At 44.3% G+C, this 71008-nt stretch overlaps 3 protein-coding genes across 11 annotated transcripts; 1 reads left to right on the top strand and 2 right to left on the bottom strand.

Moving 5' to 3' along the window:
* The first annotated feature begins 20610 nt into the window (after nucleotides 1–20610).
* LOC117649890 lies at nucleotides 20611–33668 on the top strand. The gene is made up of 7 exons (XM_034393074.1): nucleotides 20611–20650; nucleotides 20769–20907; nucleotides 22391–22540; nucleotides 23570–23830; nucleotides 31090–31400; nucleotides 31484–33582; nucleotides 33663–33668. Exons 1-7 carry the CDS (start codon nucleotides 20611–20613, stop codon nucleotides 33666–33668), a joined length of 3006 nt encoding a protein of 1001 aa, XP_034248965.1.
* Nucleotides 33669–37451: 3783 nt separating this feature from the next.
* Nucleotides 37452–38535, bottom strand: LOC117649889 (lysine-specific demethylase 4D-like). Its single transcript, XM_034393073.1, has 4 exons — nucleotides 38446–38535; nucleotides 37934–38118; nucleotides 37732–37840; nucleotides 37452–37637 (listed from the first exon to the last, which is right to left on the bottom strand). The coding sequence occupies exons 1-4, from the start codon at nucleotides 38533–38535 to the stop codon at nucleotides 37452–37454; spliced, it is 570 nt and encodes a 189-aa protein (XP_034248964.1).
* A 17406-nt stretch (nucleotides 38536–55941) lies between these two features.
* On the bottom strand, nucleotides 55942–70279 carry LOC117649261. Of its 9 annotated transcripts, none has more exons than XM_034391860.1 (7): nucleotides 66010–66110; nucleotides 64866–65133; nucleotides 63645–63741; nucleotides 59483–59827; nucleotides 58622–58873; nucleotides 57875–58089; nucleotides 55942–56248 (listed from the first exon to the last, which is right to left on the bottom strand). In XM_034391860.1, exons 3-7 carry the CDS (start codon nucleotides 63702–63704, stop codon nucleotides 56149–56151), a joined length of 972 nt encoding a protein of 323 aa, XP_034247751.1. In that variant the 5' UTR covers nucleotides 63705–63741; nucleotides 64866–65133; nucleotides 66010–66110; the 3' UTR covers nucleotides 55942–56148. The 9 variants fall into 9 exon arrangements, with proteins under 9 accessions (XP_034247751.1, XP_034247743.1, XP_034247752.1 ...); XM_034391852.1 differs by having other exon boundaries at nucleotides 63639–63741; nucleotides 66010–66108; XM_034391861.1 differs by lacking the exons at nucleotides 64866–65133; nucleotides 66010–66110 and adding an exon at nucleotides 70235–70279.
* Nucleotides 70280–71008: the final 729 nt, after the last annotated feature.

Raw genomic sequence — 71008 nt, 5'->3', positions numbered from 1 at the left:
TACAGTATATACCAACAGGCAAAACAGCTGATTTAGGCCGATTTTGGGCATTTGTTTTCTCCGCCTCCCCTCCCTCCCTCCTCCCCCTCCCTACACAGCCCCGGTCCGGGGGCTGCCTTGCGTTTGTGTACCCCTACACTGTTTTATACAACCTGTGGTCATGGTATAGACCGACTGGGTCGGTACAATCCTCGATAAAAGCTGAAAAAAGAGAAAAAAAATGAAAAATTGTAGTAAAAAAAGTGTGAAAATTGAGGTTTGGGACACACACGTGAGGTGTCCGGTGGTCCTGCCAAGCTGCAAAACTTGTATTTAGTGTAGGCGGTGGCCATCCGACCGTGCAACAGCCGCCCCGACAGTTTGGGATGAAATCCGGAACCAAAAAACAAGAAAAAATACAAAAACTCCGCTTTTTAAAATAAAACGCCCGGTAGGGTCATGAAGGCTTTGTCCTATCGCAAAACCGCGGTCATTTATGGAATCAGCACAAAAAAACGAAACTTTTGAGTGCTACCCAAAAGCTGCATCTGAAAAGTCGTGCATATCGACGCACCCTAATTCACAGTGGTGTGGCATCAGGGAATTGGTGATGACAGAGGGTGCTTCATGAAGACAGTGTGGGAATGTACAGAAATTGAGTGTAGATAGTTGTTTGTAGATTTCAGTGTATTAGTCACAAAAGTTACATTTATTTCAATGCCAAACCTACACTTTCACCTAGAGCTACGCAATTTGGTGCGAAACTTTCTAATTTGAGAGTCATGCGTTTCCCTGCAGTTTTCAGTGCGCTGACTTCAATATTGACTTCTAAATAGTCCCCAGACCCAAAATTTAACCGATTTTGGGTCAAATTTTTAAAATCGAATTGTACATTGATTCTTGCAGTTTTTTGAGTGCTGATAGCAAAAATCACTTCCATTTTGACATCAGACTTGTATTTTCATCCGAAACGAGGTCATTTTGGACCAAAATTTTCAAGTCGAGTCTTGTATTGTTTCCTGCAGTTTTTGGTGTGCTGAACTCAAAAATGACTTCCAAAATTTTCCCAGACTCACACTTACCCGAATTTTGACCAATTTTGGACCAAAATTTTTAAATCGAGTTTAGCATTGATCCCAGCAGTTTTTGGTGTGCTGATAACGAAAATCACTCTCATTTCGACTCCACACTTATATTTTCATCCCAAATTAGGTCATTTTGGTCCAAAATTTTCAAGTCGAGTTTTATATTGTTTCCTGCAGTTTTTGGTGTGCTGAACTCAAAAATGACCTTCAGACTTTTCCCAGACTCACATTTAACCGAATTTTAACCAATTTTGGACCAAAATTTTTAAATCGAGTTTGGCATTGATCCCAGCAGTTTTTGGTGTTCTGATAACGAAAATCACTTCCATTTGTACCCCTGGTCTAAAGTTCACTCAATATGAGTCCTTAAGATGCACATTTCGTCTTCTCAAGCAAAGTCCAAAGTGCACAAACCATGTCAATTCGCATCGCTCAGCCACACTACGCGCCCAGACTAAACGGCGCGTACCCCTAGTAGTGGTGCGTCACCATCACGCTATCATACCGACCGAGTGGAGGTCGGAGAAACAAGGTTTCCACCAAATACTTGGTCAGGGTAAGGCGCATCAATATCAAACAGCCCATGAATACTACGAGGAACGAGATGTGCCAACGGACGATTTTTATCTGGCCAATAGCTATGAGGATTACAAAGAGATGGAGGAAGGAATTCAGGCGGCTAGAGGCAATTGCGTTCGTCATAGTGCAGTAAAATTTATAGTCTGATGCCATGCCGGGACTGTCAAGAGCCAATGATTGTTAAATGCTTTGTGAGTGGTTGTCAAATGTCATAAGTGATGTTTCTGTACCGCACCATGCTTGACTTGATGTACCTGACAACGACCTCAGAACATAAATTATTCAAATCTGTCGGTGATACGATTTTGTATCCATGAAGTGATACATATCCAATGAAATCAATTCCAATAGGCATCACGCTGCAGCGTACCCCTTTCTCAACGCCTGAGGACAACGTGTAGAAGGCGTGAAAGGGGATTATTAAAATCACAATAAATCTGAACTGCAGAACATTTTTATTTTGTGCACACAAGCTTTATTTCCTTCACCACTGCATCGGGTGTCTTGATGCCGCTTCTAGCCGGCGTGCTGCACGAGCACCTGGCGCCAGCGATCCAGCTCCTCCAGCTGCTCCACCCTGTTGTTGTAGCAGCCTGGGCAACAACAAACAAAGTGCGTCACCGCGCTGTCAAACCAAGTCGAGGGGTCCTATTCAAAAGATCCTATCTGGGCGTTCCCCTCAAGACAATCTTATCTTAAACGCAGTTGAATTTCACTTAGTTTGATCATTTGGTACAGCTACATATCAAAATTTGCGAGTTTGTTCTAGTAAATCTAAAGATGGAAGATCAAAGAAACCAAAAGTGCATGTAGAAATGATCCAGGAAGCGGAAGAAGGGGTTAAGTCGAGTTGATTCAGTGACCTCTTATCAGTCTATCAAGTAAACATGAGCGAAAATTTGGTCCAAAAATAAGTGTGGTGAGACAAGTCCCATCCTCTTGCATCTATTTATAGATGACATTCCCCACCTGTTCTCTCACCTGCAAAGCTCAGGCCTTGCAAAAGTGCACGAATTCAACTCGACTTATACCCCTCTTCCGCTTCCTGGATCAAATATGTTTCGCTTACCGTCGTATTTGTTCTGATTGATCAAAATGAGTGAAATTTGCCGGCGTTCAAGATTGTCCTGGGGGGAACGCCCAGAGAAGATCCTTTGAATAGGACCCCTCGAAGTGTGGACAAATCGAGAGGGAAACGACTTCCGTTATCCAGCGTACAGCAACTTGGTAATCCGTAATCTGGATAACCAGAAATTTGGAAGTAATCCGGGGAAGTCCTCAGGCACCGTAAAACGGGGTAACTTGAGACAGCAAGGGTAACTTGAGACACTTCTCCTTTTCCACCTTTTTGGAGCTGCCACCTGGCTCGGCACATTCGGAGGTCAAAACTGCCCTAGCACTTTTTTTCATACTTGTTTGGAAAGACGATTAAGCGTAGGCGGGTTAGGACCAAGCTGGTCAGATCTATAACGATTTTTCAATTTTAGTAAATTTAACAATTTTGGAGAAGTGTTACAAGTCTCCCTTGGTACTCGAAACACGTCTTGCTGAGACCCAAATGACTGTAATACCTTTCAACCCTATTATTTCAACATTCTAAATGCAGCATTGGTTTTGAGAGAAACCCATCATTCATCGAGTAATACTGACTTTTATAGAAAATGGTAACTGTGCGGGGTAACTTGAGACACCAAATTTCATTGAATTTGACGGAAGTTAGGTAGCGTAACTTGCCTCTGGCACCGCCTTGTACTACAGGGTGGTTTAAAGTAATGGACCTCTCCGTTCTAAGATCAAAACTAAGCCGCATTTGATCGAGAATCACTTTTTAGACAGTGTAGAGGGTCCCAAGTGGATATGCAGCTTAAAGTTGGAGTGTTTTCTTAACTACACACGGACCAGATGAGATATAATAAATCTTGAAGTCTCAAAAGATGGGGAATTTAATTACCTTTCCAACGAGCTAAATGTCATTGAAATCGGACAACTTATAGCCCATGAACCGTCGAAGAAAAACAACTTGTTGAAGAAAAACAACTGTAAAAATAGTTAAAGGATTTTGAGTGAATTTTAAAAATGGACTAAGACTATATACCTTTGCAGGAACGGACTTGTGTACGTAGAAATAAAGAAAAATGTCTTAACAGTTGTCAGGGTTGGATGTGAAATGAGAGAATCGCTGTACTTAGTTGACAGAGTTGGATGTGAAATGGGAGAATCGTTGCGCTTCTGAAGTGCCGTTATCCCTCAAATTACCAAAGGTAACCTTGATGAAAAAATCTTAATATAAGGATCAAAAATCTTCTAATATATTTTACAAGTAGTACTTTTCATTGAAAATGAGTTAAGTGTCTCAGAAAATCAGTATGGACTGGCAAAAACCCCACTTCCGTGAAAAAGCAAAGTAAAAACTAGGTGTGTCCGAGGGGCAAACAACTTGAATTTAGGTGTACATTTTCCGTGAAATAACGGTGAAATAACGGTGAAATAACGTTGAAATAACGCCAAAATAAGCGTGAAATAACGGTGAAATAGCGCGAAATAACGTGAAATAACACGAAATAACGCGAAATAACGTGAAATAACACGAAATAACGCGAAATAACGTTGAAATACCCTTGAAATAACGTTGGAATAACAATGAAATAACGTGAATTTGAAATAACGGTGTACAAATTTTGACGAAGTTGTTTGCCCCTCGGGTGTGTCTCAAGTTACCCCAAATGACGGGGTAACTTGAGACAACTTTAGAGGCCCATTACTCTCATTTTAGAAGACCCCCAAAAAACTCGTGGGGTCCAAAACGAATGTAATCATGTGAAATAAAACATAGTTGGGATTCGGGTTGGTGAGAGAAGTTTTGTGGACACACGGTCCAAAAAACGTGAAATATTGTTGCAAGTCACCCCGGTTTACGGTAGTCCGGGGTAATCCGGCGTAATCTAATGGTAATCCTGGGTATTTTTCGATGTAATCCGGAGGTAATCCGCGGGTTATCCAGGGTAATCCCTATCAGAAGTGCACAAAATTTCTCAGTCGTTTCCCCCACGGGAGAAATCAACTCTCCCTGGTGCGGAGCATTTCTCCACAACAAATCCTATGGTCAGACTTCTCGCAACTCGAGAGGCGAGACAAATAAAAAATAATGTCAAGTTTTGTACAGACCCGATAATCTCGCCATTATTTGACCAGACAAACATGTCTCGCTACAATAATTGCAAGACTTTCTTATCCGACGCCAATACAGGCAGACTTTTGAAATAGGTCATAACGGTTCATGAGGCCGACCGTGGTCAGACAAGAAATTCTCGCCATTTTGTGGCAGGACTTTTTTTCTGAGCGAATTTTGATGCGATTTTCAGGTCTGACCGTAACTTGCACTCGTGTAAATTTTGTCAGAATGTCAGAAACAGGGCATACAGGACATGAGCCCCGTCCCGTTTGAGCCCCGACCTGAGTCCCAACTTGAGCCCCAGTTGAGCCCCGACCTGAGTGCCAACTTGAGCCGCATTTGAGCCCCGACTTGAGCCCCGACCGAAGCCCCAATATCCAGAGCCCTGATTGAGCCCCGACCTAAGCCCCGTTCGAGCCCCATTTGAGCCCTACTTGAATCCCACTTGAGCCCCATGGCAATAAATCATGCAAAAATGCGCGATTTCAGGCCGCGGGGCTCAAATGGGGCTCAAACGGGGATCAGGTCGGGGCTCATCCGGGCTCTGGATATTGGGGCTTGCACTGAGAAAAATGATTGACTCATGGGATGAAAACTTTGACTCCCAGGCTTGAATACTTCAATGAAAATAGGACTGGTCAAACCTTTGATGGAGATACTCAAAGCAGTTTGATCAGCGTGTTTGGTTCCAGCCCTCAAACTACTTTCAACACTATAATTCATTCGATGCACGACGACCCTAAATCAAGTTCAATGTGTATCAAAGAATTGATCCATTACTGTGCTCAAACGTTCAATGGGTTCCCAATTTTGTAAAAATTTCACAGAGCGATCCCTTTCCCGCGGTATTCGATACCCGCAGTCCATTCCCTTGCTAGTAATAAGCTGTAAACAGTTTCCGATGAACTGTGCAAGGGAAAACTGGTTACGCACCGACCGGGAATCGAACCCCGGACGATCTCGGTTTACCATCCAGCCTCCAGGCACGGATCCAACTGAGCTACCGTGACAACTGGGGGGAGGCGAGAAAAACCAGTGTGTGTTGAGACGGCATGTGACGTCATTCCCGCAAGTGTCTTTGACTGCAAATATCGGCAGTGGAACCTGTTTGGTCACAGAGATGAATCGGAAATCAATTACGGAAACCGATCTTGTTTAGGCGTGTGCATTAAACACGATTGATTATGGCACCATGAGCGTTTAAGGCCTGCAGTAAAAAACTTTGACCATCGAGATCGAAGAATTTGATTCCCACCAAAAAGTGGACTGGTTAATCGACATTTAATGCTGGGAACCGAAGGTTTCATGCCACCATTCAATCATTTTTCTCAGTGTGGGTCGGGGCTCAAGTCGGGGATCCATCCGGGCTCAGGTCTGGGCTCAGACCAACGGGGCTCAAACGGGACGGGGCTCATGTCCTGTATGCCAGAAACATGTCTGAAATCCTGATCAAAAATCACGCACCTCTTAAAGTTGAAATTCCGAAAACTTACTCTGATATTGATGGTTTGAGTTATACGGAATGTCAGGAGATGTTTTAAGCTTTTAGAGATGCGTAAATTTTGATCAGGTTTTCAGACAGAATTCAGACAGAATTCTGACATTCTGACAAGTTTTACAGGAGCGCATGGCGAGGCTTCATGTCTCGCGATATTTTGGCGCACTGTCCTGCCGTTTTGGAGTTTGCAGTCCACCCAGGGAACGATTTACTTGCATCGATGCTCGATTTTGTCTCACCTGACTTTTGATGATATTTGATTCGAATCAAACATTTTATTCTCAAATTGAGCATTTTTCTCACGCCTTTTGTCTCATGGATGAGACAAATGTTTGCTCAGGTTTCGAGAGAACTGACACAAAACGCTTGCATGTGGCAAGGTTCGAACTCGGAACCTCTGACGTGGGGTGCAGTAGCCTTGCCCACTTCGCCACGAAGGTGGAACGACGAAGGAAAGTGACTGGGCGCGCGGCTTTCTTAGTTTCGCGATGTAGGCGCTTCCCGCCACTCAACTCCACAGAACTGCCGCCTTTGCGTGCCAAGCTGTCAACCCGTTCCATAGAGCAATGGATACGGTGCCCGCGTTTGACTCCGAAGGATCCGGGTTCGGCTCTCAGCTGGAGGGTTCATTTTTTTAATGGTGTCGAGCCTCCAAATCGATACCACTGTGTCCGAGATGCTCAGGCGGCGTTCCACGGCAAGCCTCGAGCCGCGGACCAGCTTCGAGTCCCGGCACCGCGGTAATTTTTTTCCCGTGTTTTGAGCGGCGATGGTGACTACATTAATCGTGTACCTCAATGCAACACGCGCCCGCCTCGTCGACAGCCATTCACGCCGGGAATAAGTTGCCTCTGCTAGGATTCGAAGCAAGTGCTTGTGTTATGTGCAGTGCGTGAGGCAACACGTTTCGGCAGGTCCGGCAGTCTTGGGGGTTAAGGCCTACGTCGGAAAGTCAAAGGTCCCGGGTTCGGTTCCGCCAGTCTTATCTTTTGCCAGTGCCCCTTCTACCCCACCAAAAATGCTCGAAAAAACTACTCCCCCTCCTTTTCGGAAATCTTGACACTCGGGTAGTTCTTTCTCAAATCGCACGACCCCCGAAATCGATGTCTCGGATTCGGACCAAACTTGGTGGACTCATTGCTTGGGTCACCAAAACCAAGTTTCTGACCCCGAAAAATTTTTTTTTGCTCTAAAAATATTTTTTCCCCTAAAAGTGTTAGAAAACGGACCAAAAATCGAATTTTCGTCCAATTGACCCTACATTGTGCAAAGTTGTTTTTTCAACGTCTTTTGATCTTATTTTATCCTATTTTGTCCTATCCCACTCAGAAATGATTTTTGGCACCACTAAAAACCATGAAAAACGACAAAATTTTAACGTTTTCTTGAATACCCAAAAAATGCATCCGAATTTTTTCATGAAAATTTGTTTTTAAATTCATCTTTTGGTCCTCTAACATGTGTCAAAAAATTGGGAGATTTAAATTTGAATTGCCTTTAAAATAATTTTTTTCCACTTTTTTTCAGTGAAAATTTTCACTGAAATGACTCAATTTATCAAGTTTTCAGCAAGACTATTCAAGTCTCATGGCTCCTGGGTCCTCCTGGATGGGCAGCCCCAGATAAAATTTCTCCAGGCAACTTTGAGCAAAGGTGAGCAGGGGTCGAGCACAGCCCGAGCCCTGCCCGGCACCCGGTGGGCAACTACCGGGCAACACCCGGGCAACACCCGGGCAACACCCGGGCAACTCTGGGCAACATCCGGGCAACATCCGGGCAACACCCGGGCAACTCTGAGCAACTATCGGGCAACAAGAATTTTGGTCCAAATTTGGTCAAAATTTGGTAAAGCGTGAGTCTGGGAAAAATTTGGAAGTTATTTTTGAGTTCACCTCATCAAACACTGCAGGAAAAAATATAATACTCGACCTGAAAATTTTGGTCCGAAATGACCTTATTTGAGATGAAAATATAAGTCTGGAGTAGAAATGGAAGTGGTTTTCATAATCAGCACTCCAAAAATCAATATGAGATTCGATTGAAAAATATTGATATCAAATTGATCAATCATGGGTAAAGAATGGGTCTGGGTTGGTGTTCATGGATCACCCTTTGTCGTCACCAAATACCTTGATGCCACACCAATGCGATTCCTTCAGTCGAGTAACATTCCATTGCCAGCATTGAATCGCTTAATTAGCTACTCGTCTGCTTGACTCACTATTCGATACATCTTTTTCTTCAAACTAATGAATTCACAAATTTATTAGTTATATTTGAGAAGCCTTTTGTCATTCTTTCATTTAAAACCAGTGAATTAAACAATATAGACTGGAATATGTAATCATAGTTTTTATTAAGTGACTCAGTTTAGGGCAGGCTGATCTGAAGCATTCGACGGAGAACAAGTTTTGTCAAATTCAGTGAATCGTCTCATGAAGTCAAATGCAGAGGCCACTTGTTGCTCAATACGCCAACATAATTTACCTTAATCATGCCTCGTGATATTTTATCTTTGGAGTAAAAGAATACAGTATACTATTAACATTGGGCTTACATTCAGAGAACCAGCTTCTAAACCATTACCAATACTTGGTTCCAGTTGTCGGACACAAACTTTGGTGAAGTGAAAGCAACCGTGTCATTAAATTCAATTACCAAATCACCCACCGCTCAAAACCTGAATCGTGTCATTGAACCCAATATCAATTCAAAATCTATTAGCACTAAATATATGGATTATTTATTGCACTAAATACATGTATTTATAGATTCTTTTAATCAATAGATGTTAGTACTAGAATATTTATGTTAGCTTGCAGCATTGCAATAGAATGTCATTTCCCGAGACAAACCAAGACAATTGACATGTCTTCTAATTTCAACGCATTTACCTGATTTCATTTACTATGAAATTTAAAAAAACAGGATAGTTTCAAAGAGAATAAAATCAGTAGATGCACACAAAGGCAAAGGAAACATTCTATTTACAATCCACAACTACACTCACAGTGCACTTGACCTAAAGGAAGATTCCCCTGTGACGGGGGAGGGGGGAGAGGGGAACGAAACACGCAAACCATTCTCACATTCAGTTTTCGTATTTTCCTCTGTTGACACTCCGGAAGGGTTTCAATCATTCTAGAATGTTAAAAAACCATCTCAGAACCTATTTGAGAACCCCTTTGCTCTTTAGTTTGTTTATTTGCATAAGTGCCGTCCCGTCTTGCAGACGGCTTGTAAGCGCGGCAGCCGGTATGAGAAATTGGTCAGCCACACACTGCTACCAACCTAACCACGCTAATTACCTAGTTCAAAACGATGTTTGGAATATTTCAAACGATGATAATTGTTAATCTGAGAGAAACTCCCCCTGTAGGATGTTTAGGAGACATCAGGTGTGAAATTTGGATACTATTCGTTCAGTAGTTGCTGAGAAACGTGAGTGATTACATACAGACAGAGAGACGGACAGACAGACTCACGACCAGTCACTTTTTGGAGCGCCCAAACACGGCAAGAGCTTCGCTGTCGCTCAGCCAAACAAGATTATGCTGAACTTAATAATGCAAAATGATAAGGAAAAGATGGAGCAGAGCTTCACCTTAGTGACAGTTAATTAAAAAAATTAGATTCGGTTAATTGAGCGACTATGCGGTGAAAGTTAATGAGAGCAGCACACCAAAATTAATGCAAGTAAATTAGATGAATGAGAACCATGTCAGCTTAGTAATGCAAACACCAAACAAATTTTTTAAAAAATACCTCTATAATTTGGTGACTGAAGGCTGACTTGCAAAAAATTTCTCAATTAAAAAATAAAATCAAAAAATAAAATCATGCATGTATACTCACAGTGTGCACCTCCACCAGAAGGAGGTCGGGGAGGCGGCCCGCTGCGCCTCACGCAGGGGTCGTCGGGGGAGGGGCGGAGTGGGCGGAGCGGACGAGCTTCTTGCAGCGGGTCGGGCTGACCAAAGAGCGCCCTCGCAGCGCTAGCTGGTCCCCGTGCAGCCCGCGAATCCGATGCTGCGGCGGGGCCAGCAGGGGCAGCGGCGGCTGGAGCGGCCGGGGCGGCCGGGTTAGCGGGGGCCGCCGGTGCCCCGGGGGTCCGCCTGAAGGCTGGGGCGCCTAGCCGGCTCGGGTCTAGGGCGCTCTGAAACAATAAAAAAAAAAAAAAAAAAAAAACAACAACAAAATGTTATTAAAATCCAGGCACACTAACACACACTTACTCTACACTGAGCAAAATCAACTAAGACGGACCACTTCTTCCGGTGACCCTCTCCGATTTGCCTGATTTTTTGTAGGCTTAATAACTAACTAAAGGAGAGTCTAAAGCCAAAATATTAGGTCCGGCAAAAATTTATTGCCCGAGATATGGCCAACTTTAGTTTAACTTTTGGCGAAAAAACACGAATTTGGGTATTTTGGACTAATTTTACACTTTTCATAGTAGAGGGCTAAAATTTGGTCATTTCTTGTAAAATTGGCCAAGGAACAAGAATATGACGTCAGATTTGACCTCCGACCAATACCTGAAGAGTAAACCCCCCAAAACACTCTAAAAACACATAAAAAAACAGTTTTTTCTTGGGGTTTCTGGGAAAAATATGTGGACCAAAATTTCTGATGATCTTATCTTGTGGAAAAAGACGCGATGAATCGAATGAGACCACGCGCAGATTTTTATGCCAAACCGTTTAGGAGATATAGCGGTTCAAAGTATGAAAATTTTGCTATTTATTTTTTAAAAAATGCAGGTTTTGCACATTGTTTGACGTCTTTTGCCTCCTTGGTGCGTGTGGGTGTTTTAATCTTGTGGAAAAAGACGCGCTGAATCGAACGAAACCACGCACAGAGTTGTATCTCAAACCGTTTAGGAGATATAGCGGTTCAAAGTATGGGCACTGTAGTCCGCCCGCCCGACAGGCGTGTTTAGCGGCTCTGCCTTGTCGGGTGTTTGCAGGAGCTCTTCCGTTCCCATACTTTAAACCACTATATCTCCTAAACGGTTCGAGATACAACTCTGTGCGTGGTCTCATTCGATTCAGCGCGTCTTTTTCCACAAGATTAAAACACCCACACGCACCAAGGAGGCAAAAGACGTCAAACAACGCTCAAAACCTGCATTTTTTAAAAAATAAATAGCAAAATTTTCATACTTTGAACCGCTATATCTCCTAAACGGTTTGACATAAAAATCTGCGCGTGGTCTCATTCGATTCATCGCGTCATTTTCTACAAGATAAGATCACCAAAAATTTTTGTCAACATATTTTTCCCAGAAACCCCAAGAAAAAACTGTTTTTTTATGTGTTTTTAGAGTGTTTTGGGGGGTTTACTCTTCAGGTATTGGTCGGAGGTCAAATCTGACGTCATATTCTTGTTCCTTGGCCAATTTTACAAGAAATGACCAAATTTTAGCCCTCTACTATGAAAAGTGTAAAATTAGTCCAAAATACCCAAATTCGTGTTTTTTCGCCAAAAGTTAAACTAAAGTTGGCCATATCTCGGGCAATAAATTTTTGCCGGACCTAATATTTTGGCTTTAGACTCTCCTTTAGTTAGTTATTAAGCCTACAAAAAATCAGGCAAATCGGAGAGGGTCACCGGAAGAAGTGGTCCGTCTTAGTTGATTTTGCTCACTGGCATACTTACGACGCGCATATCGGGCGGTGGGGTCGGTAAGAGGCCCCGACGAGGCACCTCGGGGGCAGCGGCGCGGCGGCCGGGGCTGCAGGGCCTGCGGGGGCGGCGGGGCCGGTTGGGGCGTCCGGGGCGGTGGGGGCAGGGGGGCTGGCGGCAGCGGCCTCCGCCTCGTCCTCCACTACCCTCACTGAAGAGGAGGAGGAGTCCGACTGAAAAAAAAAAAAGAAAAATTTAATTAGACAAAATTTAAAACAATTTTTAATAGAATGCCGCGCATGATGGGGAAAACTTACAATGGTGCTGTCGTAGAGCTGCGAGATGAGGCTCTCGCTCTCACTGATGTCCATTAGATCCTGAAACATAAAGTAAAGTAAGCCATGACAACAGTAACTCTTTAAAACACAAGTGAACGAAATTGAACTTGTAACTTACTTTCATCATGGCTGCGGCTCCCTCCTCCACCTCCGCCGTCATCCAGCTGGTCTGGCTGGGAGGCGGGGTGGGGAAGGCCGGGGAGGGTGGAGGCGGCGGGGGCCCCAGCGGGGACGCCCCGGGGGTGCGCGGCGAGGGGGGCGCAGGCCCCTTCATGGGGGTGGACGTCACCGCCACCTGAAAAAAGATCGAAAATCATTAACACATTGCCAGGCATTTAAATTTATAGCTAACCTTGCTTGCCCATCTTCTCAGCTTTATCAATGATAAAGTGTGCGATGGATGAACAAGGTTTTGCTCTGAACGAGATGTTCGCAACGTATTCTGTTGTTAAAACAACACCAATACAGTGCGATCACCTCTTTCGTTGCATAAATTCATTGGCAACGATTGGACGACGAGTGCGCTGTAAGGAGGGAATTCCCCCGAGCGCACGACTTACGGAACGCCAGCGAGGCAGAACGCACGCGATGCGAGACGGGCGACGACGCCGTGATGGTAGGCAACCCATCGTGCCAGGACTGGAACGCTGCGGAGAAGGGGGCGGAAGGGGGGAGAGCGACGCGGCAGGGGTCGCGAATGCAACGAGTGCGAGAGAGACAGAGCGAACAGCGCGACGCGGTGGCGGTACGATGCGCGGCAAGCCTGGCAGCTGGTGCACTGCAAGGAGGCGAGGGAGGTGCGAGAGAGACAGACCGAACGGCGCGGCGCGACGCGGCGGCGGAATGCACAAAGGCAAGTGGGCTTGCACCAGCTGGAGTGCAGCAGGGGGCGGCGTGCGAGAGCGACAGAGACAGAGCGACCGGAGCCGAGGGGTGAATCACTAGTGTACTCATGTGTACAAATTTGCCCGTACTCAGTGTACTCTCAAGTTAAAAAAGGGCGAAATTCACCAGTTTTTCGACCGATTTGCCGTTGAGTGCCGTTTAAAACGCTAAATTAAGCCTTAAAATGTTTTCAAATGTGAAATTTATGAGTAAAGCAAGGTGTACTCACCCGCACTCATGTACTCATGTGTACACCAGAACGCAGAGTGATTCACCCCTCGACCGGAGCGCGCGAGTGAGATGAGTGCGAGAGAGACAGAGCGACGCGAGTGCGAAGAAGGCAGCGTGGGAGTGCGAGAGAGACAGAGAGTAGTATAACAGGTACTGAGTTACTTTGCCTACCCTGCCGGGGGGGGCAAAGTAACCCAGTACCAGTTCGACTCCAGCGACTCGTGTATCGATGAGTCATCCGTACCCGTGCGTGCCGTTCTCAAGGCCACGATGTTGCAAGCTGCCTACCCATCAGGTGCTCCCGTATTCGTGCCCCCCCGGTTGCCCTTCCAACCCGGTGCTGCCCAGCATCCTTGCAACGGGTTGACTTCAACCAGGCGCCTCGTGCTTTCATTGGGTTGCCTACCCATCAGGCGCTTCCTCGTAGCCGTGCTCCCTGAGGCGCTTCGCGTATCTTGCAGCCGGTTGCCTACCCATCAGGCGCCGCACGCGTAACTTTGCATTGCGAGAGTGGCTGTCATCGGGGTCCTCTGGAGGTGGCCGACGACGTCCCTACCGGTCACCAAGTAGCCCAGGTGTTCACTCGGCGGAGTTCCGAGGCGGACTGACTCGTCCGGCAAGTAAGCCAACTACTCGCCGTTCACGTTCAACTCGTTCACCTCATGTTTCTATCAGTCGCCCCTCCAGGCGCCACCCCGCATCCTTGCATCGGGTTGACTTCAACCAGGCGCCTCGTGGGTCATTCCATGTGAAATCGACAAGGTTCAAATCGACCAGTGCTCCGATTTTGATGAAACTTGCAGCGATTGTTGGTCTTATGGTCCCATTGAAGTTGCCAAAATATTTTGGTCGAAATGTCAAAGGGGTCTGAGTAGTGCACGATTCAATTTTTTTCACTTTTTGTGAATGGGTATCCGTTTTTTGCTAATATCTCCGGAACTATTCGTCGTACGACAAAAATGAGTACACCGTTGGAAAGAGGAGAAAAAACTGAATAAAATCAAAAAATATTATTTTTTTGGAGAAAAAAAATTTTCTTTTATACTAAACTCAAACTTTCAAAGTTATGTTTGAAACTGTTCCCCTTCATCAAAATTGACATGCTATGGCTCAAAAAGTAGCTTTACCCTTCCCCTAAACGAAAATGTCAATCATACAAAGTACTTTTTTTCGTTTGGGAGAACGAGCGATTTCCGTGGACCTCTGCACTGGATCCGGGCCTACCCTCTGCCTGAACGGTGCACAACGGCCCGGCGCTGTGGCACCGCGGTGTCCTGCCACCCACCCCCATCCCTTTCCGCAGTTCCCAGAGCAGAAGTAGGGGCGCCTGGAGGGTAGGCCGCACCCCGCACGCCGCCCCGGGCTCCCACGGTCACCGCCCAGCAGGTAGGCAACTCATCCTACGTTACTACCCCTCTTCCCCTGTCCCCTCCCGCTACTCCATCTCCTTCTTGACCTTCAAATTTTCAGTATGGCCCTAGGCGAGAGTTTGTGTTGCACTTTGTCAAATGTTTGTTACCAGACTGAGATTTCTTTCAAATTGTTAGGAAATTTAAATCGAACACAAACTTTAAAATGCTGGGTGTTTATTTAAAGTTGTTTTTATACATAAAAATTATCTGACCTTTCTCTGAACCTTTAAAGTAGTATAACTGTAGCTGCAAGTTATACCTTGCTTCAAAACATATTTTTTTTCTTAGATTTTAATTTTACATCTGCTGCCTTAGCATCACTTACTCGAAGTTTCACAATTGTCCCTTTGGCTTGAAAGTACGGATTAACTAGACTTACAATGTCATGTAGACTAACAATTATAACAATATCAGTAAACTTGTAACTTCTTGGTTGTCCAGTAGCTTCCATAACTTGAACCGAAAAGTTTTCATCCTCTTCATGGAATTCAGATACGCAGCCTAGCTCCCAGGAATTTTCGTCTTCTGTAAATGTTCCAAATCCTTTTACCTCACTATAGTCTAGTTCAAATTCTTTGGTACATATCTTCTTAATATTAAATTTTGTATCTTGTGAATACAACTTAAGTAAGATATCCTTTGATGGCACTCTAGGAATTAAAGCATGGTGGGATTTGATTCCATCAATGTCAAAAGGTGTCTCAAATCTCACAAGTAAAGCCTTTTCATTTTCAATAACTTCTTCTTTCGGAACCCATTTAGCAGTCACTCCTTGAATGTTTTTAGACACCCAATCATAGAAATCATATGCAATTGTTATTTGTGGGTCTTTTGCTGTTAAGCGTAGGCAATGCAACATTGTAGTATGTTTGATCATGCCGCCCACACCATCACAGGCAGTTTTTCCATGGCTCGTAGCATAAAAGTGCCATTCTGCAGGTACTCCAAAATCCCTTTCATGAAACCATACATTGGCGGCAGCTTTTTTATTTTTGTACTGAGCAGCACAACCGTCTGAAAAATATTTGACTTTAGCCAGCTTTATCTTGAGGTCCTCAGTTATATGACGGGTCAATTTTTTCTGAAATGTATGCACTGCAGCAGTACTATGGTCCAAGTGATCTGATATCAAAACAAATGCTGAGTGGCATACTTTGCCCTCAGCATCTTTATAATAAATCAAACAGGGATGCAATGTCGCCTGTTTATTATTAAAGTACCACCCCTGGGAGCTATTTTGTACAACAAAAGAGAAATTTTCTGCAAAGTCAACATTAACAACAACTTCACCATCTTTTAAATTTTCAATTGATTCCTTATAGAAATTTGCTTGCACTTTGCTAATAAAATCATGGGGTATGAGACTTTCAATCTGCGATATAAACTCAGAAATAAAATCATCAGTAGATTTACTTAAAGTTACAATATTTGCCCGGTCTGTGGACTCCCACTGGTTGTAAACCACAGTGGAAATCATTTCTGAGTCAAAATAAACTTCCAATTTTTCCTGTAAAACAGTGGAATCACAACAGTCATTACATCTTCGAAAAAAAAACAGTCTTCACTAGGCTCTAAGCATAAAAGCAACTTTTTGCACGCTTTTATATTTTCTAATCCAGCTTCACTTAGATTTCCCGCTTCAAACATAAGTTCTGGATTCTGATGATAGGTGCACACACAAATCACATGAGTCCCGGCACTACCAGCTAATACACACTCTTTTGGTCTCAGTTCACAAAATTTAGCTAAAGAGACTTTGTGATCAGGGTGTTCCTCTTTAAACTTTTGATGCAAGCAACTGAGAGTAGACAGCACTAGTCTTTTAGTTTTCTTCACTCTCTTCCCGTCCACTAAAACACTCAGTACATCTTTGGCTCCAGGGAGAGGCCGACTTATGTCGTCCCTGTAGTAGAATTTGGTGTTCAGCTCCACTGTCTCAGGTGAAAGTTTGCGTCCCACTTTAGGACCCGGGCCACACAGAATACCCTTGTCTTGCACTAGTAGACGGCTTTTCCTCGCCATGTAGTTGGATACCCCAAATGTGCTTTCAATCCTGGAAATGCTCCAACTTTTTGGTACAACTGATAAAGCTAATAATTTTTTATCGGGCTGGGGATGACAATCAATAAATTGCTGTAGTTGGCCTATTATTTCTCTGAAGTGTGCTGCATCTTCGTCCTCAGTTAGTTGTTGATCAGAAAATTTTGTCAGCGCTGCTCTTATTTTCTTCATAACTTTACGCCCATAGCTCTTCTGAGTCTTTAATTTCCTTTCATTAACAGGAGAGAATCCAAGAGAGGACAGCCAAGTATTTAATCCATCAATACTCTCCTGAAAAAACTCTTCTTTAGAAGCCTTTTTATCAGCAGGTACAGTGGGAGTTGTAATATCACTGGGGGCCAAAGTAGACCCTACACTAGGTGACGAAAATATAGGAGGGTTGGAAATTGAAGCCGGGTCAGGAGCGTTGCTTGAAGATTCTCGAGCAGCCTTTTCTGCGGCAGATTTTTCAGCAGCTTTGATTTTAGCGTTCAGGTCAATCTTGCACTTGACACACACTTTCTTGCCGGGCACCAAAGCAAGTCCAATAGTTTTGGCACTGTCCCGCATTTGGAGTGTAATAACATGCAATTGAGGAGTGCCAGTTTTTTTCTTTTTGGCTGGAGGGCCATCATGAACAGATGTTGACTGATGAAGACAGCAGTTTTTCTGGTGTGCTTCAAAGCGGTGAATGAACTTAGTGAAATGTCCATCACAAACATACTGCAAACTCTTTCTGCAGCCACTTCTGATCTTGAGCAAACGAATCCTTTCTGGAGATAGGCTGGCTCTTGCAGTGGAATCCCCAGAGCAGGCACCAACATCAGGAAGATGTTGTACCTTTCTCAGGAAACACTTCTTGGTGTCTGCTCGGCCCATTGTGTAGGGGGAACCTGAACCACAAAGAAACCAAACCTCAAAATAAAACAAGAAGCGTCATCAAACCAAAGCACAATCCTATAATATCAGATTTTTTAAAAAAGAGAAAGAACTCGTACACAAGAAAAACGGACCTTTTCAGGGCATAAAATCGACTCAAAGTCAATGCTCAAAAAATATTTACTCCAACAAGTAGTCGGTGCAGAAAGTAAACAAACCAAGACAAAGGAACAACAACAAGTTCGTCTTGTCGCCACAGCCCAAACACTGGCAGCACCGTCGGGGGGAATGCCGTTTTCGCATCAACTTCGGCTGCACTTCGGCTGCGCCACGAAGCAAGGCTCGGGGTGACTAGGAAGGGTTGCCTACCTGCTGGGCGGTGACCGTGGGAGCCCGGGGCGGCGTGCGGGGTGCGGCCTACCCTCCAGGCGCCCCTACTTCTGCTCTGGGAACTGCGGAAAGGGATGGGGGTGGGTGGCAGGACACCGCGGTGCCACAGCGCCGGGCCGTTGTGCACCGTTCAGGCAGAGGGTAGGCCCGGATCCAGTGCAGAGGTCCACGGAAATCGCTCGTTCTCCCAAACGAAAAAAAGTACTTTGTATGATTGACATTTTCGTTTAGGGGAAGGGTAAAGCTACTTTTTGAGCCATAGCATGTCAATTTTGATGAAGGGGAACAGTTTCAAACATAACTTTGAAAGTTTGAGTTTAGTATAAAAGAAAATTTTTTTTCTCCAAAAAAAATAATTTTTTTTGATTTTATTCAGTTTTTTCTCCTCTTTCCAACGGTGTACTCATTTTTGTCGTACGACGAATAGTTCCGGAGATATTAGCAAAAAAACGGATACCCATTCACAAAAAGTGAAAAAAATTGAATCGTGCACTACTCAGACCCCTTTGACATTTCGACCAAAATATTTTGGCAACTTCAATGGGACCATAAGACCAACAATCGCTGCAAGTTTCATCAAAATCGGAGCACTGGTCGATTTGAACCTTGTCGATTTCACATGGAATGACCCTTGTCTCCAAACTCCACATCGTTTAGGAGATAACGGAGATAAATAGTTGACATGACTTAGATTTCTAATTTGATATGGAAAACATTACGTATCAGTCCACTTCCCCTGTATAAAAAATTTAGTGCGTTCTCGTGCTTTTCTGGTGCGACCGTAGTGCACTATCGTGCAATCGAAGGGCATTCACAGAGCGTTTTAGTGCGAACATGGAGCCGCCGTAGTGCAATTTCGTGCAATCATAGAGCATTCGTAGAGCATTTTAGTGCGAATAAAGTGCAGTGGTAGCGCAAGCGCAGTGCATTCGTAGAGCGAATTAGCGCTAGCGTGGTGCATTCGCAGCGCGCGTAGCGCAAACGTAGTGCAGGCCGCCCGAGGCCGCCCCACCCGCGTCCATCAGCCGCAGGGCAGCGCCTGGAGCCAAATTTCAAACTTGACCGAATACACATCACCCTACAGAATTAGATTCGTCTCAAGAAGACAAACAAAAAATGTCAACACATATCATGGGTTAAAATGGAAAATGAAAGAATTATTGAACTTCTAATGTCTTTTTGACCATTTTTGCACTCTAAAAATCCAATTACTCTTTCATTTTCTATTTTAACCCATGACATGTGTTGAGATTTTTTGTTTGTCTTCTCGAGACGAATCTAAATCTGTAAGATAATGTCTATTTGGTGAAGTTTGAAAAATCACTCATCTCAGCGAAGTTCAAACTCTGCAACAAAGCCGCTCTTGTCAAAATATCTCCAGCCCAAGGTGGTCCGAGGTGAGAGATTGGGTCACGAAATCGGTTTAAACTTTGTGGGCTTAACAGTTACTATTAGGACCTATCAACACTAAGAGGGAGGTTGGCCAGCACAAACAACACCTGAGATATTTACATTTTACTACATTTGACAAATTTAGCGGAAAAATGTCGCTTTTTGATCTTATGATAGTTAAAGTTGTTTGCTCAGTACTGGATTGTGTTTCTTCTTTCTAGTCATAAATAGAGGAGAAAAATGGTGCCGACCAAGTTTTGAACGTTGCTTGGTTTGGCCTACTCAAGGAATTTTGTCGAAATCATCGAAACTGTCATCCCCAAAATAATCCACCTATGATTTGACCCTGGTGGGTGTAGGCCAACACAAGGAATTTTGTCAAAATCATCAAAACTGTCATCCTTAAAATAAACCACCTAAGATTTGATCCTGGTAGGTCTCTCACTTCCTCTTCTCTAATAAACAATTATTATGTAGTCCCTAGGTGCAACAGTTCCACATAAGCTACAAAAGCAAAAGCAAATTTATTAGAGAAGAGGAAATGAAATGAGGAAAACCATTACTACCATACCGAAGTTTGTAGACATATTTGGATACGTTGATAAAACACGTTTTCCTTGGGAAAGACAACTAAAAACAAATCGAGGGGGCAAAAACTCGGGATTTTCGTGTACACATGATTCGGAAAACGCAATGATTCGCGTAATTCACGCGTTTGAATAATTTGCGAGATTTTGTCTGATTTGAAAATTTCATCTTGATTGCGCGTGATTGTGTGATTTCTGTGTTATTGCGCATGGCTTTAATTGATTTCATGGCTGATTCTGCCTTATTCCGCGACGCACCAGGGTGATGTTGAGCGTGATTGTGTGCGATTGTGTTCGGAAAGAAATGATTTCGGACTGATTTTGCCTGGTTTCTTGTGACTCTGCCTGATTTCGAACGATTTTAGTGATTTTGGTTGATTTCTGATTGCTTGATTTCGCGTGATTCTCAATGATTCGCGTGTGATTTCGGGGGCCGTGTACACATGATTGCGCGAGTTTTTGCGGTATTTTGCGCACACTTTTTGTTGACAATCTTGCTGTCAACATAAACCTTGATGGTGGAAATAGAAAATTGTCATTCAGGAAACTCAAAACGTATGAGATATTCCTCGGTAAGTTTATCACATTTATATTGGCTTAGTAATCTATTGAGTGTGTGCAAACGTTCTTTTGTTTTGTTTTTAATTAACATTGTGAACATTTTATGTTTTAGGTACTTTAAAGGAGGCTTTTCCAGCCGGTGATTGCACTGATTGGGACTCTGCAGCCGCTAAGTGGTTTAGTGATGCCACTTGGAGGTTGAAACGGAAGAAAGAAGAACCCAAGAAACACAAATCCTCAAAACAAAAAACGTAGAATATTTTTGATTTACTTTTTGTATATTTTTGTAGCTTTTTGGTTAATTCTAGTGTACCTTGAGTACAATATTTTCTGTATTGAACAGACTTCGGTACCATACATTTTATTTCACTTTAAGCAATTACTTTGTCCAGCTAGTCCAGTATTTTGTTTGGTTACTTCTAGTGTACCTTGAGTACAATATTTTTCTGTATTGACTAATAAAAGTTTATTCTACACAATCTCTTTGTCTACCTTAACCCAGCCAGACTCCCATTCAAATCGATGGCGATCGAGCAGGGACTGTCCTCGAAAAGTACTTAAAATCGAATGATTTTCGATCTCGAGTTTTATCCGAATTTATCTCGAATTCAGAATTGACCTCGAAAAGAGTAGTAAATCGGATGAGCATGGACCCATTGGTGTACTCGAAATAAACAAGTAATCGAAAACAGGTCGACGTCGTAACGGTACCGATTTAAAGTACATTTCGAGGTCGAATCGGACATTTTTTTCGACCTTTCAGATCGACGTCGATTCGACTCCGAATCGGAAATGTATTTCCGGCTGGGCACAGCCAAGGTAGCCGAGCCATCGGTCGCCGGCGCTACCCAGCGGCGGCGGGTCCAGGCGGAGGGGGGTTTGTTGACTCCCGAGTGGAAGCGCCACTGTCGTCTGCTGTCCACGACCCGTCCCGTAACGTATTTTGCCGTTGATTGGAGTATTTAAAAAAACTTCCCGGATTGTCTACCCGTCCACCCCTCCCCCCGCATTTGTGAGAGGACCCGCAACTACTTCGAAAGCACGATATTCGACACTTCTTTCTAAACCAAATTATGCACAAATACCGTAGAACGGGGTAATATGAGACAAATTTCGAGGTTTTTTGTAAATTTCCCCCTTTTAATTTCAACTTGAGGTGCTGAGGTGTTCAGCACTTGTTCATTGACCCTTTGGCTACACTCCCTCCAAATTTCAGATTTTTAGGTGCAGTAGGGACCTTTCAATAACCCTCGGAATGCCGTCCCATATATCCCTGCAATGTGGGGTAATATGAGACAAAAGAGAAAAATGGTAAAGAAGTATGGAGAATTAACTCATATAGGCGGGTTTGGAGCTTTTTAAGTTCTTTTCATTCATTTTTAAGATGATTGGGGACTATAATGAAGAAGAGATAAAATCTGGAGGGAAGAAAAATGGGTATCACTCAAGAGAGCTGAAAAATGTCTAAGAAGTCGTGAGTTGTGCCTGTCACATGAAAATACTAATCGAAGAGCATAGATGCCGGTCAGGTAGTAAAACCAATTCGTGTTAAAATCATTATTACTTGAAATTAATAACAGTGGAGTATGTTTGTCCTCATGTTTCAAACGAAAAGAGGTGTCTCTATTTTCCATGCAAGGTAACAAAATTGTATTCCATCTGGAACAGGCGGCCCGGGAGTAGACATAACAGAACCAAATTTTGTCCTGATTATGTTAACATGATTGTCAACAGATTTAAACCTCGTTCGGACGAGAACCCGAGTTCCAACCAAGGTTTCTGGGGAGGTTTTTGCGAACTTTCTGAAACTTGTCAGAATTTAGAGGATTTTCGTTTGGTTCTTAACAGCCCTGGCGAGTCTCCGATTGCCTTCGTTCGTTTCCTGTGAGCTGCCAAGGCCTCCTAGATGACGAAAAAAAATTCACGATGGTCTTCGGAACAACCGCTTGAGAGCAACACGACAAAAACCAAAAAAAGGGCGCTTTGTCTCGATTTTCCTTCATGTCTCAAATAACCCCGCTCTACGGTACTCACCAATCGGTTCCGTTACGCGGCGCTGATAATCCACTCTGTCACTTTAACAAACAAACCGTAAAAACGGCAATAAATGCACGATGCAGACACCCTCACTCACACGCGTTCGAGCCAAGACTGCCGGATCGGCGCTGGCGCTGGCTGGCGCTGGCTGGCGCTGCCGCTCGGCTCGGCGGCTCAGCGCTCCGTCGGCGGCTGACTAGGGATGCCTCCGAAACGCGTCGCATTTGTTGACGTGCGTTTTCTCACGCCGCTTCTGGTCATCTCCTCCCCTTCACTCCTCCCTCACCTCAGGTTCGAAACGCGACGTTGCCGGTTTGACCACCCATAGACACACTAGCAAAACTTTCAAAACATACTAATTAACGGAAAATAACGCGATACTTGCAAACACAAAATTGCTCTCGTCTTGCTCACGTGTAAAACTGCAGCGCGTGAAAAAAATGTTTTGTTTTAAATTTGTCATTGAGATTGGCAGAAATCTGGCAACGTTGTATTTGAGCATAGAACCGGCCAGTGCACCGCGGTTGGATCAGTTCAGTCGAGTTCAGTGTTTGGGTCAACATGATTCGGTTGCAGTGGCGACCACAGAAATCTCATTTAGGGGGAGCGACTGATATCTAGCCCCTTACAACTCCCTTTTTTGCCTTCTCTTCTTTTTCCTTGCCTTCTTTTCTTTTCTTCCCCTCCTTTCCCTTTTCTCCCCTTTCCCCTTCTCTTTTCCCCTTCCCTCACCCGCCACTGCAACCACCCACCCACCCCAAATCAGGGTCTGCGGCCGCAGACCCTGCACCCACGTGTGGGCGCCACTGTTCGGTTGCGAGACGGGTACTCGAATCCCACTGAGCGGGCGCTCATTGCAACTTTGCGGTCCCAAAGATGGTCCTGGACGCGCATCCTAGCGCACCCCGAGGTGACCCTCAGGCGGACTGCAGTGAAGGAGTGGGCGCGCTGCCACGAGCAAGAGGGCCTGGCTGGCTTGGAGACCAGACCCAAGACGGGCCGACCCAGGGCCACCACGAGGGAGCAGGACGTGGACCTCGTGTCCAGCGTGGACGCCATCAAGAAGACTGCGGTCACCACGGTGGTGCGTGAAGTGTTCCCGGACTACCCAGCGTCCATGACCACCGCTTGTCGGAGGTGAGTACAATTGGCGTAGCGAGAGAGTGCTCTGACTGTAAACATGTGCGTTGGCCGGGGATGGTTGGCAGCGTGACCGCGTGCCGCGTGAGTTACCGCGTGAGCGTTGTCGCGGTCCCTTCATGAACCGCGTGGCAGAGCGCCTCACTGATTGTTTCGGTCAACAGAGGCGGCTTCGACTCAAGCACGAATTCAGTTCCGGTCAACCGTGTGAGTGAGTGAGTGCGCGCGCGCGCGTGTGTGTGTTTGTATGTGCGTGTGTTTTCGTGTGTTTCTGAGAGAGAGAGAGAGAGAGAGAGAGAGAGAGAGAGAGAGAGGCGTGCGTGAGTGCGTGCGTGCGAGCGTGTGTGCGGGAGCGCACAGTGTTGGACCAGGTTTCCCTGGAAATAATCGCATGGTGGCTCACAGTGGGCCAGGAGACCGGCGCAGGCGTCCGAAACTCCAGACGCGATTTGAGTTCCAGAGTCGCCAAATCGGACTGGAACCGAAAGTGTGACCCCACCAATGGATTCCTCGTTTGAGAGAGCAATCCATTGGTGGGGACACCCACGGTCATTTGAAGTACTATTTAGCGACTTTGGGGCTCAAATCGCGCTGGTCTTCTGGCCCACTGTGCGGGTGTCGGCTGCTGTTGGCTGCTGCGCCAGTGCCGATGCCAGCTCGCTGGCGAGCCGCACCCTTGTAGAACCCAGCAGCTGAGCCCTCGCGACTACCCCATCGGGTGCGCGGTTACCCCCACAACCAACCGCCCTCGCGCGTCCGCGGCTGCCCTCGCAAGACTGTCATGTCCCTTCCCACACGTTTCCCTTCCAAGGCGCGCGTCAGAGAACACCCCCACTCCACTCCCCGCCCGACCGCCGCCGGCGTCGCTGAGCGGTCTGGCCGCCACCAGCAGGTGGCAACTCCCCTTGCCCGGCTGAAACCGGGCTCGGAAGCGGAGCGGCTCCGTTTTCCAACTTTTAAACGAATAAAGCTCATTTTTTTCCTTGGTATAGGGACTATTGCAAAGCGCGAACGCCCGCTAAAACAAGTATTTCTGTAAAGAAACAACAGGGAATGATTTGAGCCGACATAACCTCAATTCCGGAACAGGTTTTGTTTCTCTGTTTAAATACTTGTTTTAGCCGGCGTTCGAGCTTTGCTATGGTCAAAATACCAAGGGGAAAAGTGTGATCTTTCGATTGCAAGTGACCGTTTTCCTCTAGCTGCTTTAGTTTGTTTACATTAACATTCGGCAAATATGAGACGAGCTGATACGAGCGAGCCGACGCCGCAATATGAACATAATCCGTGATTATTTCCGCAATCCTTCGTCCTTTTGCAAATGTAAGTGCAGAATCGTAATCTACGTGAAATTTTACGTTGCCCTGATGTACTCGTTATGTGGCAATCAAATAGCTTCTATTAGCTTTATTCGTTTAAAAGTTGGAAAACGGAGCCGCTCCGCTTCCGAGCCTGGTTTCAGCCGGGCAAGGGGAGTTGCCACTGGCTGCCGCCACCGCCACCGCGTGGCGTGCGAGCGGCCGGCCGCCTGAGCGGCCGGCAACCCATCAGACTGACGTGAAAACACCCAGTACTGGAGGCTACGGACAACAAAAGTGAACGGGTCACAAGGTGCCACGTTGCTGCCCGTGATGCGCGGGCAGCAACGTGGCACCTTGTGACCCGTTCACTTTTGTTGTCCGTAGCCTGGAGGAGTTCTGGCGAGCCTCACAGGGCTTCGCGGGGCGCGTAAAACCCGAGGTAAACGGGTTTAGGGTCTCGTTGAGGCTAGCGCCTGCCGAGCCCCCGAAGAGCGTCACGGGCAGCAACGTGGCACCTCGTGACCCGTTTAATATCGTTGGCCTTATCCTAGGGGAGTGCTGGCGTGCCTCACAGGCCTTCCCGGGGCGCGTTAAACCCGGGGTAAACGGGTTTAAGGTTTCGTTTCGTTGAGGCCAGCGCTCTCCGAGCCCGCGCAGCGCGTCACGGGCTTCAATTGTGCCCCTTTACCTTTGTTCTTCTGAGACTGGGAGAGTTCTGGGAGTTCCGGAACTTCTCTGGTGGTCGCGGTCAACCCATTCTATACGGGATATTCATTATACTTTGCAAGAAGTTTTGACGAAGCTGATGACGTCAGGGCCGCTCATAACCTTACCACGGGTAACTTATCATTTTTTTATCTGATGAGTTGTCATCTTACCGTTTTGCGTTGCCGGCTCGATTTCTGCAATGTTTCTGAATCGAACCAGCCCGTTCTTGGGCTGCAATACCTTTAATATAACGAATTGCGACGATTTAAATTCTGTTAGTGGGCGGACGAGGCGTTGTCAGCAGACAACTGCTGCCAGGGGGCAGCACCTTACAACGACCTCGCGCGCGGAGTATCGCCACCGGGGGGGTCGGATTCTTTTGCACACCATAGTACAACCTCTCAGCACAGCATGTGGATGACGTGGCTTTCCTGCACGCCAACGGCGATGTGTTGTCTGAATTAGAGCCAGACCTGCTGAAAAAGAAAAAAAAGTAATGGGAACAATTACTTGTTTGGTCTAACATAAATTATTTATGTTTGGTTGGTTAATTTCATGTTAATTTTGTGAACAATTTTTTGATCTGATGACTTATATGACTGACTCTTATTTCAGGCTATGTTAATTAACTTGTTGAAAGATTTGGGTCTAACATAAATTGCTTATGTTTGGTTTGTTAATTTGGTTCAATGTCTAGTTTTTTAACTTGAGTATGACTCATAAGACTGACTTTTTTTTGGCTGAGCGATAGCGAAGCCTGTTACTCCAGTGGGGTTGGAAAATTTTTCCTGTCTGTCTGTCTGTCTGTGTGTGTGTACACTACTCCTGAACGGCTCGGCCGATCCGGCTGAGATTTTGCAGGCTTATTAGGTATGTCCTTGGCTCGGCACACGCGAAATTTCACCATCCTAGCTCAACTGGTTTGGTTTTTAAAGCCGAAAAACAATTAAAAAACGGCGAAAAATCGAGTTTTCTGTAGGCAAATTGCCTCTGTCTTGAAGAAAGGGGGTCTGCGGGGCGGAGCCCCCCAGCCAGCACAAGTGAAAAAGCTACAAGGGTCAAGATCGCGTTATCTGCAGATGAAGCAACTCCATCTAGAACGAAGGGGAGTCTGGGGGGCGGAGACCCCCAGCATGCAACAAGTTAGGAAAATCGACTATGGAGAAGCCATTGCCTGCCGAAGGCAGGCTAGCGCCGCAGGCCAAGGTAGGTACGCCAGGCGCGGATTGGAGAAACAGGCAGCGAGACATCGCGAAGCCTGTTACGACAAGACGCGGTCTGGCGTAAACCTACCTTGTTAGGTTATGTTCGTTGTCTTTGTTCAGAGTTTATTTTAGTTCATTAGTCTATTATGAAGTGAATTGTAAAGAAAATTATGAACACCAATACAGTGTATGATAATTTATACCAGTCATTTATCAAAGCTACTCCCAAAGGATGATTGATAAAATAGGAAACTTTGTCGTTTGTTTCCTCTCTAAGTACATGAACCAGAAATCAAAAGTCTAAACTAGCAAATAGTTGGCTGAGCGATAGCGAAGCCCGTTACTCCAGTGGGGTTGAAAAGTTTTGTCTGTCTGTCTGTCTGTGTGTGTGTGCACTACTCCTCCTGAACGGCTCAGCCGATCTGGCTGAGATTTTGCAGGGTCATAAGGTATGTCCTTGGCTCGCCACACACCAAAATTCAGCTTTCTATCTCAATCCATTCGGTCATATTAGCCAGAAAAACACTTAAAAAACGGCAAAAAAGACAACTTTTTAGGTACTTTCAACTTTGTGTCACGTTTCATATCGTTTCATATGTTTTTGAGGCTGCTGATGACGAAAATAGAACCCGTTCGGAACCCCGACCGAAAGTTGAATCCGATTGGTGAGCGATTCTCACGTTTCGGGGTAGTTTCGTTTCTTCTGACTCCTGTGCCCAAACGAGCGCAGATATCGACATGGGGTTTGTTTCTGATGTTAGGGAGGGCCATTGCCCACTAAACGCACACATTTCGAAAAGTTCTCGTTCGTTGGATTCGTCTACGTAGCGTTTGGAATACCTCAAATGTAACTTCCGTGATTGTCCAAAGAGAACATACTCGAACTTTCCGCCCCCAGTGTGGCGGTGTGGTTCGAAAATGCTGCCCACTGTCGATGGGGATTCGAAGCTTGGCATGTCTCGGGCTAATTTCAACCGAAGACCAATACGCCAGACTTCTTTCAAAGGTACTTATGCTGCAACGAAAAATGTCCTCCGTATATTCAATTTAACTACACAAATTTCGAAAAGGCAGCTCTGGACTTCTCCCCAAGCCAAACTTTTAACTTTCCATGACACAAGCCATTAAAGTGGAGTCCCTGGGATATAATTGCATGGGTCGCGGAAATCTAAGATGCTGTACACGGTCTCAAAGCGGGCTAGAGCATTACAAGGTAGATATACGCCAGACCGCGTCGTAACAGGCTTCGCGATATCTCGCGGCCTGTTCCTCCAATCCGCGCCTGGCGTACCTACCTTGGCCTGCGGCGCTAGCCTGCCTTCGGCAGGCATTGGCTTGTCCATCGTCGGTTACTTTTTACGTGTTGCATGCTGGGGGGCTCCGCCCCCCAGACCCCCCTTTATTCTAGAAAGAGTTGCTTCATCTACAGATAACACGATCTTGACCCTTGTAACTTTTTAACTTGTCGAGGCTGGGGGGCTCCGCCCCCCAGACCCCCCTTTTTTCATGACAGAGGTGATCTACCTGCAGAAAACTCGATTTTTCGCCGTTTTTTAGGTGTTTTTCGGCTATAAAAACTGAACTAGTTGAGCTAGGATAGTGAAATTTCGCGTGTGCCGAGCCAAGAATATACCTAATAAGCCTGCAAAATCTCAGCCAGATCGGCCGAGCCGTTCAGGAGGAGTAGTGTACACACACAGACAGACAGACAGACAGACAGACAGACGGACAGACAGACAAAACTTTTCAACCGCACTGGAGTAACAGGCTTCGCTGTCGCTCAGCCAATAAAATGGCGTGTATCAACAATTACCTGTAACTTCCGTGGCACCCTTTACCCAATGTTGCAGCAGCACTAGGTGAAAAAATTTTCCGCTGAAATGTCGGGCTTAGAGCATCATTTGACCCTGGAACGACTTTTAAGCCACAGCAAGCCCGAGTCAGCCGTTAAAGCTGATTTTCACACTGTGTAACTTCCGTGATAACGTAATTTCCGTGATCAAAACACCCACTAAAACGTATGGGAATACCTTATGGCTCATGTTTTTAGGAAGATAGTACAAGGTCTTTACTATAAATACCATTGCCATAACTCTAGTATCATCCAGGACCCCAATAATCAGAAAAACTTAATTGGATATTTCTCACTTTCGGCAAATCAGAGACGCCAAAACTACCCCGAAACGTGAGAATCGCTCTTGTGTAGATTTTGATGACCAAATGCTATTTTTGAGGGGATCACGCCCATTTCCACGGTGTGCCCAGGGAAGCAGCCTGCCGAAGGCAGGTTAGCGCCGCAGGCCAAGGTAGGTGTATACGCCAGGCGTGGATGGTCGAAACTGGCGCAGCATCGCGAAGCCTGTTACGACAAGACACGGTCTGGCGTACACCTACCTTGAACTCTACAAATCAAAGAGTGTACATAGTATGCTCTAACTGGAGCATGCCTGCAAGCACGCTCTAGCTAGCGCATGCCTTCCAAGCATGCACTAACTAGTGCATACATGCCATGTACACGCTTCCTGATGCAGAAAACTCCATATCCCTTATGCAGTAAATGTATGCTTCAGTTAGCGTGTACATGGCATGTATGCACTAGTTAGTGCATGCTTGGCAGGCATGCGCTAGTTGGAGCGTGCTTGCAGGCATGCTCCAGTTAGAGCGTACCATGTACACTCTTTGATTTGTAGAGTAATACGTACCTCAGTTTAATCAGTTTAAGGGGAGGTTCTGGTGAAAATCTTGCCATTTTCCAAATGGATCCTACAGTCATAATTTGTTGGGAATATAAAATTTTTCATTGGGGAGACTAAAATTTGACTTTTGAAGGCACATGCCAGGCTGTAAACCCAGTCGAAGAGTCTTTTTGAGCCTATTTTTGCTGTATCTTAAAAAATCTCCTTGCGCATACTATTTTGTCGTAAAAGGTTGACCTTGACATTTTTCACTTCTTCGACTCATTTTCAAAAGATTCTGGCATGCATAGCTCAAAACTTCCATTATATTATTAATTATTAGCTTTTTAAGCTGAAAAGTCCCTAAAATTTGTCTATTTTGTACATTTTTTATCAATTTTAGTGAAATGCTTGGTTAGAAAGCTTGCGAATAAAAATGCAATTGACATTTTGAGATGGGCATGCCGGCATTTTTAAAAAATGAATCGAAGAAGTGAAAAATGTCTAAGCCAACCTTTTACGACAAAATAGTATGCGCAAGAAGATTTTTAAAGTTATAGCCTAAATGGGAGAAAAAGGCTCTGCGACTGGATTCAGGGCATAGAATGTGCCTCCCCAATGAAAAATTTTAATAAATACTTGATAAGACATTAAATTTTTAACAAATTTTCACAGTGGGACCTACTTAGGAGAAAATAGCATTTTCACCAGAACCTCCCCTTAATGAAATCTTTATGTTTCTTCTCAAAGGAAGTGTAGTTGACTACTCGACTCACACGGCCACGGCAGCAGTCAGTCTAACGTTACACTTACACAAGTCGTTCAGTTGCGATATGGTTTTTCTCTTTACTATAATACATAGTTACAGTTGCTATGCTAGAGTACCCCTGGGGCCTGGGTACACCACGATTCACAAAACGTATGGATACGCGCAGGACGATGCGCCGGCACCGGGGAGCCGAGCGCCGACCCGAAGTGCCGGTTCGGCGCTCGGCGCTCGGCACTTCGGTTCGGAGGCCCACCGTGGCGCCCCTGGCGGGGAAGGCGAAAAGCCTGCCGAGACACGAAACCAGCGCGCGCGCGAAAATTTAAAACGATGCGCGGTATTGCCAACACCGCCTTCGCATAGAGATCGGGAGGGAATACATTTAAGTTGGTAATGAAAACAAGAAATCGGCGGCAAAACCGCGCCAATGTGTCCCACTTGTGTTCCACCTGTCCTAGTGCCAAGATGTCTGCTGTGAAGTGTTCTTTGTGAGTAATTTTTAATCAGGCCCTGGCGTTCAAGATATTTTATCTCTCCTTCGTAATTGTTGTTCTCAGATGATTCTCTATACCTTATATCATATTCGTTTTTCTTGTGTCAGGTGTGACTCGACCTATGTGCATAAGAAAAGCCTGTATAGGCACATGCGCACAAAGCATGATTGTGATCCGCCAAGTGAGGAAAAGATAGGTGAAGTTTGCTATGTGTGCGATAAAGTGTTCTCCAGTATCTCAGTACTAAATCGTCACCTAAGAGAGCAGCACAAAGTTCAGCCACAAACAAAAAGATCAAAGCTCCTCTGTCCATCATGTGACGTTATGTTTCCCTCATCCACAAGCATGGATATGCATTTGAAACATGACCACAGTAATGACTTATCTTCTTCTCAAATGAATTTTCAGAGAATTGATGGTAAGGAAAACACTTTTTTGTTTCTTTGTTAAAATGTAACTTTATTCATTAGTTACACAACAACTTTTTTTATCCCACCACAGATTTCTATGTTTGGAAAGAAGAAATGGAGAGAGGAACAAACTCTTTGTATATTCAGCATGAAGGTGCAAGGAGGCTCGATCATGGAGAAAGAAGATATTATTATTGCCACAGGTCTGGAAACTCAAGGAAGGTAGAAGCTCCAGATAGGATCCGATGGAAGGAATCACCAAAAATTGAGCGTTACTGCCCTGCTCGAATTACTGTAACAGAAGTCAATGGAAAAGTATCAGTAGTGCACCACAAGGATCATGTTGGGCATGATTTTGATTTGGGCCACCTGCGACTCAACAAAAATGAAAGGGCCATGCTTGCTGCAAAACTACAATCAAAAGTTCCCATGAATGACATCCTTGATGATATAAGAGACAGTGTTACCGAAGAAGGAGGATTATCAAGACTGCATCTGCTGGACAAGCGAGATTTGTTAAACGTCATTAAGGAATTCAAGCTTGATAAGAACAGAGCGCATGATAATGACGCAATGAGTGTTGATATGTGGGTAGCAGAGCAGCAAGCAAAAGATCACAACATTGTGGCTTACTACAAACGACAGCACGAAGTAGATCCATGTGGCGTACTGGCAGAAGACGACTTCATGGTTGTACTAATGACTGACTATCAGAAGGAGATCCTCCAAACGTATAGCACAGACAAGACTCTAATTGACAGCACACACGGAACGAACAAATATGACTTTCAACTAACCACCCTTATGACTGTAGATGAGTTCGGAGCTGGGTGTCCAGGCGCTTATTGCATTAGTAACAGGATTGACACTGACAGCATGACTGTCTTCTTTGAGGCGGTGAAAAGAAGATTGGGCACATCCATTTCAACCAACATCTTCATGTCCGATGATTATCCTGCCTATTACAATGCATGGGCAGCCGTAATGGGACCTGCCAGACATCGCCTATTGTGCACATGGCATGTTGACAGGGCTTGGAGAACACAGCTCAAACAAAAAGTGAATGACGTTAAAGCTCCAGAAGTTTATAAAGGGTGCAGAGTACTCCTTGAGTGCAAAGATCCTGAGAGACTTGAATCACTGATCGTAAACTTCATTCAACTGTGTGAGAGCGATGAAGAGACCAATGAATTTGGGAGGTATTTTAGAAAGCACTATGCCAACCGCATCAACATGTGGGCCTACAGTCATCGTCAGAAACTTGGATTAAATACAAATATGTATTTAGAAGCTCTGCACAAAAAATTAAAGTATTGCTACTTTGATGGAAAATGCAACAGGAGAATTGACAATTGTATTGCTGCTCTACTTCAGCTTACAAAGAACCTCCTATTTGAACGGCTGATTAGGCACCACAAACAAAAGCCAACATCTAGGATGCTAGCAATAACACAGAGCCATAAGAAGGGTGCACAGATCCCACCAGAATTTATTGAGCAAGTAGATCATGCAGAGTGGACGGTCAAATCTCAAGTTCGGACAAGAGGGCCATACACTGTTAATATGACTGAAGATCTGTGTGAAGGCTGTCCTCTCCATTGCCCACAGTGCCAGAAGTGTGTCCATCAGGTCTCCTGCACTTGCGAAGACCATCTCATAAAGCTCAACATCTGCAAACACATCCATGCCGTCATTGTCCATTCCACATTAAAATCCTTTGAACCAATCGCCAACAAAATTAAGGAGAAAGAAGTTCAGGCAATTGTCACAGAAGCTGCTCACCATGAAAATTTTAGAGACGGAGTTTCCAAGGCCACCAAACTGAAGTCTACAATTCAGATGATTGCTGGATTGGCACTTCAGGTTCCACAAGACAAAATGGACAGAGCAATATCTGGTGCTGATCGCCTTCTTAAATTTCTGCAAGAAGTGATTAAGACTCCAGATTCCATCCTGCCTAGCTTTCCTGAGGTGGCACAGCAACCTGCAACAAAAAAAGTTAGCCCTCAACGAAAGTTTAAATCAACCAAGAAAGTTTGCAAAAAACAGACAAGAGCACTTGTAAAACCAGGTGACGCCCAGAAAGTTCTGATGGAAATAGTGCTCCAAAATGAAGATTATCACAACAAAGAAATTTTTGAATATTTCAAGCCAAATGGAAACAGATCATGTTTATTTCTGATTGTATATGTATGTATATGTAATTTATTGCATATTTGATTTTAATTACTGTTATATTCTATTCACATTATTCTATGTGTTTTCTTAAGTCCTAAGTGCAGTGTTGATTTAATTAATGTTATATTCTATTCACATTATTCTATGTGTTTTCTTAAGTCCTAAGTGCAGTGTTGATTTAATTAATGTTATATTCTATTCACATTATTCTATGTGTTTTCTTAAGTCCTAAATGCTGTGTCGATTATTCATTTTATAATTTTGATTGGAGCAATTGTTTGTACTTGTTGTACTATGACTTGAGTTCAGAAACTCCAATAATGTTCTTGGCCTCCTTGAGAGATAATACTTGTTACATTTTATGAATGTTTGAATTGTTTTATTCAATATTTTTTTTATCGTAAATACATATTTGATGTGATTTGAAGTAAAGTGAGGTGGTGAACAGTTATGTCACTTAACCAATACATACATACCGCTAGTACATTACTCAGCATCAGCAACAAAACAGTCATAATTAAAAGCTCAATACCCAAAAGAAAGGTTAATATGAGGTAAACACACATTTTCACTAGATTTCCAGACAACTTGTCGACTGAAGACAACTTGGGGCATAAATGGTTCGCGAGAGACTCTTCTTTTATGGCCGCAGGCTGCGCCTGTATTGGCCAGTAAATGGTTCGAAATTTCGTGATTTTGGGACTTCTCCGGTTCTGATCCTCATTTTCCTTTGAAAGATTCCCATTCGCCCGAATAGCAATAATCAGGCGCATCTTCCCGCCTCCGAGCCGAGCGCCGAACCGAAGTGCCGAGCGCCGAGCGCCGAACCGGCACTTCGGGTCGGCGCTCGGCTCCCCGGTGCCGGCGCATCGTCCTGCGCGTATCCATACGTTTCACAAACCATTCTCAACCTCCACACAACATTTGAAAATTCGAGTATACACGCTTGGCGGGTTAGCGAAGCGAGGCTAGAGGCTGACCTATGAGAAATTGCGTCCACGACAACGCGGCAGACGCGGCGTGGCTGCGCGTAGCTACGCGGTGTGAGGGACACGGGACGCGGGGCAGAGTAGGAGGAAAATAGAAGCACATCGGGCAATACAAAAAATATCGTTAAATCGAAACGGTTTTGATGTTGTTGATATGAACTTAAACCTAAAACGATAGGCCACAAATAACGTTATAAATGTTTCTCCAATGATTTAGGATAAGTTTAATAACCGTTATTCTGAATTAACGTTAAAAGCAATTAACCGTTATTTATCAACCTGAATAGATATGGGTATAGTTTTAACGGTAATGTTTCAAACGCATGGTTTATTTGTTAGTAACATTAACTAACCAAATAAAAAAAACCACAGTAAGTAATTGGCTGAGCGATAGCGAAGCCCGTTACTCCAGTGCGGTTGAAAAGTTTTGTCTGCACTGTTAAAAAAAATATGAAAATTCAGACTGATTTCGTCTTACTTGGTGGTCTGAATCGTAAATTCATAAAATGGTACGAATATTAAGACTAAAGGTCCAAAAAGTGTTACCTGTAGTCTGAAATTTGAATTTAGACTAGCAAGTCTGAATATTTAAAGCAATGGCTATCAAGTTTTGTACATTGTCGTCCGAAAACTAAATTCATACTTGTGAAGTCGGAAAACTGGTGAAAAAACGCCGTCCACTTTCTACATTTTTCGGCTTTCTCAAGAATTTTATCAATACTTCTGTTGTATTTCAAATAATATTTACGTTTAGTGTCGTAAGAGCAAACAGAATGTTTCAGAGCTCCGAAATGGATACTTATTGCTCTATCCGCTAGGTGGCGCTAGTGTCGCATGGTTGATCTTTCGGAGCTAAAATTGCCTCTTGAAGGCGAAAATGGGTGAATATTTTGTTACAAACTCATTCCAAATGATTGTCTGAAAGGGCATGAGCGCACCAAAGCAAGATTGATGTTAATATGTGCAATATAAGCTAAATAACAGAGAATACAATTTCCCTCTCGCGCATGGCCACGGGTCGACGCGTGGTTGGGCTAAGGCCGCTCACCCTCGGACTTCAGCAGTCTCCATTAGACTCTCCACTACCTCGGGAAGGAGATGGCTGCTACCGTCTACCTGATTTTTGCCTCGAGACGATCTGCAGAGCGTCTACTACAAACTAACGGCAAAAGTTAGCCGATTTGGGCTCCACTATATAAGAGGCATTTATTGGTGCGACTGTTTATGTTCTTCGTACAATTTAGTCTGATAAAACGGACTGACTGGTATCATTTTTCATACAACAAATTGATCTGAAAATTCAGACTAACGTCGTCTGAAAATTTAAGACCTCGAAGTATGAAAATTTTGGTATGAAAATTCAGACTGAATGTAAGTAAATCGACTTCTTACAAAAAATTATGAATTTTCAGTAATTTTTTTTAACAGTGTGTCTGTCTGTGTGTGTGTGTGTGTGTACACTTCTCCTCCTGAACGGCTCGGCCGATCTGGCTGAGATTTTGCAGGCTTATTAGGTATGTTCTTGGCTCGGCACACGCGAAATGTCACTATCCTAGCTCAACTGGTTCAGGTTTTATAGCCGAAAAACACCTAAAAAAACGGCGAAAATCGAGTTTTCTGCAGGTAGATCACCTCTGTCTTGAAGGAAGGGGGTCTGGGGGGCGGAGCCCCCACACAGTAAAAAAAGATTCGCCGATTCGGTGACGTCTGGGCGCCAAAACGAGAATATTACAAGAACAGCAACACCCTCAAACTGTTCTGGCGGCCCTCTGTTCGTTTCGGCGACGCTCGGTCTAGTTTCGGTGGCGCTCGGTCCGTTCCGGAGCGGCCACCTCACCAGAACGGCACTGCAGTCACCCTCCCGCCAGCGACTTTTAATCGTCGTATTAATGTGAAATAGGACACAAAACAAGTCAGGGGCTGTCAGTTATCATTCGCGTGACTCATCAAAGCGTAACGTTGCCGGCGGGCACGCACAAATATGCACAAACAGCTCAAAAACAGTTGTTGTGGTCATCCTAACCTCTCTGGCGGAACACCACCTGGTGACGCAGGTCACCGTTTTGGTGACAGACCGTCGCCGGGTTTGTAGGGGTACCCGTTTCGGTGAGATTGGATATAGAACGACCACCAAAACAGCGAATCTTTTTTTACTGTGTGTACCTCAATCACATTTCAAAAATCTTTAAGTTGTATTTGTCACATACCAAAAAAAAAATTGTTCAATTTTTTTGGTCAAAATTGTTTAATTTTGAACATTAAAAAAAAATAATAAATATTGACCAATGCAAAATATTTTGCTACCCACCATAGCGGCATGTCGTAGGAGCTTCCATGCTAAATCTCCCCTCTGTAGCTCAAAAACTGCCCCCTAGAGGCCTGCAACCGTTTGCAATTTCATGTTCCGAAAATAACGCGATCAAAGTTGGGGAAACTGGGCTTTTCCCCTATGCATGTTTGCGGCCCACAACCTACTAAAACTGCAATTTTTTGAATTCCGGAATGCGGTTTTCACCATTCGACGCAGAAAGGAATGGTCTATAATATAAAATAATAAAAAAAAGTTGCAATGTTTGATCATTTTGGAGTGATGTCCCCCCTTAAGTTTTTGAACACGAGAGAGTTTTTGAAAAAGAGGAGTTTAGAACTTGCCTAATGGAATTGATGATTTTGTTCCAACAAAACTGCTGGTACAATCATGAGAGAAAGTGAGTTTGTCACTTTGATGTAGTTCCCTTAAAAACTCAAAGGTCACCTGGCTTGTAAAGTGGAAGAGCCCACTCATTTGAAAATCCAAGGGCATTCACCAGAAAATTGTTTCAATAAGGAAATCATATTTTGGTTACATAATCTTGAGCGTGATGAGTTTGATGATTTGATTGCAGGAGCTGCTTACCATTCTCTTGGTTCTCCTTCATGAAGGTAATAAATTGAGCCAAGGTTGTGTTTTTCGGTCCTCAGGGCGAAGGGTGCCCCAGAGGAAGCAATGGTCAAGAACGGTGATGTCACCCCTGGGATGTTTCTTTCCTGTTTTTGGGCGTTGGACATAGGATCACCCAAACATTCCAAGTTCCACACCTGAAAGGTGAAAAATGACAGACAAAAACATATCAATTTTAGTATAATGTTAAGTATGAAATGAAGCCACACAACAATTTATGGTTGTCGTTACTTTGAGGCTGGGAGGATACAGCTTGAACCGTAAGTCAACTCCCATCTCTGCTTTGCAGGGGCTGTTTTCGAGAAATTCCTGGCAAGTCTTGAAAATAGGGGTGTCATACCTGTGGAAACATTTTGTATTCTTTTTAAATGGGCGCTTTTTTCTAAAAAAAAAAAAGCAATTAAAGAGGTGTTCCCATTGTGGTACAACTTACTGCTTTGCGCATCTTTCTCGGAATTCACTAACTGTTTCGTGACTCAAATGCCTTGCAGTCATGACTTGGAAACCGCTGTGTTCTCTGTTGGGTTGTAATGTCACAGTGCGGGGTGTGAAAGTGAACCTTTGCAAGGCTTCACTGCTGTTCGTCATTAATTTTTTCCACTCTTGAGGAGGATTGACCTGAAAAAAAAACCAGCAGATATGTGTTTGCTCTTTAGCTTAAAAAATTAAAAGAAAAACTTGTGAGGCCATCCTGCTTTGTTCGCACCAGAAGAAAGCCGCATTCCTCCAACTGTGTCTCATGTTGCACTCCCAATTTCCTACTGAGAAATGCCGTGCTGTCATAATACTAAGCTAATTCTCAGTACTCTACGACACAAATCTATTATAATACAAAGAAATTTGTTTGTAATACTAAGAAACTGGTCGTAAGTTACTGAGAACCCCTCACCATACGTTACTACCTTCGCTGTGCTGTCATAATACTAAGCTTTTTGTTCGTATTACGAAGAAAAAGCTCAGTAGGATCTTGGGAGTGTGCTTGACAAAGCCGTTGAAGCTCTGGAAGTCTTCCCACGTGGGACAAATTGGTTCCATGTCTGAACGGGGAAGAAGGGAAGCAGCGATGTGTATAGATACACTGGCCGTCAGAATTTAAGCCCCACTTTTTCCTTTTTTCATAACTCTTGCTAGAATTGAGCTAGAAACTTGAAATTTTGAGGGGAGATGGGCCAAAGTCTTGGGTAAACGTCCCCAAAGTTGCATCAACGAAACCCACCCCTTTGCGTCTTTTTCCACCCCTCCCGTAAAACAGTGTCAAATTTTGACACTTTTGCAAGGTTTAAAATGGCCTTCCCGTTGTCACAGAGAGTTCAATCTTGGGGAGTCGCCTCATTTTGACCTCCTTTTTCGATTGAGACCACACTCTACAAAAACTGTCCGGTCAACGCCGTTAATTTATTACCAATGTTTGCTGTTAAGCTATTCACGGGAGAGGCGGTCGTGGGAGGACTAGCCTCCCAGGATCGTGGCGGAATGTCCACGCGATCTCTCCTGGGAGGGGGCGGCAAATAAGTTAATTAGATTAAGGGCTTTCAGCTTCCGCTTGAACGCTAGTTGCATGATTGCCTGCACCCCTGCTAAGCGCCGAACGCGAACGAGTCGCAGGCGAACTAAGGAAGTGAGTGTGGTATAATGCTGGCTATCCAATTGCATGGCTTGAGGGTGACAGCGAAGAAACCAACCTGCCTGGGGGACGGAGTGCAGGACCACCACAACAAGGAGGGAGGACAAGGCACAGCGAGGACCTCAAGGCCCAACCTGGAGGAGCGGGGACGGAGCAGGAGGAGCCAAAGGAGAAGAAATAAGGATAAGTGATTGAAGAACTAAAATAAAAGGTTTATTGGCCAGGTGAGCGATAAGCAAACAAAGCAAAACAAAGTAAATAATAGGGCCTTACACTTAGGAAGCTAGGAAAAAAAAAGGGGGTGGCGGTCAGGACACTGTTCAGTCGGAACAGTAACAGTCGCAGTGGCAGGTACAGGAGTTTTCCTGGACGGCGTGGAGGGCCAGCTGCTCTGCAGCATAGGCGTTGTAGGTGGCGGCGGCATGCTCGGCCGCCGCGGCCTCTCTGGCCACGTCACGCGGGTTGGGGACCTCCACTACGCGAAAACAGTGGCAGGGACTGTCCGGGTTAAAGACACTACAGTCACTGTCGCTCCAGCTGCGCAGGGCGTTTGCCTCGGACCACGGGGAAGCTTGTGACCCATGCCAGGGGCGGCCACACGCCCCAGCGTGAGGGGCGCGGCTGGGGGGAGTCGACGTGGTGCGGGAGGGCCCGGCCTTGGGCGAGCTGGAGGGCCCGGCCTGGGGCGAGCTGGAGGGCCCGGCCTTGGGCGAGCTGGAGGGCCCGGCCTGGGGCGAGCTGGAGGGCCCGGCCTGGGGAGAGTGGAGGGCCCGGCCTGGGGAGAGCTGGAGGGCCCGGCCTGGGGCGAGCTGGAGGGCCCGGGCTGCGGAGCTGCCGACAGGGGGAAAATCCCGGGCACGCCCGCAGCAGAGGGCCCAGCGGCTGGAGCGGAGACGGACTGGGGCCCGGCGAGGGGGCAGGAGGGCGCCGGAGGTGCGCCGCCTGGAGGACCTGGAGGGGGCCCCGGGGGAGGGACCCCTGGGGACCCACCGGCGTCGTCACTGGGTGGGTCGCAGGCCGTTAGTCGCTCCACTGCCCACTCCCACAAGGCGGCCATGGGTGTTGTGTACGCTGCACACACAAACAACAACAGTCAGGGAGGGCCGGGGGGCGGGGTGAGGACCGGAGCAGGCGCCGGAGGTACTCACGAAGGTGATCAGACTCCCTCAGGAGCCACGCCAGCAAGGAACTGGCCCAGAAGGGGTCACGGTCGAGGCCCAGCACGAAGTTACCCAGGCGTTGGGCGTCCCGTTGAGAGCCCGGCGAAGTCGGATGCCCCCACGTGTTTACGCCGCTCGGGACCGAGATGAACACTGTAAACACAGGGGCCGGATCAGCGATGCTGGACTCTGGGCCTCTGGGCTGGAGTGCACTTGGCACTTGGCAATAAACACTCACCTTGGGTCCCGGGCGGGGCGGCACGGAGGGCGTCCAGCAGCTGGGACCACACGTCGGCGGCGAGAGACATGACAGCGCAATCACTTGGGGCTGGGCAGGGTGAGCAGGGTGGACCTCAGGCGCAGAATGAATGGGACTGGAGGCCGGCACGCCCAGGACGGCTGGCTGCCCCTCTCCTGCCTCTCGCCCCCCCCCTCCCCCCCCCCCCCCCCCCCGCCCTGGCGACAAACAGCCAAGAAGAGCTCGATCAATGGGCTGAGGTTGTTCAGCAGATTGCAGATTTGAGTGCCAAACAAAACCTCAATTATCCATGGAGAATAGGCAAGCTATATTTTATAAATATTACAAATTAGGGAAACGATTGGCACAGTGGACTTTTATTGGTAACCATATTCACAGCTCCAAAACAGCTAGAAAAACAACTGACTGGGAAACTAATAGGCAAAATAGTTATAAATACTTTTTTGAGAAGAAGTCAGAGTTTGCAAGAAAATGTTCCTGTCAACTTTGGATATATCGGAACAGACTGTCAAGACCGCTTGCAAGAAGAAAGAAACATACTCTCCAGACAAAAGAGGAAAGACCAAATGTAACTTCAAGAGAATTTCAGAACAAAAAAAGCAAAGCATAAGAGATCATATCAACTTATTTCCAAGAGTACCTTCCCACTACTGCAGGAAAGATACACACAAGGAATATCTGGAGGAAAATCTGAATTCTAGAAAGATGCATGAGCTTTACAAGGAGTACATGAAAGATATAAATAGGACTGATGTGGCAACTGAACGCCAGTATAGGGATTTGTTCAATACTGAATTTAACATTGCTTTTTTCAAGCCACGTAAGGACCAATGTGATAACTGCACTGCATTCAGGAACGCGACAGTTGAAGAGAAGGAGAAACTCCAGGAAAGCTTTGACCTTCATTGGAAGCGCAAACTGGAAGCGCAAGCAATCAAAGAAAAAGACAAGCAGGAAGTTTTGGAGACCAAATCTAATTCCGTATGTGTTGCATCACTTGACTTGGAGAAAATTCTATCTGTGCCCTTTGGGAAAACTTCTTCCTTCTACTATGTAAGTAAAATTGCTTGCTACAATTTCACCGTGTTTGAGATACCCAAAGTTCAAGGGTATTGCTACTTTTGGAATGAGACGCTGGGAAGAAAGGGCGCTAATAAAATTGGAAGTAGTATGTCTGATTTTATATTGAACAAAGTCAGCGAGGGTGTGACCGAATTTCGCCTTTATAGCGACAACTGCACAGGTCAAAATAAAAATAGATTTATTTTTGCCCTTTGGCTGCATTTGTGTGCAAAATTCAAGATTTGCATTGTTCACCGCTTCCTGGAGGTAGGGCACACCCACTCAGAAGGGGACAATATGCACATCGTGATTGAGAAAGCCTCAAGAGATGTGGACATTTATGCACCTAGTGAGTGGCTAACTATCATCAAAACCTCCCAATCAAACAGCAAAAAATATGTTGTAAAAGAATTGGAACTAAGTGACATATTAGACATCAAGCCACTCATTCAAAATGAAACAGCGTGGGAAAAAGACACCACTGGTGAGAAAATCAGGTGGCTTGAGCTAAGAGAAATTGTTGCAGATTTTGCTCTCCCAAATAAACTGCAAGTGAAATATGATTTTGATCAAGAGCCTCATACTCTAAATTTGGCCAATCAGAGAGGGCGCCCTGTAAACTGGGCTACTTTGTCAATGCTCCCTCAGTCTACAGATTGTTACATGGTTTCAAAGGCAAAACTGGAACCCCTTCTCAAGCTGTGCAGAAAGGGATTAATTCCAACATGCCACCATGCTTTTTGTGATGGACTGCTCACAGACCCCCTTGAGCCTGAACCACTCGAACCAGCTGAAGGTGGTCACAACAATAATTCAGAACCAGATGTGGATGAGCCCTCATCATCAGCCTTTCAAGGAAACAGTAGGGCCAAGAAATCCAAGAAGAAACAGCCACCTAAACAACCACCAAAGAAAACCCAAAAATAAAAGCAGAAGAAGAAATAAAGAAGATAATTTTGTATTTCAAACAGTAGCATCCAAGTTATTTATTCTCTGTTACTGAATTTAATTGTTAATTAATTTAGTTATTTTTTTGTTTTCATATTTTATTAATGTCTCACATTTGTTCTGTGAGAATCTCATTTACAAATTATATTTTGTACTTTTTTTTCTTGTCAAACATGATTAAGACAGAATCTTTGACAGTTCAGTAACTCTTCTTCCTTTTCTCCTGTTTGACACACTCAGTCCACCAATAGAGGCTGAGAAACGGGCCCAATGCGTGCCTCGGGATCGCCCCTTCAGTTTCCCTCCTATCACTGTAAATGGAAAATTTGTCTGACACTTACACACTCATACCGATTTAAAGAGCAAAGTTCAACAAGTTCAGAAATGACTATCAATTTTATGTGCGTTGATTCTCTGATTTGTGCGGCCACATCAAACCTTTACTTCCAATTACCCGGGATTAACCCATTTGCAGATAGGTCGTCTTTTCCAGGGAACGACCAGACAAGATTGTCTTGGGGGAACGCGGAGATAAGATTGTCTTGGGCGTAACGCGCAGATAAGATCTTTTGAATAGGACCCCTCGAACTGTGCCCCTCTGGGCCACTGGAAGGCCTCACCTCAATTACACCCTCTCACTGGTGGACAAGTCTTGGAATCTTGAGTGCCAGATATTGTCCACTGAGCCCTAGTCTCCTCACCTCAATTACTTCCGCACTCTGGTGGAAAAGTCTTGAAATCTGGAGGGGCAGATAGTCTCCACCGTGCTCTAGAGAGTGGTTGATTCCGGGTCATTCCACGTCAAGTCGACAAGGCCTCTGCCACCATGGTCACCGAATTGATTCTTCTTTTCAGGGTTTGTTACCCCCATGGTACTAGTTCATGACCGGTACAAAGTTTTTCGAATGTGGCCCCAGGGGCTGAGAAAAAACTTTTTTGGGTCATTCCATATAAGATTTACAAGGATCTGGGCGACCATTGACGATTTCGACCAAATTTGGCACGAAGGTAGCCCTAGGGGGCAGGAACATGCCCATAAATTTTTAGGTCGATATCTCAAGTGGTTTGGTCAGAATCGGCATTTTAATTTTCTACTCTTAAAAAATTTGTAATTTCTTCAAAATGGCTCTGAATTGAATCTGAAACCTTCTATACACATTTTTATCCATGAACTTTGAAAATACTATTTTTTGGAATTTTGGCTATTTATTCACCAGGGTCCCCCCTTAAGACCAAAGAGAGCTTATTAAAATTCAATGAGATGGAAAGAGCCCAAAAAAAGCAAAGAAAATCACTGAGACAAAACAACAACAAAGACACCATAACCTAGGAGTAGAGGTGTAAACAGACACAAACCTCGATCCATGACGGTACTGCCTGCTGCTGGTCTCCAGACGAGGTACGCTAGTTGAAATTTTTATATGTTGTTGAAAACAATATGGACAAGCAACAACAAAGCTAGACACTCCAAGAGACTGCCGGCTGGGAGATGGACGCGGAAGCCTAAACGCGGAAGTGAGTTGAAGGTGCGGAGTGCGGTGGCGGGGTGGGGGTGGAGTCGGGGCGGGGTAGGGCGGGGTGGGGTGAGGGGGTTGGGCGGGGTGGTGTCCGGAGATGGGCGAGTGGGGCGGGGTCCGGCGAGGGATGGGGCGGGTACAGCCAAACAACCCCAAACAGACGGAAAGCCTGCGCGCCGGATGGGCTGCCTACCTGCACGGGGCGTCTGAGCCGATTCGCGTGCATAGCTTCAGTAAAATTGAGAAATCTTGTGTTTAGAGGACGAAACCCAACTTTTTCTATATACCAATCGAAAGCTTATGAAATTTTGAGTAAATGAGTACACATTTGACAAGTTAAAATGCTGCCGTTTACTTACTTTCTTAATTGGAAAAACATCTAGTGCAAATTTTGAATTTTAGCGGCATTTGGGCGCAGTTTAGGATCCACTTACCCGATCGGGCTCATATTGGTACCGTTGGATTCGTCTCAAAATTCCCTTTTGAATGGTATAAGCGGCACGAGTGTAGCTCAAACCCCTGAGCTTCAAAGCTCAAAAATGTGTATTTTATTTAGTCAAAATTTGAGTGCAGAGTTGTTTATTGCGGCCTACAGCTCCTAAGGGAGGGCCACACCCACTATTTTTGAATACATATATGGAAAGCCCATGAAATGAACTACAATTTAGCCTGTTCGGAAGTGCAGATTTGGATTTTCTATTAGGGTAGACAGGCTCGTGAAATAAGGCTTCATTTTCATGTTTTTCGCAATTTACTCCACTGGTAACCACGCTAGACCAAATCTGAGGGCAGATTCGGATTCCTCGTCGCATTTTACGTCGAAATAGCTTTACCGCATGAAAATCGGACAAAAAATGGCCTTTTAGAGCCATTTTGAAGAAATTACAAATTTTTTAAGAGTGAAAAATTAAAATGCCGATTCTGACCAAACCACTCGAGATATCGACCTAAAAATATATGGGCAATGTTCCTCCCCCCTAGGGCTACCTTCGTGCCAAATTTGGTCGAAATCGTCAATGGTCGCCCAGATCCGTGTAAATCTTATATGGAATGACCCTTTTCTTGCTGCACCAGTGCAACTTTGAAGGTTCATAGCGTCGCTAATATGCATCGTAGACCAAATCCGAGACCAGATTTGGAAAGGGGAAGAAAAATCGAATCTACTGGTGAAAAAATTATTTTTTTTTGAAAAATGTTTTTTACTTTTAAACTTTTACTAAATTTTAAAATTTGCACAGTTTCCAAGTACCTTAACCAAATTTGGCTCCCGTTGGCTTAAAACTTAGCTTGGACCCTCCTCTAATCGAAACAGTCAACCACAAAATACGTTTTGCGCCGTTCTCGAGAACGAACCATTTCCGTGGACCTCTGCAACACTCTACTTCACTGTAAAACGGTATTTAGCCCACCCAGTTTGGTCTGGGCACCCTGGGCGCCCTGCCCGATCGAACCCTGGCTCCGGATCCCGTTTCCAGTGTGTGTAGCGCCCCTTCCAGATAGGCAGCCCATCGTGCCTCGCCGCACTGGGACCCTGCGGGGCGCTCCAAGCGAATCGACACATATTTCCCCCGTCCGCCTCCCTCTGCTGACTTCCACTCCACGGCCTATTCCTTGAGTGAAATTCGATTTCAGAAGTGCAATCTCCCCGTATGGTATACTAAAGGCCCGAGTGGTAGCGCCCTGGTCGGCACAGACCTACGGTCGGAGGGAATGCCACTGGTGTTTGCACCCGAGCGTCGTTCGGGTGCTTTCGGGTTTTCGGTGCCGAGGCTTGCGGTTGGTTGTGGGCTGTGTTGTTGTTGTTGTTGTTGTTGTTATTTGTTGCTGTATGTTGTTGTATGTCGTTGTCCGCTGGACATTGTGCCTTCACCTCAACTTATATCAAGTAATACAGCATAACATGAATTACTTGTTGTACTTTTGTGTTTGTGTTTCTGACCACTTTTGCTTTCCCACAGATTGAAAAGGCTTGCCTGCTCGGACTGTTTAGTTGTTAGTTGTCTGAAGTTGTTTAATGTTTATTTAGAGGTTAGTGGCGTGATCTGGAGTATCTGTTCCTATAACTTCTGTGTGAATGGCATTTATCAATTAGTTTCCTAATTGTCATAAAAGTCATTTTATTTCAATTAATTTTTTAAATTTCTTTATGAGTTATAATAAATTTTTTTCAGATGAAGTGCTTTCTGAAGGAAACTGCGTTGGGAAAGCAATGCTCTAAGCGGCTATTAAAGAGATCTCAATTTAGTGACGAGGACCTCAAGCTGTTACGTTTGAGATCTGGCTGCAAAAATACTGTCAAGTCTGTGTGTGAAGAACACTGTTCCCAGTTTTTGATTGCTTATGCAAATCACCAAAGAGCTTGCTGCGACCCTCTCCAGTTGCACTTGGAGACGTCAACACAACGACCACCTTCAAAGAAGAGAAAAGAAATCTCCAGTTCTTAAAGAAATATCTTTGCAAACAAGAAGTGTTGGAAAAGAGCTTGGCTTAAGTCTCATACCAGGAAAAAAAAATATGTCTCACTTGTCATGTTAAATTGTATGGTAAATCAGCTGAACAGAAGAAAGAGTCAGAGGCAGCACTGGCATTGGGTCAAGGACCTGTCTTCAACCGTTATGAGTCCTCTCAAAGTGTTCACTCCAGTCAAGTGTCGACACTATCAGGACAAAGTCATAACAATTTTGTTGTTACTGACATAACTGATAGGACTTTTCAATCAACTCCATTGACGGGTTTTAAAATTTTGTGCTTGGAGAGCCAAGGATTATCTACAATTGATTTGCGTAGTTTAAAAAAGGCAAGCACCTTACCGGGATGAGATCTTAAATCACATGAAGACTGCCATAGAGAAAATTTCAGGTTCGTCCTTTGTGAAAGTGCAGACCTGTTACTGTACAAACAAAGACTCTCCAGCTTCAAGAGTAATTTCAAATACCAATGAGAAAAGCAAGAAAAAATGGACTTACTGTTTTACCGAAATCCATGAGTATTTCCAACATCAGAGGAACATTTAATGTCTCCAACCATCTAGCTCGAAAAGCTCGAGCTCTTGCAGAGACAAATGGAATTTTTTCAGAGCCGGGAAGTAAAATAGGACGTATTCTGTCTCCAGAGACAGCCCAACTAGTCAAAATGTTCTACATGAGAGATGAAATTAGCCGCCCGCTTCCTGGCAGAAAAGATTTTGTCCACATAACAATCGTCATGAAGATGGGAAAGAGAGAAGGTTGAAGAAGAAAGCGACTTGTTCTGGGGACTCTGGGAGTCTTCATAAAAAATTCACTGAAGAGCATCCTGACAACAAGATTTCTTGGTAAATTCTGTAATTTAAGACCCAAACAGTGGTGTTGGCTGGTCGTGCAGGCACCCATGTGGTTTGTGTCTGCACTTATCATGAAAACCCCCAACTTATTTTTGAACATGGCCACCTGAAGTGTGATTCTTTGGAAGCTGTGCGGGATTGCAGAGCGCTCTTGTTGTGTGAAAATCCCACAAGGGAGGCTTTCTTCGTACCTGCTCTCAATGTCCAGATTCCCTGAAGCTACAAAAAATCTTGGAAGTCCATCTAGATTCTGAATTTGTGGAAAATGTAACTTACAATCAATGGGAGTCTACTGACAGAAGTAATCTCATCCCCTTACTAAGAAAGTAGAGGATTCTTTGAAGATTTTGTGGACCAAATTAATACTCTCATACCTCATGATTACATTACAAGGAGCAGGTGGATTTTTAAAGAAGAAAATAGAAAATCTGGCTGAAGGAGAGGTCCTTGTTCAGGGCGACTTTGGAGAAATTTCCATTCGTTATTCAAAGAGCTTCTCAAATTTCCCTATTTTGATACACCTCAAGCAACGATAAACCCATTTGAAATTTTATTACAAAGAAGAGGACAGCTAAAGCATCACTGTTTTGTCATCATCTCTGACCACATGATCCATAATACTGCTGCAGTCCATGTGTTTCAAAAAAAATTTAAATTTAAACCCATTGACCAATGATTTAAGGGGGGACCCTGGTGAAAAAATGACCAAAATTGCCAAAAATAGTATTTTCAAAGTTCATAGATAAAAATGTGCATAAAAGGGTTTTCAGATTCAACAGGTTGAACCCCTTTAAACTATGTGGGTAGTTCCTTCATCATTTGGAAAGAAAAACATTGAGATCAGTTGTCGTTGGCTTATACGCTCAATTCACAGCTTTGCTCAGTCGACAAAAAATTTTGTCGTAGAAAGACTTCTGCGTTCCGGGTTGACCCTACATGAGTCGTCTTGCATGGACTCTATTCATTGATGACTTATCGAAAAATTTTTAGTGACGGAATCTTGATATCAGCCCTACTTTTTTAACCACACCTAAAAGTTTAAAAAAAAGGGCAAAAAATTCACTTTTTTTAAATGTTAAATTTTGAAAATTGATATCTCAGGACAGAAGATGAAATTGAAAATTCCGTCACTAAAATCTCTTCTATACATCTTAAGGATAACCAAAAAAATTTTCAAGATTTTCCCGTTCCAATGAAAGACGCAGGAAGATTTTCCCCAACGCTCAAAAAAACACTAAAAACCCACTTTTCTCAGAGACCGTTCAACATTTTGGATTGAATTTTGTTTTATGAACTCACCATAATGAACCTAATAATCAAGCAAAGTTACAACTTTCTGGGATTATTTTAAAGCCTACTTGAAAGTTTCACCAGGGTCCCCCCTTAAATCTAAAGTTAACCAAAATCTATTATGTATCAGTCGGTTGCGCTGCTCAATACAAAAACAAGAAAGCAGCGGCCAACCTTTTCTTCCACAAGCTGGATTTTGGAATGGTGGCAGAGTGGCACTTCACAGCAAGTGCTCATGGAAAATCAGCCTGTGATGGTGCCACGGGTAGGATTAAGAGTCTTGTCTACCAGCACTGCCTTCGAGTAATTGCAGCTGGAGAACAAATCACCACCCCACACGCAACGTATCTTTGGGTCAAAGAGAACATTAAGGGGATGACGTTTCATTACGTCTCCTCCGAAGAGGTGGCAGCAAATGAGACTAAACTAATGGTAAGATAGTACTATTTTTAAATCCAACGGTATTTTACGTAATTAAAAATAATAATCAAAACATTTTTTTTCTCTTAGGTTTGCTTTGCTACTGCTCTTGATATAGATGGCATCCAGTCACATCACGCCCTCATTCCATGTGAAGATGCGCCATACATCATGATGAAGGTTGTATCCAATGACACAGCGTTCACCTTAAGAAAAATTTCCACCAAAGAATGTAAACTACATTTCAATGATGTACGAGGCTTCATCTTGTACAGTGAAAATAGTTCTGATATCAAGCTGGGCTCTGTTTGTGACCATGACATACTCAATGACAGTTTTACTGTCCAAATTTTGTCTCCCACTGACAAAAACTACACATATGTTTTTACTGACAAAAATGAGGAGGTGTATTTGCAAGACATTCTTTGTCTTGTAACTCCGTACTTCCAGAAAAATGGCTCTGTTGTTAAACTTTTTGCAAAAGAATGGAAGGCAGCTCAGGTAAAATTAGCAGAGATGGCTTGACATGGCTTCAATATTTTGAATCAAAATTGCAATAAAATTTTCATTTCATGTTACAAACTTGTCTGCTTTTATCCCCTCCATCCGACATCCAGTAGACTTGCCAAGCTCCGGCTTAGAGTATACTGCCAGCAGAGGGGGGAAATATGTGTCGATTCGTTTGGAGCGCAGCCCTTGATGGTAATGGTAATGGTGGGTAGGCAACCCGCAGGGTCCCAGTGCGGCGCGGCACGATGGGCTGCCTATCTGGAAGGGGCGCTACACACACTGGAAACGGGATCCGGAGCCAGGGTTCGATCGGGCAGGGCGCCCATGGTGCCCAGACCAAACTGGGTGGGCTAAATACCGTTTTACAGTGAAGTAGAGTGTTGCAGAGGTCCACGGAAATGGTTCGTTCTCGAGAACGGCGCAAAACGTATTTTTTGGTTGACTGTTTCGATTAGAGGAGGGTCCAAGCTAAGTTTTTAAACCAACGGGAGCCAAATTTGGTTAAGGTACTTGGAAACTGTGCAAATTTTAAAATTTAGTAAAAGTTTAAAAGTAAAAAACATTTTTCAAAAAAAAATAATTTTTTTACCAGTAGATTCGATTTTTCTTCCCCCTTTTCCCAAAACTGGTCTCGGATTTGGTCTACAATGCATATTAGCGACGCTATGAACCTTCAAAGTTGCACTGGTGCAGCAATTTGAGAAAAAAGTTTTTTGCTATATCTCAGCCCCTGGGGCCACATTCGAAAAACTTTGTACCGGTCATGAACTAGTACCATGGGGGTAACAAACCCTGAAAAGAAGAATCAATTCGGTGACCATGGTGGCAGAGGCCTTGTCGACTTGACGTGGAATGACCCTTCCCTGGGATGGGCGGTTGTAGACAAATTTTAGGGACTTTTCAGCTTAAAAAGGTTACAATTAATAATGTAATGGAAATTTTGAGCTGTGCATGCCGGCATCTTTTGAAAATGAATAAAGAAGTGAAAAATGTCAAGGTCAACCTTTTACAACAAAATAGTATGGGCAAGAAGATTTTTTAAGATACAGCCAAAATAGGCTCAAAAAGACTCTTCGACTGGGTTGAGAGCCTGGCATGTACATTCAAAAGTCAAATTTTAGTCTCCTTGAAGAAAGATTTTATATTCCGCACAATTTGTGATAGTGGGATCCATTTGGAAAATAGCAAGATTTTCATCAGATCCTCCCCTTTAACATGCCACGGACTTTTGATGGACCCGTCACTCGTCGCCCAGTGAAGAACAGCAGAATTAAGAAATTGGGGAGGCAGTAGCGCGCCACCTGGCGACCGTTTCTGTAAAAACTGTCAAAAGATGAACCCTGATTAGCGACAAGTGTGGCTGTGGCAATGGATCGGGTACGAAGCATCGACCGCTAGGTAGCGCGCTTGTCAACACTTTCGTTCTTCACTGGGCGACATCTTGTAAGATGTCATACCGTTTGAACAATACATCAACTTTCAAGCGAACGTGACCAAATTTCTCTACTAACGAACATGACGCCATATTCGTTACATAACAGTATTGGACGCGTGATTTTGCGCCAGGTCAGCTTGGAGCGTTGCCAGGAGCACTGCCCCTTCCCTGAAGTGTGTGTCTATTTGTTTCGAGGGGACAAAAACTCGCGCAATCATGTGTACACGGCCCCCGAAATCACACGCGAATCATTGAGAATCACGCGAAATCAAGCAATCAGAAATCAACCAAAATCACTAAAATCGATCGAAATCAGGCAGAGTCACAAGAAACCAGGCAAAATCAGTCCGAAATCATTTCTTTCCGAACACAATCGCCCACAATCACGCTCAACATCACCCTGGTGCGTCGCGGAATAAGGCAGAATCAGCCATGAAATCAATTAAAGCCATGCGCAATTACACAGAAATCACACAATCACGCGCAATCAAGATAAAATTTTCAAATCAGACAAAATCACGCAAATTATTCAAACGCGTGAATTACGCGAACTATTGCGTTTTCCGAATCATGTGTACACGAAAATCCCGAGTTTTTGCCCCCATCGATTTGTTTTTAGTTGTCTTTCCCAAGGAAAACGTGTTTTATCAACGTATCCAAATATGTCTACAAACTTCGGTATGGTTTTAGTAATGGTTTTCCTTGGGCTATAGGGATGATTGTAGGCCAAAGTAAAGACTATTGTTTTATCTTCAAAATGCCGCAAACCGATTGCCAAAAAGTTCAGAACTTCCGGAGAAAAATGTCTTGCAGTGAAATTTTGTATGTTTTGCCGGCTTTTGTTGCATTACCTATAACTCCCTTACAACTAAAGACAAAATAAAAGATTTTTTTTGAAAATGTTGTAAAAATTCTGTTCTTTCATTTGGTTTTTACCGTTTGTGTCTAACCTGTATATTTAAAAAATCATCGCCATCAAAAGAGGGGCGAAGACCCCCTTAAAAAAAGGGTCCAGGGACGAGACTGCCCCCTTAACCCCCACTTCATTTTAAGGACTCAAATATGAAAGAGTTCAGTCTCAACAATACACCAGAGTAACAAACGCCTTGTGCCGAGCCTAAAGCTGGCTATAGTTCCACTTGTCTACAAACTCCACATCGTTTAGGAGATAACGGAGATAAATAGTTGACATGACTTAGATTTCTAATTTGATATGGAAAACATTACGTAACAGTCCACTTGTCTCCAAACTCCACATCGTTTAGGAGATAACGGAGATAAATAGTTGACGTGACTTAAATTTCTATTTTGATATGGAAACAGGAATCCTCTACAGAGTGACCTGACACTTCTGTTAATCGTCTCAAAATTTAATTTAGGCTTCCTGAACATCATCAAAAACATTCATTCGTTTAGTTTTCCCTGCACTGCAAAGCCGGTGGTAAGTTAACTTGCCACAAATTTGGCAAGCCGTTTTGAATGCCTAAAATTGGCAAGCTTGGCCTGGAAATACTCCCTAGCATGCCAAAATTTGGGAAGCTTAGCCTGGAAATACCCCCCAGCTTGCCAAAATTTGGCAAGCTTGTGAAGATTTCTGAACATAGCTTGCCAAAGTTTGGCATTCAAAACGGCTTGCAAAATTTGTGGCAATTAAACTTACCACTGGCTTTGCAATGTGCTAACAGCTTTTATGTTTCTTCCGAAAAATGGCCAAAATGGAGTTAGCCCCCTCTTCCGCTTCCTGGATCATGTGTGTCTAATCATTCGATGCAAGAACACAGAAAGGACTAATTTATGGCTCTTCTTTCCTGGAATCATGAACTTCGTGTGATAACTAGGGATGCTAAATTACCGGTAAAATTCAACGTTACGTAAAAAACGGTAATTTACCGTAATTTACCGTAAAATTGGTAATTTTCGGTAAAATTCGAGTTTTTGGCTGATTTATCCATGTTTTCCAATGTATTTAAAATGTATTAAGGGTTTTTTTATGGATATGACCGTAAATCGACAAAATTTACGAATTAGCAGATATGGTCAATATTCATTCAACCAATTTCAATTTTACAAGAAACCCACTGAGATTCCAAACGCTATGAGTATAGCACGTACGAAGTGATTATAGACACGCAGCTTTTATATAATAAAAAGCAACTTAAATACACGCGGCGTGCAAATAACGCCATTTTCATTATATACACGCTGGAAAAGCTTTTCCAGCGTGTATATAATAAAAACAGCCGTTTTTTGCACGCAGCGTGTCTGCAAGCCCCCTAAAATTATTTACACGCTGGAAAAGCTTTTATGGTGCAATGCACTGAGATATCGCACCATACGTGCAATGCCATAGCCATTGCACCTTACATGCAATGCATCCCAACAATGCCCTATGCTTATGCATGGGAATGGGAAGGCTATGCAAAAGCATTGCACCAATTGACGATATACTTAAAGCGTTTGATTTTCAGTGCCGTCGTACAGAAAGACCGACGAGCAAAGCGGCGGTGTATTCCCTTTCAGCACGCACTGAAAAACCAAACGTGGTCCAGACCGCACCACTGGTGTGGTCAGATGGATGCCATTTTGACCACACCAATTGGTGCGGTCTAGACCACGTTTGGTTTTTCAGCGCGCACAGCCTTCTTGCTAGCTAGCCAAAACTCCGAAGTGGACTGTTTCGCAAGGCCCTGGTGGTGAAGGGCGGTCAGTCTGAATCCGTTACTATGGTACTATGTTACACTTTGCTTCTATTTGAGTCCCGAGTTCATTTAATTTACAAAAACATGAACTAAGGCCAAAAATCGAATTTTACCGTTAATTACCGGATTTTCGACGTTGCGGTAAATTACGGTAAATTACCGCACGCTAAAACTTTTTTCGAAAAGCCCCGCCGAAAATTCGGCGTAAATAGCCTTCTTCGGCGGACAACTGTCGCGCCGCGTCTAAGTTCGGTGGAATCACCCGCCGAACGCCGCCGAAAGCCGATGACGCGGCCGATGAAGGTCCGCCGAAGCTCGGCGGGAGTGCCCGGGCCCATGAGGCTCCGTTGTGCTTCGACGGCCTTCCGCCGAACGGCTTGCCATCCATGTTCGACGCTCCTTCGTCAAATCAAATATAATTGGGATTTTATGTAACAGGGCACGGAATATACTAGCAAGGCAACGTCAAATTTCACGTAGAATCTTATTTTAGAGTCAGTTGTGTAAATTGTCCAAGGATGTCCCGGTTAAAAGCGGATATGCAACTCAGAGCTAGGTTATGTCAGCCGTGACGTGCGCCTCGCACCGTGCTTCGGCGGCAAACCCCTGTCGCGATTCACGCCGTATTTTCGGCGGTATTCCTTCGAAGGTTCGAGAAAAGTTTTAGCGTGCGTTAAGGGAGGGTGGGGAACCATGACCACTTTTTTTTGTGCCTCCCTCTACTCCACCGTGTGGTTCGAAAGGTTAAGTTTCCAGCATGAGGGGATTCTTTGGACCTCCAAGGACCTCTTCCACCCATTGGAACTTGTCTGCAATGCACGGCAGGCTCACAGAACATTTTGGAAAATAAAACGCAAAGTGGTCATGGCGCCCCACCTATGGGGTACCATGACCACCCCGTGGGGCACCATGACCATAGTAATTTTTTGGCCCAAAAAGTGTACTTCCTACCAGTATTCTCATTGAAATTGTTTATATCGCTGCCCTTACCATCAGGCCAGTCAACTTAACTAAAAACACTGTAAAAACCTTCTAAGAATCAAACGTTCTAAGATGCCTTAAAATGGACGATTTAAAACAGTTAACGCTCTAAGGCTTTCAAATTTCACATCCAAAGCTATGACATGTGTGAACATTTTATGTTTGTCTTGCTAAGACGAATCCAAATTCGTATGCAGATTTGGTAAATTTTAAGAAAATTAACGCGGTTACTACACTGCAAACAAGCGAATTAAATGCTGTTTCTCATAATGCCAGAGCCATCTTGGTGCAAAGTAGCCACGGATCGCCTTCGCGGCCAACTTTTGCGGTTTAGAGCTCATTCAGTGCAAGAGAAACTACCATTTCAAGTCTCAGTTTCAGAACCATTCTTAATCATCCTGGTGATTCACGATTTGTGATAAAACTATCTATTCTGCAGCAATTATTCAAACCTTATACATTTTCAGAAGCAAAAAGCAAATTTTCGACGAAAATAAATCATTATCAGGCCAAAATATGAGAAGAAACACTCAAATATGTATGGTCATGGTGCCCCACCAAAAAGTGGTCATGGCTCCCCACGATGCAGTTTACGACTCTAAGGCTCACCGAACAAGCAAAAAGCTACTTAGAATTAAATGTGAAGTTGGACATTTTGCCGGAGAGCCGACATTTTGAGAAAAACCTAAGACATCGAACTTATCTCCTCAAATGTGAGAGTGAGAAAAAATATCTCAGATTTGAAAAACGCCCAATTTATCCAAAACGCTGTAACAAAAATTTTGGCGAGGTGCTATGGTCGTACCCTTGAAGCTAGAAGGTAGGGCTCTGGCTGAAAATAGTTAGAATTCTATTCTCTCGAAAGTCCAGTCGACCGGTTGCCGTCGGCAAAGTAGTTCCCGAGACCGAGCGGGGTGGTCATGCGTGCCCCAGTGGTCATGGTGCCCCATCCTCCCTTATTTACCGGTAATATTACCGTCCTTCGCATCCCTAGTGATAACCATGAGAACTTTTCAAACTTTAACTTGTAACTCGCACCGTATATAATCTGACCAACCAAACATTCACGTGTCATGAGCCGTTATGCATAATGATTGGTTCACATCCAAACGAATGTGACACGATACCCAAAGGACGTGACGTTTTGTCACATTTGTTCCAACATGATGTCACGTTGCCGGAATGAAAGTGATAAGAGTAATTGACCGACCGAAGAGTATCAAGTAAACCACGTGGTCATTTATTTTCTGTGTCTTATGAGTCACACAAAATTGGCAAAATAAAAAGAAACAAGAGCAATTTATAAAATTTAAGGATAGGAAAGGGAATGCTGTCATGTTCTAAGAAAACATGACTAAGAAAACATAAAGTCAAAATGACCCGATTCTTGAACACGATGTGTTCGCGTAAACGAACAGTGTCTAGGCACACTGTTTGCAATACACGCCTTCCCAGACAAATTGCTTCAGCTCCTCACGAAACGCAAGGCAGTCCTCCTTGCTGTGTTGAACCCACTCGTTTCTGGAACAGAAAGCAGAACCGACCGAAAATTCCATGTAATTGAACAGTTCGCATGAACCAGAAACGGTCTAACGTCGTTACCGGTGTAAAATCGAGATCCAACAAATAACATGCACTGTTAAAACCTCAGCAGATGAAAACCGATTTTCAATATCAAAATAAGAATGTTTTTCAAACATGAAATTTAGCATATTCAATCCACTGAGTAAACATGAATTTAAATGGTAGCGGTTAACCTTGACGTCAAAGATACTTTCAAAGACCGCTTTTCACGTCAACGACTATGGATAGATTCAACGACTGCAGTACAATTTGTCTTTAAAAAATTACTACATTTGCAAACCGAAAAGGGGGTTTGAGGGACAAAATAAGCAAAGCTTTGGCCTAAAAAAAAACACCTATGGTAAAAGGCATGCATCGGTGACTATTGTGGCCAGTTTTGTTTAAAAAAAACTGCAATTTTCCAATGTAGGAGCTAATTTTAACTTTTGGAGATAATTTATATGTAAAATGACGACTATTCAGTGTAAAATAAAATAACAATTACTACTGTGTAAACATTTTTTTGTGAAACCACGACAAAGTCTAGCAAGATTGCGACAATACATCGTAAAATAACAATTCAACGTGCGTCAACACTCAACAAATACAATTTGTACAACCCATATTGTTTGTTAAACTTACAACTTTTCTTTAGAGTGTATATAGGAAAGAATGAACGTTTTACGACTCGTTTTCCTGAAGTGAGTGTTACTGCCCCGCACAGATAAAGTACTGCAAAGAACTGCTCATTGTAATACCAGCAATTTTGTTTGTAATACAAAGAAAAAATGCTTCGCAGGTTGCGAAGAAGGTGTTCGTAGGCTACAAAGGATTTTTCCTTCACACTAAATTCTTATTGACATTTTGATGCATAACTATGCATGCGCAGATACGTCCATAAGGTATGCATAATATTATGCATCACAATGAACATTTTATGCAGAAAGATGCACAAAATAAACACAAAGATGCATATACCTTATGGACGTAACTGCGCATGCATAACTATGCATAAAACCAAAAGCAAGAGGGAAAAGTCTTAGCAGATCGCAGCATAAAAATGCATTATTATGCATTTAAAAAGTTCATAAGAATTTGGTGTGTTTGAATTACAAACAGATGTTTGTAAACCTATAGACAGCCTTATTTGCATCAATTTTTATTGCCGATTAAGTCACAGACCTAGTAGAGTCCCGGTTACCTCGCAGTAACCACTTCTTAGATTGTCCGGGTTGTTTGTACGCAGCAAAATATTGATTTGAAACAGCATAAGTCATTAAAATAATTAGCAACGAATTCGTCGTTTCAAAACAAGCAAACTTGTTCTCAAACAACAGCGTTGTCGAGGTTGGTAACTGTGTTGTTGTTTTAAAACAACTATTTTTAACAGTGTAGGACTAATCGAGTGTATTATAGTGTGTACTTGCAAGGTACACACTTATTTAGCGTGTACTTGCCAGGTACACTCTATTTTAGCGTGTGCCTAGGAAGTATGCTGTAAATAGGAGTGTACTTGGAAGCGTGCTCTAATAAGTGTACTATGTACACACTTCAGTTTGCAGAGCAGCGACGATAGGTACTCACACGCCTTTGAAGCCAATGAACCGCAGCCTCTTCCCGCGGAGGGCGGCGAGGAGCTCGCTGCGGTCCTGAGCCGATCCCGGGTCCGGGTTCACCCCCAACGTGCGCAGCCGCGTGCAGCGGGAGAGCGCGGCGCTGCTCGGCAGGCAGGACACGTGCAACTGCTCCAGCGTGTCGGCGAAGCGCTCCACCAGCATGCTCACCGCCTCGGGAAATTCCTGCCACACCAAACCGAAGGTGTGTTACGCGAGGAGGTAAACACTCGCGTAATACCGTACACAATAACCATGTTTTATGCGAAATACACGTAGTAAACGTAATATCATTTGATCCATGAAGCGGAAGAAGGGGGTAACTCAATTTTCATCATTTTTCAGGAGAAACAAAAAACTGTCTGCAGGGTGAAGGGTAAAGATGTGTACAAAGTTTGGTTAAGGGGGTAGTAGCGTCATTTGCACGTATTTTGACGATTTTCGAACCTCCTGTTCAGACGTTAAACGTTTCGACTAAACTTCCAAAAAATATGTCCAAAATCACTTCACTTTAAGCCGCGGTGCTTTCTCAGACAACGCGTGTGTGCCGAAGACGGTGAGGGGGAGAGTGAGTGAGAAAAAGGGAGAGAGAGAGAGAGAGAGAGAGAGAGAGAGAGAGAGAGAGAGAGAGAGAGAGAGAGAGAGAGAGAGAGAGAGAGAGAGCGGGGGAGGGAGGTAGAAAGAGGGAAAGAGAGTCGACTTAGTGTTTGTAACTTACGCCTCCGTCGGTAATAAGTGCCTTTAGCGGCTTCTCACGCTGGACTGCCACACTCGGCAACAGCACTGGACAGGAGTATTTCTCGTCCCGGCTGAACTCCAAATACAGACTGAGCATGTCGCGGCACCGCAGAGCAGCGAGCAGACAGGCAACGTCGGGGTTTCGGAGAGTGACTTGCTCGAGGCCATCCTGCTTCTGGGCCAGGAGCTTGGCAGACCAAGCCAATCGTCCGTTCAGTCCAAGGCCAAAGACCTGCAACCAACAAAGTCAACCAGTCAACAAACACATTTCAAATTCAACGAGACTAACAAACCAAACGTGCATTGAGAATGAAAATTCTGAATGAAAAAGTCATGATCAATACCCAATTTTGGGCGAGGTTTACTTTCTCACCCAAATTTGGGCGAGGAAGGGTGTATCAGCTCCCTATATAGCTCCATAGTATTATGACCCAAATTCGGGCGAGGAAACTTTCCTCACCCAAATTTGGGCGAGGAAAATTTCCTCACCCAAATTTGGGTCATAATACTATAGAGCTATATGGGGAGCTGATACACCCTTCCTCACCCAAAATTGGGCGAGGAAGCTTTTCTCACCCAAATTGGGCGAGGAAACGAAGCCTACGAAACATTTCCTTCATACTGTAGCTACGAAGAAAATGAAGGCGTTGTAGAATTGCTTCGTACTATGAAGAAATGCTTATTATTGCGAAGGATTTTGCTTCATAAAACGAAGCATTTCTTCGTAGATTTTACAATGCCTTCATTTTCTTCGAATTACGAAGCGATTCTTCGTTGTGTTTTTACTGTGCACGAAATTTACTAGTCGAAAGCCCCCGGTTTGGAATCTCAGTGCAGGTACCTTGAGTTTAGAGTGGGTGAGGGCCTTGCGGGCTACGGGCAGCATGACATCCGCCGTCTTGAGCCAGCGGAGGCGCGGCGCGAAGCGCACGATGCGGACGAACTCCCTCGCGTTGCGATGCCGGAGGCTGTAGGACCGAGGCAAGTCCATGCTGACGAGATCCTCGTAGACCCAGGAGTAGAGGAGGGCTCGGCCCTTCCACACGGCGGGCTGCTTGGCCGTGGCCCGCCACGACCGGCAGGTCTGCCCCGCCGACACCACGTCCATCATGCCGAGGTGGCCGAAGACCTGCCCCAGGGCGACGGACGGCAGCGCCGACCAGCAGTCCATCGCCTGTTCGCCGTCCTGCGTGATGCACATGCACACAAAAGTGATGACGTCCTGAGCCAAGAAACTGAATGTTAATTGAAAAGACTTATCGCCGAAGTTTCGCGAGATAAAGTGTTGCCATGGTATGGACAGACAATGTCTCGCCACAAAATGGCGTGACACCACAGTGGCAAAAGAGTACGGATAATTCTGTTCATTTTAATTTTTTGTCAAGATTCTCTGTATCCGCAGACCTCTTATCAATATTCTCCGTAGAATCGGACATTTCTCCGTAGGACCATACAGAGCAGCTCCAGATTTAAAAAAAAAACACTTGGCCGGGGACCTCCTCAGATCTGGCTCCCTGCCGGTTTTTTTGGTTCCTCTAGTGAATACGAATTGACGAAACACAAATAGGGCCGGATCCAACACCGATTGACCGATTGGCATATTGGTAAAGGTAAAAAAAACCTTAAAATGGCTTTTTGAGGGTTTGGAGCATTTTGGGATCCCAAAACCTGCTGGCCAAAAAAATCTACTAGAGTGTTTTACCGAAAGACAGAAGTGTGCTTTAACACTGAGAATGAAAAAGTCATGATCAATACCCAATTTTGGGCGAGGTTTACTTTCTCACCCAAATTTGGGTAATAAAGAATTCCTCACCCAAAATTTTAGTCATGATCATGACTCTTTCATTCTCAGTGTTTACGAATGCCGGGTCGTGCGAGGCTTTACGACGTCGGGTATCGACGCTACGGGCTCTCAAAGTTGCTCAATCTCACTATTTTTACTGAAGATTTCAGTATATGAGGGCCGTTTGAAGTAGACCATCGGCGATTTCGCTCCTCTGTGACATAGTGCCTACCCATAGCTGAACACCCCCACAAAATTTCACGCATCTCAGTCAACTTTTAGAGGAACTGTGAACAATTAAAGCTTTGGGCCATTTTAATACTTACCACTGGACTTAGGTGCTTTTGGGTCCAGAATTATTTTTTTTTTTTAAATTCCTTTTTTGATAAGCACCTTTTGAAACGCCTATTTAACATGGTGCCACAAAACATTTTTTCAACGACAAAGTCGTCTTTTCCCCTTAGGTCTGTTCGTAACACAGCTCGAAAAACACGACTTTGCCGTTTACACAATTTTCCGTAGATTTCTGCCACAGTGATTTGCGTCTGACCGAATTTTGGTGAAACTTTCAGATCTGGCCGCAATTTGGAAAGACTTTTCGTCTCGCCTGTGAAGTGGCGAGGAGTCCGCCACCCGAGCTTGCAGAGAGAGGACTAACTTACAAAGACAAGAGTGTGCATAGCATGTTTCCTGCAAGTACACTACGTAAACACCTGAAGCATGCTTGCCCGAGTGTTTCCCAAGTACAGGTGATGCATTCTTTCTCAAACTGAATCCACGTTTCGGGTCATCGTGGAATTTTGGGCTCCCTACTTTTTCATAGGAGGTCCTTACTAGGAGAGACTCCCTGTAATTTTTTTCTCTCAATCGGACCAATAGTTTGGGAGAAGATGAAGTTTGTGTTCACATTTTCCCTGGGAACGGGACCAGCTGTCATGTTAACGTCGATGATAAAAAAGAACACTGTCAGAAAGAGAATGTTGCTCAACAACATTCGTGAGACGCTTGGCATGTTTATGAATAAGTGCGAAGCTGAAAAATTTAACATCTCCTTTCCAGCATTTGCAAAACTGCGACCAAAATATTGTGTTTTGGCTGGAGGGCCCGGTACTCATTCTGTTTGTGTGTGCGCTGTATACCAGAATGTAAAACAGATGGTTGATGGAGCAGGATTAAGAAGCTCAACCAAAGATGATCTACACCCTATCAAGACAGGAAAGCAATGTTTGCCATTAATGTGACACTCATGAATAAGTGTTTGAAAATTGTAATAAATGCACTGTAAATCCAACGGCAATACTTTTAGTACCTTGTTTGGTGATACAATTGAGTATCGCCCATAAACGGCCTTAAGGAAAAGTATTGCCTTCAAAACGGCGATACACAAAAGTATTGCCAAAATTTGGCGATACTTTGGAGTATTGCCACGATTTGGCAATAAACGCCGAACAAATCAAGGGGACAAGACCTTTGTTTAATGCCGTGGTTTTGGCAATACCCAAAAGTATCGCCAAATTTTGGCGATACTTCTGTGTATCGCCATTCTGAAGGCAATACTTTTCCGTAAGGCCGTTAATTGACGATACCTAATTGTATCGCCAAAAAATGTACTTTAGTATCGCCTTTGCAATTGCAGTGTGTCCTTGGACCAACCAGCTGGTTTTGATGCTTTACGAGAAATTTTAGAAGTTACTTTTGACTTGGAAGGATAAGAAGATATTACTTTTCAGAAGTGGTTGTAGCCTCAAAGTGAAAGACATTGGACTCTGCAAACGGTCACTCAATCAACGGAAATATTTTCAGGTAACTTTTTTCAGGCTGTGGAAGATTTGAAACTTCACGATTTCACTGCAAAGCAACAACGGAATTATTTCAGCTGGCGCCGAAAAAAAAACCCTTGGTCCAACTGAAGCCCTTGTTGTAATGGACTTTTCTGAGAATTATTCTTGTTTCATTCAGGACTCCATTCAATCTTACCACTGGTCAAATGACCTCACAACGGTGCATCTATTTGTTGTGTATTTCAGAGACAAGTAACAATGAAGAGCAGCATCCACACTGCGCAGTGGCGCCCACAGAAATTGCATTTAGGGGGAGCGACTGATATCCTGCCCCTTACAACCCCCTTTTTTCTCTTCTCTTCGTATTCTTCACCTTCTTTCCTTTTCTTGCCCTCCTTTCCTTTTTCTCCCCTTCTCCTTTCTCTTTTCCCCTTCCCTCACCCACCCCAAATCAGGGTCTGCGGCCGCAGACCCTGCACCCACGTGTTTGCGCCACTGTCACTGCGTGATCATTAGTGAAAATATGAAACATCTGTTTATGCTGATCATGCCTTTCAGAAGAGAATTTTACATTTTTTTTGCTGCCCAGTATTAGAGTTTGTACACAACAGCAAATGATTGTCACCCTTCTCTTGACTTCAAACTCAGCAGCGAACAACACTACTTTCCAATAAGCCAAGGGAAAACGAACAACGATGCTATTGGAGTTCTAACCTATAGGTTACCCAGAATGGCAAGTTTCCTGGTTTGGCCTCACATTTATTACGATTTACACAATTCGTCCGTCAAATACCTTAAACTAAATGTCCCGAGCTTTCTTGAATGCATATGAATTGAAAATATTCATTCAAACTATGAACATTGTTTCAGTTTCATTTTTCTCAAAGGACCTTTTCCAGGATTCAGTTGACAGCAGCCTCAGCAAAGAACAAGATAATTTCCAACTGTCAGCACTGTCTGCAATGGTTGCTTATTAGTCCTCTGATGAAGTTATTGCTGATCACTCGTCATCCGTTTAAAAGGTTTCTTAAAAACCCGATTGTTAACGTGAATTGTAAACACTTAAGTTGATCATTATTTGTTTTGATAGGTTTTAGTTGAACATGCCCGTAGCAAGAATACTACTGTAGTCATTAAAGTACTGTTAGTACGATAATACAAGAGACTGTTCAACCAACTGTGCTATCTGATCTGACTTTTAGTGTAATTGCTGAAAAAGACCATTGCCCTCAGCAATCTCCTTCCTTAAAGGTTTCTTTTACCTTCATTGACTATTTATTTTGGCCACATTTTAAATCCGATGCATTAAAATACATAGTGGGATTCTACGGATCAGTTACACTTGGTTTCAAGCGTAAGAGGACTGCGCTTGAAAGAAGAGAGAAATACTACGCTTTCGTTCCCATTTCTGAGGCCGCGACTGCCGCACTCACACTCACTGCATTCCCCGTGGCGCGTCGTTCCGCTCTCCGCTTCCTCGGGGGCTCCCTCGGATCCATGGCTAAGACTCACGAAGTCTGACTGGACTGGGTAGACCTGTAGTGGCAAAAAAAGGGGGAACGGTAAAAAGATGGACAGGTACCTCTGGCAAAACTGTTGCCGGAGGCATCTTCGTAAATTGAAGCCAATTCTTGGTTATTTACACTGAAATTCGAAGGGTGAGACATCTGACCGATTTTCGGTGATACAAAAAGTATGACCGAAAAAAAGGGTCATACTTAAATGTATGATGGTGAGACATCAGCGAGACTCTATTGTTTAGCTTGGAGATATATCAGCCTTTACCTGTGATACACTATAAAGTATGACCATTTTTCGGTCACACATCGAACAGGGGGCGGCAACGGCCTAGGAAGCGCGTGAAGCCATGCTCGAGGGAGGTGCAGGGGTTACTTATTTTGCTTCGATTGGAAGATCCAGCCCAGTGGTTCTCAACCTATTTCGGCTCGCGACCCCAAATTTGTGGCCAAATATTTCCGCGACCCCCAGGAAAAATTTCGCAACACCACGGGACCCCTCCTTTAGCATGCCTTTGTTACGAAGTGCGATTATCTGCCTTTGGGAGCAAAATTGGCTTAAAATTGATTAAAAAGGCCAAAAATGCCTTTGAAATATCGTGTTTTGGGCCGACTTTAAGCAGCCACTGCGTCTGATCCGAGGCGGTATTTCGTGCTCCCTCAACGGGCATTTGGTCTTTGGACTTTCCTTTAGCATGCCTTAGTTACGGAGTGCGATTATGCGCCTTAGTTTGGGAGCAGTATTGGTTCAAAGTTGACCAAAACGGTCAAAAATGCCTTTAAAGTCGGTTTTGATCAACTTTGAGCCAATACTGCTCCCAAACTAAGGCGGATAATCGCACTCCGTAACAGAGGCATGCTAAAGGGAGGTCCAAAGACCAAATACCCGCTGAGGGAGGACGAAATACCGCCTCGGATCGGACGCAGCGGCTGCTTAAAGTCGGGCCAATACACGATTTTTCAAAGGCATTTTTGACCGTTTTGATCAACTTTGAGCCAATGCTGCTCTCAAACTAAGGTGCACAATCGCACTCCGCAACAAAGGCATGCTAAAGGAAGGTGCAAAGACCAAATGCCACTTTGGTTCTTTTACATCCGTTTCAAGAATCATTGGAATATGGACAAAGATCTGCAACAACCTACCGTGACGACAGGAACGACAATTGGATGACAGCTGAAAATTTCGTCGATTTCAGACCGGAAGTAGGCGCAAGTTGACTGCACTTTGACACAGTACGTCAAACCAGCGTTCCGCTCCAAGTGGTCCGCCGGCTGAATTGGGGTTTAGGTACGGCCCCTTTCAGCCGCAAAGTGACTTTGAGGTCCTGTTAAGTCCTAAGTCTCTCAAAGAATCTGACTCTGTCTTCCGCGCGTATGAAGCGTTCCGTTAAGTTAGTTTGGCGATAGGACACTGCAAGAAAAAGTGTGGATAGTAACAACAAAAGTACAACAAAAACTGTACAATAAAAGTACGACAGGGATTGTAGAAAGTACAACGCGAATTGTACAAACGTCAATGAATGATCAATGAGGCAGAAGAAGGGAATAGCTCAATTTTCAACATTTTTGAGGAGAAATCCAAAACTGGTTGCAGGGTAATTAAGCTAACTTTTATCAGATGAATGATGCAATTGCATTTTCGACATAAAAAAGTCTAAATAACTGTGAATTTTGCAACATTGCAACATGGGGTGCATTGGCCTAGTAGACTGCCCGATAGTACTTCCTATTCATCCGAACACAAGGGCGGAAACCTTTACATCAACATGGCGTAGACGAGGTTTTTCCTACATTTTATGATTTCTCGTGTTTTTCGGCGTTTTCACTTCACTTTAATGGCTGAGCGATAGCGAAGCCCGTTACTCCAGTGGGGCTGAAAAGTTTTGTCTGTCTGTCTGTTTGACTGCGTGTGTGTGTGTGTGTGCACTACTCCTCCTGAACGGCTCGGCCGATCTGGCTGAGATTTTGCAGGGTCATTAGGTATGTCCTTCGCTCGCCACACACCAAAATTCGGCTTTCTATCTCAATCCATTCGGTCATACACTGTGGCAAAAAGGTACGGCAAATTCTGTTAATTTTTTTGCCAGGATTCTCCGTAGCCCTCTTATCAATATTCTCCGTAGGCTCTTACAGTATTCTCCGTAGGGCCGTACAGTATTCTCTGTAAGTCCGCACAGTCTTCTCCGTAGGACCTGGAAGACTGTATAGTCCTACGGAGATCACTGTAAGGTCCTACAGCGAATACTGTGCTGTCCTACGGAAAATACTGTAAGAGCCGCATACATACCGTATCCGCTTACTACATCTAGTGCGTAAGAGGCAGGGAGTTGTCTGCTTCAGTTAGCTCGTACATGTCATGTATGCTGTGATAAGTGCATGCTTGGCGGGTATGCGCTAACCAGAACCAGAGCGTGCTTGCAGGCATGCTTCAGTTAGTTCAAACAGTGTATACGCCGGGCCGTGTCGGGCCGGGCCGAGCCGAGCCGCCCCGTCGGTGGCCAGCCGAGCCGGGCAGGGTGAGCCGAGCCGGCGCTCGGGCGCTGCTTTCCCGGAAAATCACCGCTCGCCGGCCGGCCGGCCGAGGCTACCTGCACCGACCGAAGGGTCGCGAAATCCCTCGGCCACTCCGGATTACTGAGGGACTGCGTCATTTTTAGTGTGTCTGTGTCTCCAGAGCTGTGCACATCGTGTCCGGGTCCGAGAGCGAGTCAGTCGCGCCATCAATTTAGTTTCACTGGACCGTTTAGTGTTATTTCGGCGCAGTGCGTGTAGTGCAGTTGAAGTGTTGCTCGTGGTGCCCAACAGCCAGCACTCGTGTTTCAAGAGTTTGAAGCTAGATTGGCGATCTCCGGGAAAATGACTGTTTTCGTTACAAGCGGCGCAGCTGAATGCTGTAACTCCATCTTCTTAATTGCAGGGACGGGCGATGAACGTGTGGGTGGCGTATTATTTCAATTCGCTTCTCCTCTTTCATCTTTGTTCCCAAAGTATTTTCTTCTTGTCGATCGAGTTTCCCTAAAGTTTTCATCTGGATCTGAAACGCTGCTGCGCTGTTTACCACGTCGACTGAGGTTTGGCTCTCACGTTAAACTGTGATGTTCCTTGTGCGTAGCTCTCGGAGAAAAATGAAACTCCGCTTTAGTAGCCCGAATTGGTGCGCTACGATGCATAAGTGCTGCAAGATATTGAGTGTGAAAAGAAATGAAACCTGTCTGAGAATTCAGTATTTGTAACATAAAAGTTTAGAACGGGATATAAGATTTCACGATACATTCGTTGTAAAAAGTAATAAAACTGTTATGATGTTTCATAGCATTGGTTGTAGAGATTAAGAACCGGATATAAGTTTTCATAACACATTGCTTCTGAAAATTAATAATAGAGTTCTTACATTTCATAAACCACTTATGACATTTTAGAACAGCTAGTTATGAAACTTAAGAACTATTTGGATATGAAATTTAAGAGCAATAGTTCTACAAATAGGTCCAAAACCAGGTTATGAAATTTCAGAAGCATTTTTTTTAGAGTGTACGGAAAATACTGTAAGAGCCTACGGAGAATTACCACAAGCTGTTTACAGAATTTTCCGTAGCTTTTTGCCACAGCGTATTAGCCAAAAAACACTTAAAAAACGGCAGAAAAAAGACAACTCTTTAGATACTTTCAATTTTTTTTGTCAAGTTTCATATCATTTCATATATTTTGGAGGCTGCTGATGACGAAAATAGAACCCGTTCGGACCCCCGACCGAAAGTTGAATCCCATCGGTGTAGATTTTCATGACTAAATGCTATTTTTTGAGGGGATTACGCCCATTTCTACGGTCTGCCTAGGAAAGCAGCGTGCCGAAGGCAGGTTAGCGCCGCAGGCCAAGGTAAGTAGGTGTATACGCCAGGCGTGGATGGTCGAAACTGGCGCAGCATCGCGAAGCCTGTTACGACAAGCCACGGTCTGGCGTACACCTACCTTGTTTTTAGGTATGGTGGGTGTTTTAAGAAGGGCAATTAGCCTAATGCAAAGCTCTTTCCATCGGTGCAAAGCGTTTTGAAACACAGTTTAGTTTTCATAATTTCGAACAAGTGCGCAACCTCTGCACTGACGGCGCGAGCATCGCTTCACGCTCTCCCAAGGCCGTTGCCACCCCCTGCTATTTCAGATCAAAATTTCTCAAAACTGCTCTAGCAATTCCTCATCACACGTCGGCACTGAATTCTCGGTACAAAGCTCTACTGATCTGCCAAGTCTATCAAAATCGTACAGAAAATTTACAAATTGCATAAGGAGACACATTGGAGAAATTAAATGCATCATGCATCCCGGGGAGGCTACATTGTGCATAAAAATTCGGAACAATGTGCTGCACTCTCCCCTACGTCTTTCGGCGTATCGAAACGAGGTGGCCAAAGCCTCATAGTTTGTACACTCTATGAGCAGATGGCACTCACCCCACAAATCGAAGAGCGTACATTGTATGCTCTAACTGGAGCATGCCTGCAAGCACGCTCTAGCTAGCACATGCCTGCCAAGCATGCTCTAAGTAGTGCATACATGCCATGTACACGCTTCCTGATGCAGGCAACTCCCTATCCCTTAAGGGAGTATGGGGCGATTTGTAACAGATTTTGGAATCCTCTATACAAAATTAAGAACATTCTGCATATCGGTGTCAAACTTGTGCCAGTTGAGCAGTCTGGCGTCTGGCCCTTCATCTAGACTGTGCAGCTCCATGGGATCAATGTGGAGTCCGTAATCTTTGAAATCTAAGACGCTTTCCAAACCCTTGCATGCTGTTACGAATCGCCCCAGCATGGGGTGATTTGTAACAGCCTTGGGGCTTTTCATAACATCCTAAACATTAAATGAAACATCGTCGGGAATGTTATCTCCTCCAGCAGTTGTTCTTCGGATGTCCTGCAGACGCCGTAAAATCTGCATTACAAGCTGCCGTTGACCGCCTCAGCATTAACTGACCGGCTATGTCAACCCTAACCTCACTTTTTTCAATTTTGGAGGAAAGAATAGAATAACTCGCTTTGAAATGCATTTTGAGCTGTGTAAATGTATTGGAATTAGGCAGCAGATGATTCGAGAAAAAATTCAAGCATTTTATTGCAAAAACTACTTCAATTCTTGTTTTTATACGGGTCTGTTACGAATCACCCCAAATGCCAGCTACGCGAGAAATACGTCCCTAACTATCACTGGACAAAGTAAAAGCAACTTATGCCACGTGGTTACATTGCAAAGGGGTCAAGCTTCGAGGCCCCAACGGTACTTCGATGGTGATTCATACCTGGGGAGCCTCAGACAGAAACTTCTTTGAACTCAAAATAAAAGATTTGCCTGTTTTCGGTGTACCCTATATTTCAGACGCCCTCCAAAACTATACCTGAGCACCGATCACATCCGCTTCGATTGTTCAAGGACCCTCTACTTGAAGCGAAAGAGGGGCCATACACAGATTTTCCTCTGCTCCCTCCACTTAAATTAATAAACGCATTTGTTACGAATCGCCCCTGTTACAAATCGCCCCATACTCCCTTCCGCACTAAATGCATGCTTCAATTAGCGTGTACATGGCATGTATGCGCTAGTAAGTGCATGCTTGGCAGGCATGCGCTAGCTAGAGCGTGCTTGCAGGCATGTTCCAGTTAGAGCATACAATGTACGCTCTTTGATTTGTAGTGCAGCATCGGCATGGTCAATGGGCTTAAGGTCCTTGCACCAACATATTTTTTTTAAATTTGAGGTCAACTCATGTCCAGAGGGCGGACCCTGTTGTGGACTGTACACCGCATGATTCTCCGGTGGCTTCACTGATTCTCACCTTTTCAAGAGAGGTCTCTGTGCCTAAAGAACGGACAATTGTTAATACTGAAAAACAGATTAGATAGTGGTTGTTTGCGAATAACATACCAATGCAGAGAATTTTCCCCTCACATGCATTCCAGGAGGGCTTCTTGACCGTTTTTACAGCTCCTACCACAAAATCCACTGCTCCAATAAATTTTGCTTTGTTAAAAATATCTGCTACAGTGGGATTGAAAGTAACAACCAAAGCAAAATTTCCAACCATGATTGAAAGGAACCCAGAAAAGAAAAAAGTAGATTGTTTTCTCGTAGTCAGCATGGTGCAACAGCAACCTCACCGAGAGGCATGTACTTCAAAAATAATTCATTATAGAGACTATTATCCTGAAACGATTACCTTCGCTGAATCAAATTAAAAGTTTCTATGTCGCATGAAAATGGTTTGCAGAGAATCACTGTCAGATTGATAGGATATCTTACCAGTTGATCAACGTAAATAACTCGAAACAACTTGACACATGCATTTGACAGAAATTTGAACGGAAACAGTAGTCATGTAATTTTTCACAAGGCGAGAAGTATTTTGCAAATGTAAACATTGCAGCCACAGTGAAAAAAGAAGCGATGTTGCGGCAACATTTGACACACATTTTGAACAGCTGTGCTGGCGTAAACAATAGATCAACTAATTTACTCACCAAAAACTGCCGCACAGTTTCGCTGTAGCTCCAATCAGCCGCCGCCGCCTTATTGTTCAGCTGCGTTGTTGGCTGCCATGCGACGGAACCTCTCTCGCTCTTTCTCTGTTTTCTCTGTCGCGGTGTTGTACGACACGTTTTTGGGCTGGTGAAAATCTTTGCTGTTCACTGCAGGAAATAACCACAACAAAAGGACACAAATTTCTGGCAAATTTTTTATCAGGAATTTAGTGTACTTTTCAAGTACAACAATTGTTGTACAAAGTACAATGGAACCGGCATGACGAGTGCTGTGCAGTCCAGGGCTCGTTGTGGTTTGTACAATTTTTGTTGTACTTTCTAAAATCCCTGTTGTACTTTTATTGTACAGTTTTTGTTGTACTTTTGTTGTACTATCCACACTTTTTCTTGCAGTGTTGCGCGTTTGAGATCTACATGGAGTATGATTTTTAATGATTCACCTCAGGGAGTCGCGACGCCTCCAAGCAAGAGGGCCAAGACGAAACTCCGACAGCAATTTATTGAGGAGTCTCTGAATACACCTTAAGTTTAGGTTAAGGTTCCTTCGCACAAGCTCTATGTAATATCTCGCTTCTCGCTGAATTATGAACTCTATTTTGGCAGGCCCACTAATCTACTCACTGAGGATACTCCCTCTGCAAGCAATCTGCTTCCTCATTTTTATATCAGTTCAAAGTCAGGAAGATGGGGAATTTAATTACGAAGAGAATGGTATATGATTGAAAACTGTGGGACAACATCCTACGCTTGGCC

The sequence above is a fragment of the Thrips palmi genome, unplaced genomic scaffold, assembly GCF_012932325.1.
Source record: "Thrips palmi isolate BJ-2018 unplaced genomic scaffold, TpBJ-2018v1 HiC_scaffold_4, whole genome shotgun sequence".
Taxonomy (NCBI): domain Eukaryota; kingdom Metazoa; phylum Arthropoda; class Insecta; order Thysanoptera; family Thripidae; genus Thrips; species Thrips palmi.
This window is presented reverse-complemented; position numbering and strand designations above follow the sequence as displayed.

What these genes read in the sequence shown, in the direction of transcription:
- LOC117649889 (XM_034393073.1), bottom strand. Translation starts at nt 38,535, where the DNA reads ATGGAACCAATTTGTCCCACGTGGGAAGACTTCCAGAGCTTCAACGGC. An exon ending in TCCTACTGAGCTTTTTCTTC is followed by an intron (nt 38,119 to 38,445) that starts GTAATACGAACA and finishes TTTTTTTTTCAG; the next exon opens with GTCAATCCTCCTCAAGAGTG. An exon ending in TGTATCCTCCCAGCCTCAAA is followed by an intron (nt 37,638 to 37,731) that starts GTAACGACAACC and finishes TTCACCTTTCAG; the next exon opens with GTGTGGAACTTGGAATGTTT.
- LOC117649890 (XM_034393074.1), top strand. Translation starts at nt 20,611, where the DNA reads ATGGTGGAAATAGAAAATTGTCATTCAGGAAACTCAAAAC. An exon ending in AAATCCTCAAAACAAAAAAC is followed by an intron (nt 20,908 to 22,390) that starts GTAGAATATTTT and finishes GATTGTCAACAG; the next exon opens with ATTTAAACCTCGTTCGGACG. An exon ending in ATGACCACCGCTTGTCGGAG is followed by an intron (nt 23,831 to 31,089) that starts GTGAGTACAATT and finishes TTCTTGTGTCAG; the next exon opens with GTGTGACTCGACCTATGTGC.
- LOC117649261 (XM_034391855.1), bottom strand. Translation starts at nt 63,704, where the DNA reads ATGGATCCGAGGGAGCCCCCGAGGAAGCGGAGAGCGGAACGACGCGCC. An exon ending in CCACGGGGAATGCAGTGAGT is followed by an intron (nt 59,828 to 63,638) that starts GTGAGTGCGGCA and finishes TGCATCACGCAG; the next exon opens with GACGGCGAACAGGCGATGGA. An exon ending in TTCATTGGCTTCAAAGGCGT is followed by an intron (nt 56,249 to 57,874) that starts GTGAGTACCTAT and finishes TTTCTGTTCCAG; the next exon opens with AAACGAGTGGGTTCAACACA.